This window comes from Camellia sinensis, chromosome 6 (genome assembly GCF_055761805.1).
Source record: "Camellia sinensis isolate YWXY chromosome 6, ASM5576180v1, whole genome shotgun sequence".
NCBI classification, from domain to species: Eukaryota; Viridiplantae; Streptophyta; class Magnoliopsida; order Ericales; family Theaceae; genus Camellia; species Camellia sinensis.
Genome location: NC_138966.1, coordinates 32,505,869 through 32,577,957, shown reverse-complemented (window position 1 = coordinate 32,577,957; position 72,089 = coordinate 32,505,869). Strand labels below are relative to the sequence as shown.

The window sequence follows — 72,089 nt, the reverse complement described above, 5'->3', positions numbered from 1 at the left end:
ATACACGTGTATGGATGATATTTGAAGCTTCCAAGAGAAGCTTTAGAGCCTCTCCTCTATAAAAGAGAGGCTTGTCTTTATTTGCAAGGGTTCAACAATTTTGAAGGCTTATACACCTCTCTTTCCCTATATCTCTACACTTGAGCTCCAAAAACCCTTTGTTCTTGCACTATTTACACTACACCTCCTAGCCTATCACCTCCACCATCCATTCAACCATCTTGGAGCTAATTTGCAGAGGTTAAAGAACTCCCATCTTGGTCCAGAAGTTGCTGGAAATCTGCTATTCAAGGGTGAGTCTCTATTTCCCCTTTTCTTGCATTATTTTGTTCCATTGATTAGCCTTATTTGTAAGCATTTCTGGACTTTGTCATAAACTGAAAAGTGTCTTATTTTGAGCTCTTCTTGAATTTTTATTAAGGACACTTTTCTGTTTGAGGCCATCTACCTCCTTGTATGCTCTATCCCTCTTTTTAGGGCTTATTTTGCATGATATCCTAACCCTATTTGCAAGCATTTTTGGATTTCTACATAAACTAGAAAAAGTCTTGTTTTGATCTTCTAAACATGTTTGTTTAAGGACTCTTTTTTGTTTGGGGTCATCTTCCCCATTCCATGCTTCATTTCCTCATGTTTTGAGCCTTGCATTTGAGCATTTGCATTGGCCTTGGTTTGGCCTTTTAACCACTGAAATCCAGTGGTTTTCAGTGGCTTAGATGTATTTTTGAGCTTCAAAATTAGAGAGGGGTGACCCTCTCCCCCCTTGTTCTCTTTACTAGCATTATTGGCCTTCCAAAGGGGCTCCATCTTGCATGCCTTGAAGTCACATTCCAGGCCCTATTTTGTGAGTTTTAAGGTCTTCCTTGACTCTGCGGAGCCTCTTTGGCCATATTTTATGTCTATGATGCATGTGTAGAACAATCCCACTCAAGGCCTTTCAAAGGGTCTTTCATTTGCATGCTTCCTAGGTTGATTTCAGGGTCTTTTTGGTGAGTTTTAGGGCTGTCATAACCTATTTCCAGAGGTGGTTTTTCCATCATTGTTGTCTATCATGTATGTGTAGAACAACCCCTTGCATGGCTTTCCAAAGGGGCTCATCATTTTTGCATGCATTGACTGGGTTTCAGTGGTTATTTGCGCATATTTTGACATGGCATACATCTTTTTTTGGCTGGTTTGGTGAGCCTTCATATGCTCCATATAGTTGTAGTGTAACTTATGGTTCACTAGCTTTCTTTGCATGCTTTGTTGACCCTTGATTTTAACACTTTTTGGCCATGTCTTAAACTGATAATGTGCTTATTTTGGACTTCACTAGCTCTGTTTTTAGGTCTTGTGGTTGAACGATGTTAGTTTTGCATGCTTGTAGTTCAAGGTCCATGCTTAGCCTTGAGTTTTGAGATCCATTCCATGCATATACTGAGGTGTGTTCATGTTTTGAGCCTATTATTCATCACATTTCAGAGCTTGTTTGAATGCCATGTTGCCATGTTTTCATCTCTTTAAATGCGTTTGAGAGTCGGGCTTGTATGCCCCATTTACCGACCATCGAATGAGCTCCATTTCGTTGCATTCCGAGCCATCATTTGAGGCCAATTTCCCACTGTTTCAGACCTTCCTAGGGTCTGTTTGGGGTTGGTTTTGCCTTTGGTGCATTGCTTTGGGTACCTCTAGTGTAACGCACTTCACTAGTTTCGGTACCCGGGCCCCTTAGCTTGCATTGTGTGCCATATTTGCATGTTTCGGGACCATATTTTATGCCATTTCAGAGCTGTATCATGTGTCATTTTATGCCATGTTTCATTCTTTACCATGCTTAGTTAGAGTTTCATGTTGTGCCTTAGGATCAGTCCTTGCATTCGTGCATGTTTGCATATATTTTGGTTGTCTCATCTCCATCATATGGCCACTAATGTGAGTGTGGCTGAGGTCCATTCATGTTGGTGTAAGTCTATCGTGCATTGTGTATGCCATTTCAGTCTATAGCATTGCGTATGTTAGGTTGCATGTTAGAGCATTGTGTATGCCATGTTACATCACGTGCATCGTGTATGCCATTTTTAGTCTATAACATTGCGTATGCTAGGTTACATGTTAGTCGCATTGTGTATGCCGTCTCATTTGCATTGTGTTTGGGATAGGAGTTAGCCCAAGCACGAAAAATGAGGGACGTTTTGTACTCAAAGTGACGAAACGTGTCTCAATTCCCGATCGTCGACACTCTTGACTGTCCATGATAGAGTTGTTGGCTTACTTGCTTATATGTGCATTCATTTCATATTGAGTCGTGCAATTCGACTTCTCGGCCATCATGCATCGAGATGCGTGATTAGGTGGCACGAGGATCGAGGTCTACACTCCCTTGAGCTTGTGCAAGGACGGGGAGAGTGGTCTTGCATACATATGTTAAAAATACCTTATTTTCTCTCCCTCTTACCTTTGTTGCAGAAAAACCAGAATCCAGGGGCAGAAAGTGGTCGGCCGGCCAGGTTTTCTGGCAGGCTGACCACCTTTTTTGGTTTCCACCACAAAGGGTGGTCGGCAGGTGTTTCCCAAGCCAATATCTGGTTGGCAGCGTTCCCAAGGTGGAGTTTCATCCTTCTGGAGCTTTGTGCAAGTTTCTGAGGTCAATTACAAACAAAGGCGAGGCGAGGCGAGGCATCGCGATGGAATTTACCGACAAGGTGACTCGAGCATGCATGCATCCATCGTCACCCAAAACAGAGCTGAGGCAGTCACATTCATGTAGTTTACATGCTTACTTAGCTAGTTTTTTAATTAGTTAATGTTGTATAATAATTAGCTGTAGCTGTTATTTATTCGGACTGTATTATTTATTCGGACCCTCCCAGCAAGGGCACAATTGTAATAAGTGTGCGTGTGTGTGATGCATGTCTTCCAACCCCATGTCTTTCTCCCTTTTATTTACCAGCTTATGATGGTTAGATTAGGGCATGTTTCAATTAGCATACTTATGATAGCATGTTTGCATTCATTCATCTGTATTGCACGCACCGGGCTCGGCGCATCATACTAACTGCATTGTCCTTCAATTCAAAGTTGAATGCATGTTACCTATCGCATTTCATATGCCATCTTAGACTAGCCGAGCCTACTGAAGTTGCATTCCTGTATGTGTTACATTAGGCATTTCAGCATAGTTAGGGTTCATCCATGTTCACTAACTAGTTTCTGTTTTGGCTTGGAGTACTTGGTAAGTGTTTATGCTTTAGCATCCTTGCATGTGTGTAAGTGACTGCCATGATAGCATGTTTACCATGAGGCTAACTGCTTATGTGATATAACTACCTGAATGCCTGTGGGTGAAGGTTAGGTTGCTTACGTTGGAATAATTCGTCGAAACCCGTGTTTTAGCCTACTTGCGAGTAGCAAACTTCAATCCATTTTCAAAACAAACGGATATGCGATGCTTTGTTCCAACTTAGGCAATCTAGTCTATACTTGTATGCTGTGCGCGTCACGCAGTAAATCTAGGCTAATAACCGAAATAAGAACACATAATGTTTTCAAAACTAGATATCATGGTTAGTAGAGGCCGATCTTTGATCGGGTGAGCGGGGGTGCTCACGAAGTGACCTTCCCCAATCGTACCTAAGTTCCCGAGCCGAGGCAACTTTGGTGATGACGAACATGTAGGCAAACGAGTCAGGGTTTCCTCAATTTCCCAAAATAAAATATTTAGGTGGCGATTCTGTATCTGGAAAAGCAGTCTATGTTTGGCACTTCTTTCAAAAAAATCTGTTTTCAAAAATGATTTGTCAGATTTGGACTCTTTGATGATTCATCAGTCTTGCATTACACTCTGTGAGATTAGATACAGGACCGTGACACAAATTGAGTCCGAACTGTAGTGAGGCCCAAGGGCGCGTCTACAACCCTTCTATGGTTTTTAACTTATTGGTTGATTGTGTAAGAAATGTTGGGATTTGGAGGATTTTAGATAAATCTAGGGTTTTGGTTTAAAATTAAAAGAGGGGTTTTCAAATAAAGGTACTGAAAATGGTTATGGGTGTAGATATGAGGATGTGTTGTGTTAAATTTGTTGATTTTGACACATGGGTTGGATTTGGAAGAAAATAGAGTTTTGCCCTAAAATGTTTGAAGTGATCATTTTGTTTAAATAATGAAATTGGTGTTGGGAATGTGAAATACGTGTTATCTCTCACCTATGTAAATTTGAATAATTTATCTATCTTTGAGATTATATATCTGTTTAGAAATATCTGTTTTGGGCTATCAATGGAGGATAGCTATGATTGTTGTAGAAATTGCATGAGGATTAGATGGATTAAAACTAATCTCCTATTGGTTGTCATTGAATATGACTGTGTTTTAATATATTGTATATGTATGATTTTTACGAGGAGAAAGAGGATACACTCCATGTTTGGAAGAAGAAAGGGGATAAACTCCATTGAATTAAGTTGGCCTGTGTGTCTAGGGTGAAAGTTTTGAAAACCGCGCGTATACATGGGTGCCAATTCCCCGTGGACGAAATTTTCGTAAAAGGGAAAATTAAAGTGTTTGGGTAACAGTTGTGTTAGTTAGAGAATCACTGAGTTGTAGCCTCAGTTTAAAGTTTGGATAACAATGGTCATGACTCATAAATTGAGATAAAAATGGATTGAGATATAAAACTTGGCACATTATGAACTTGTAAAATATAAATGATTTTACCATAAGCATTGTATATGTACATCATATTTATATCTTTGTTAAGATTCATATATTGTGTTAGATTGTTTCTACTGGGCTTTGGCTCACCTTACTTGGGAAAAATCATTTTCAGGTGCTAGTGATATGCTTCTGCCAAGGACTTAGCTTGGGAGGATTGTGGAGCTAAAGGCTTAATTTTGGTTTATTTTGTATTTACTTTTGAGCCTAGGGCTTTATGTGTATTGAGCTTAAGACTCATTTTTTTGTAACCGAGCACGGTCTTGGAAAGATGTAAGCCTTTAGGGCATATGAATATCTATGTAGCTTTCATACTTTAATTACGTCTTGTAACACATGTTGTAGATTCAAGATGAATGATTTATGAATATATATCGCATGTGTCACCTTTTGTATATTAACTCTGATTAATGAAAGCTTTTTATTGTATCTATATCATTTTGTATTGGTGTTGGGAGTTGGATTATTGTAATTATTTTGGGGGCGTTACTCTCCTTGTTGTCTTGTTATAGAGTGGGATTGGTTGTTTGGAGTTGTCAGTTGTGTTTTGAACAAGTTGGGAGTTAGTTTTTCAAAAAAGTTTATGCTTGTTTCTCTTTAGGTTCGCTCAAGCGGTCTTTCCTTCACTCGAGCAGTCTTTAGTTCCTTTTAATATCTGTGTTTATGGTTTGTACTTCTAGGAGGGAGGTGTTCTTTCCTCGAGCCATGGATTGTTTGCTTGAGCAATATTCTGTGTCTCACGCTCGAGCGGTCTCTTTGCAGGTCTAAACTACTGGGAGGGGGTCATTGTTGGCTCGAGCCTTGAGTTGGTCACTCGAGCTATTCCTTATGTCTGACACTCGAGCGGTATTTTGATCGTTTGAGCGGTCTGTGCATATATTAGTATGGGAAAAAGATATTTTCTTTCAATTTTTGATCTCCTCCTCTCTCTCTCTCTCTCTCTCTCTCTCTAAAAGGTAACTTTTTCAAATTTATTCACCCTCTTTCTTTAGTTCGTGTCTAAACACCTCTATACACTTAAATCTGTTGGTGTCGTCGCAGTAGTGCTTTGGAGAAAAGTGTACAGGTCATAAATGTGAACATTTTAATCAGAAAGGCTTTCATTTTTGGCTCTGTCAAGAGTTAGGTCTTGTTTTTCTATCCTTCTACTCTTGAGGTAGGATTTCTTCAACCTCTTTGTATGATTCTTAGCCTCGTTATGTGTTCCTTAAAAGTATAGTGATTTGGGAGTTGTTGGCTTGGTTTTAGGAATGTAAAAGAGGGATTTTCAAATGGGCTTATGAAAAATGTTGTGGAAATGAGTATATTATTAAGTTGTGTTGAAATATTGAAATTTTTTCCTTTAAATGTATTTTTGAAAAGAATAAATGTTTTGTTGCAAATCATTGGTTTTGACAAGATAAAATGAATGTATCTGTTGATAATGAGAGTGGAAGTGGATATATATTATCACTCCTATATTGAAATTATGAAATTATAATTGTTGTTTGAGATTTATCTTTTGTATAGAGATGTCTATTTTAGACTATCGGTAGATGATAGTTTTGATTATTGTAGAAATTGCATGAGGATTAGGTTAATTGGAACTAAATACTCATATATCATGCATTGAACATTGTTCATATTTATACATTGAAAATGCATTGTTTTGAGAAAAAGAGGTGAATACGTTGGTGAATCTAGTTAGGGGGTGTGGCTGTGGTATTATTTATGTTGGCAGTGTGTTCTTGGTGAAAGTTAAGAAACCCGTGTGATTAGGTGCCGATCCTTCCCATTAGTACCAGTAAAATGGCTTTGGTAGTGCTTATTTAGCCTACTGGAAGACACGTACCTAGAGATTCTCAGTGTCGTACCCTGTTTTCTGATTGAAAAAATATTATTTTATGAATTGATTTATAATCATGGCATTGCGTTGTTTTGAAAGAGAAGGTGTAATGTTTTGGTAAATAACATGCATATGCATTCATAATATCACTTTGTTAAGCATTATACAGTGTGTTCAAGTATTCTCTACTGGGCTTTGGCTCACCCTATTTGGAAACCAACTTTTTTGTGTTGATGGTATGCATCTGCTAAGGACTAAGCTTGGGAGGATTGTAGAGCTGAAGGCTCATTTTGTTTTTCTTTTGTTGTAAATATGTTTTGTACAAGCCTTAGGCTTTTTGCTTGTTTTGGGCTTGACCCACTTTTATTGTAACCAAGCATCATCTTGGAAATTGTAGCCACTAAGGCATGAACTTTTCTGAATTTCCTTTCATGTTCTGTATATTGCCTTGTGCCACATGCTATAGATTCGAATATATGATGCATGTGGTAGCTTTTGTAATGATTGTCAAACGAATTAATGAAAAATGGAATCTTATTAGTTTTCGCATAATTAGCGTACTTTATGGAATTATCTGTCGTTGTTATTTGGAGGTGTTACAGGGATGGGATTTGCTATGGTAAGGTGCATAGTAAGTATATAATGAGTGATTTCGATTTGTTAGAAGAGTGGAGTTGTGAATTTTCCTTTTTAACCTATAGGTGATCATTTCCCATTTGAAAATCTAACCTTCATTAATAATTGTCTTCATTTGACATAAAAAACTAAATTAAAGAACAAATGTGTTAAAATTGTTATAGGGAATGACATGTAGAGAAAAGAGAATATGATTGGTGGTAGAAGAAGGGAATGGATTTGCTATGGTGAGTGCATAGGAAGTATATAACGAGTGATTTTGATTTGTTGAAAGAGTGGAGTTGTGGATTTTCCTATTTAGCTTGTAGGTGATCATTCTCCCTTTAAAAATCTATCCTCAATTAACAATTGTCTTTATTTGACATAAAGATTCTAAATTGAAGGACAAACACATTACAATTAAAATAATAGAGATCAAATTACAAGATCTATCTGTGAAATTTGCCTCTAAAAAAAGATAAATCACATTTTTAGTCCCCGAAGGTTTGGGATTCCAAGAGCCATTGTGGCAGACAATGGCACCCAGTCTGATAGTAGGTTGATCAAAAGCTTCTCTGCAAAGTATAAGATAAAAAACTATTACTCTACTCCCAACTTCCCTCAAAGTAATGGTCAAGCAGAAGCGTCCAACAAGACCATCCTGGATGAGATCAAGAAGAGGCTAGAAGCAATCAAGGGAAAGTGGGTAGAAGAATTGCCCAATGTGCTGTGGGCATATCAAACTACGCCAAGAAGATCATCTGGGGAGTCTCTTTTTGCCATGGCATATGGAACTGAAGCAGTCATTCCACTGGAGGTTGGCATCCCTGGAATCAGAACCCAGGGAGTGGAGAATGGAACCAATGAGGCAATCCTTGCCTAAGATCTGGATCTGTTGGAAGAAAGAAGGGAAAATGTAGCAATTCGGCTGCGGGCATACTACCAGCAGCTTGCTAGGGCTTATAACAAGAAGGGCAACCCAAGGGAGTTCTAGGTTGGGGACCTCGTCCTGAGGAAAGTTGTCGGCAACAAGTAGGATCCCAGGGAGGGCAAACTTGGCCCAAACTGGAAGGGGCCTTATTGTATCATCTTGGTTGCCAGCAATGGGCATATCGACTTAAGGACACTGATGGCAAAGAGTTGCCAAGACCATGGAACACAAGCAATTTAAAGTTTTCTTACAATTAGTTTTTGTTTTTTGAGATTTATGTAATGATTTTATTACCAGAAGTTTTAATAAAATACTAGCTTGATTTTGTTTTTATGTATTATTGTTGAAACTTGTGCGATGGGACTGAACAGTCTTATGACGACGTTCCCATGGTGAACATGATGAATAACTTAGACTTGTCATATGGTAGAGTTGAACTAAGCTTGCCATAAGATAGAGTTGAACTAAGTTTGCGATGTTTTGACATAAAACATACCGAATAAGTTAGACTTATCGTATGGTAGAGTTGAACTAAACTTGCCATATGATAGTTGAACTAAGTTTGCGATGTTTTGACATAAAACATGACGAATAACTTAGACTTATCATATGGTAAAGTTGAACTAAACTTGCTAGATGATAGAGTTGAACTAAGTTTGTGATGTTTTGGCATAAAACATGACGAATAACTTAGGCTTGCCATATGGTAGAGTTGAACTAAGTTGGCGCTGTTTCAGAATGAAACATGATGAGTAACTTAGACTTGCCAGGATGACTTAGTTGAACTAAGTTTAAACTGGTCAAATCAACAGAGACACAAAGGTAGAGAACCTCGGCTAAAAATTGTTTGAATCTGACTTCGGCAAAAGATAGAGATACATGCTTAATGTGAACGTAAGTGGTACTTAGTTTCACATTAGGGGGCAGGAAGCAGGAATGATGAATAGGCTTGACAATTGTTAAAATTTTTGAAAAATTTACAAGTTGGAGTTAGCTGAGGTATCCAGATAAGGGGATACCCGAGGTATTTGTCACCTGAGATAAACAACCAGGTTGTCAAGCTTGGAAGGGTTGAAAGGGAGAAGTCTTGATTAAAGACAACAAACACAAGCAAAGAAATAACACTTGTTGAAAGATATGAAATGCCAATTGGCCGAGATAGTAGCAATAGATGCACCCGAGGTAATATGGATCTAAGGCGATACTTGTCCGAAGTGATTATACAAGTAAGTTATACTTAAGAGAAATGAAAAATTATTCTAAGCGTGGAAGCATACAAGACAATAAAGACAGAGACAAGCATTCAACACTTAGACAAAAATATGACTTGCATTAAAAAAGAAAACTTGTTCCAATACAGAGTAGAGGGCACATCGGCCAAAATGAAATTGAAAAATTCTTTAAACGACAAAAAGGTACAACTGATCCAAAAATGAAAGAAAAAAAGCACAAGTAAGGAAAAATTCTAAGTAGACTGTCCTACCTCGGCGGTTGAAAATGTTTCAGCCTTGGCAGAGAGCTAGAAAGGCTTCTCAGCAGTTTTCTCAGCCTTAATCTCGGTGTCAATCTCGAGAAGGGCCTGGTCCAGACGTTCTCGACAGAAGTAACCTTGGCCTCAGAAGCTGTCTTTTTGGTTGAAGCACTCTTGGACACCTCATCCTCATCTTTTTCGGTCAAGTCTAGGACTTGATCATTAAGGGTTGGGGACTTGGCTCCAACAACACCCTCAGCCTCTTCATCGGCTTCCTCCTCACGGCCTCTTCCTACTCATCAGATTGGTTGGGTGAGGGAGGGAATGGCCCATTGAGACGACTGGTATCTTAGAGAGGGGAGTCGTCGGGTACTGATATCTCCTTGAGTGACGCCATCTAGCCAAGATAATAGCCCTTGTTGCAGGCCAGGCGCACTTGTATTTTATAGTCATCACGAACGGAGGCGGCTCCCTCGGTGTAGGCCTTCTCATCAACTGCCTTAATATTGGCTTCTTTGGATTCAAAGGCTTTCTTAAGGTCGGCCTTGTCTTAGGCCACCTTAGCTTCAGCTTCCTTGGCCTCAGCTTTGGCGACCTTGGCGACGGCTTCATCAGCCTCGGCCTTCTCTTCAGCTATATTTTGAGCAGACTGGGCAGCTTTCACCATGTCCTTAAATTAGCGGACAAGCACCTTGGCCTGATTCAGTAAAGAAAGTAGTTTGGTGGCCACCTTGGTCTTGCGTGCTAACGCTTTATTCACATCTTCGGCTTTGATTGCAAAGGAGTGGGCATGCTGAATGGCCTGCATGGAAAGAAGCAAGTTATGAAAAATTTCCTGGCTGAAATGCAGAACCAAAGATAACAAAAATCAAATTAAAAACGCCTAAGTTAAAGACTTACCAAAACAGAATGTTGCATCATAAGTGCGAAGTTCTCATACTCCGTGACCTCGGCCATTCGAAAGAACGTCTGTGGGGAGTGCAGCGCTAACCTGGATGCTATCTATAACGCTGTCATCAGCCGACATAGGACGGTTCCCATCCTTGAGCACAGGGGACCAGGGCTCCTTGGAGTGAGAAGCACTTGGGCCCTCTGTGCCCTTGGACCTCGGCTTCTTGAGAGGTAAAGGATTAGATGCTTCAAACTTGGCCTGCCTCTTCTCGCCTTCGTCAAGCTTCGATATGGGGACTGAATCGTTTGGGTCTTTCTCAGAGTCTGAAGGGAGTTGGGTGATGGTGGCCTTGGCCTTCACATTTTTAACATTTTTGGGTTTTTACCTTGGTTGCGATTGGGAAGAGGACTGGATGGTGATCATGCTTGGGATATCGGCAAGAAGGACTTCGGCTACCACCTTTTGTTAGCCCATATCCTTGGCTGTTACGGCAGCAGTTACACCAGTGCCAAAATAAATCGCTAGCAAGGCAATGAGAGGGTTGGATGGGTCTGTGGCCGAGAAAACTGGACTTCGGCGTTTGCGGCTGCGAGTTCTGCCGGCAAGGGCTTTAGGAGGTGCTTAACGTCGGCGCTGGCGTTAGGCTGGAGGAATCAGTTCGGGGGCAGAAGTGGATAGTTGCTCCACTAGGTCTGAAGTGGAGGCTTGGTTTGGCCTTAGTGATGATGCAACTAGTGAAGTTGTGGCAGAAAGAGGCGTTTGACTTCTTTTGGGAACATCGGGGAGAGGGCAGCAGTATATCGGTATGTAATTGAGAAGGATGGAGGCCTTGCGTACTTCAATTGGCAAGCAAAGAAGGCGTTCCAAGTCTTTGCTCGGCACGTAATACTGGCGAAAGTTCTTTTTACCTGAGGAAGGGCTACAAAGACAAAAAGAGAACATTATAATAGATTAACAGGAAGATTGCTGAAAATAGAGAAGGGACTTTGGGGGGAGGGGGGACTAAGTTCTTACCCTTTTCATCCCTAAAAACTTCACGGCGCAATGGGAAAAGGTGAAGCTCATCATCTGGCACGAACTCCCGATTGCCCGAGACAATTAGGTAGTCGTCTCCCGTGCCCTTATTTGAGTCTGGAATGTCGGCTATCAACTTGTACTGTGTGGATCTCAGCTTGAGGTAGTACGTGTAGCCATTTTTTTTCTTAAGGCTACACATAGTGTAACAGTACTGGATATCAGATAGGGTAATTCTACCATTCTGCAGACGTGCCAACTCGGCAATACCATTAATGATCCTAAAGGAGTTAACGGCCAGCTGGATTGGATTGAGTTTGTAGTAATGGAGGACTTCCCTAAAGAGAATGTCGAGTGGAAATCTGATTCCACCCTCAATAATAGAGACTACATGAAAGGGCATGTAATCCTCCCTAGGCATGATAGAGTCATCCTCTCCAGCCAACCGAAGTTGAACGTCGACTAGAATGGAAAACTCTTGCCTAAAATATTCTAGCTTGGTAGGGGTGTCCACTTTCCACCTGAACATGCCCATTATCTCGGCTAGACAGGGTGTGATAAAATATTTTTGGTGAGGAATTTGGTAAAAATTTAAGGACCTTGGCTAGGACCTAAATGGTACTAGGGTGAGGCTTTTGCTACCTAGGGGAGATTGAGTTTCAATTTTCCTATGTATGTGATTTCTAGCAAATCCCAAACCTAAGTCTACAAAAATGAACAAGAATCAGAGACAAAGATCTAGAAACAAGTAAGAAAAACAAAAGAGGATCGTGATTCAAAAACAAGAAAGAGTTAGAAAACAAGAAAACATATGTGCATACACAGAACAACAAAATTCACGAGCATTAAGTTAGTGTATACAAGGCAATGTGCAAGAATCACAAGCAACACTCTAGAACTCAAGAACGAATTATGGAACATATTCAAGAACAAGAAATTAGGTCGTATTATCTGGCACAGGAATATTGAAAGAAAAACGGAGTACAATTATGAAAACAGATTCAATGGCAACAGATACAATATAGGCATATGGCAAAGAAGAAACATATTCAGAATAGTGGAAGACTGAAATTAAAGAGAAAGAAATTAAGAACTTACTGAATGGGGCCAAGAATGCGGATGCTAAAATGAGGCTCACCGAAGTTGGATGATGTTGATGACTGAGACCAAACAATGAAAAGCTTGCCGAAGGAAACGAATGAGACAGTTGTAGAGAGCTCAGGAACGCAGCAATGGAGGATTTGGGAGTTTTAAAGAGAGAAAATTTGAGCAAAAAGGGAACAAGAGAATGAAAAGTGAAAAGACGGAGAGAGAAAGGAAGGAAGGAGTTTTGTCAAAAAAATGAAAAAGCAGCAAACCGTAATGAATTAGCCTTGGACGACATGCTTGTCAGGCGGCATGGACAGAAGTAACTCGACCTGATAGTACATGTCAGGTACAAACCAATGAGGAAGGGACACGTGGAAGAAACGGTTAAAAAGACTGTGTGTGACAACTCATGCATAGAACTCTTGAAATTCTTGAAGTAATAAGGCAATAACCTCAGCTAGAGGTGTGATCTCAGTTGAGACGCTTAAAGAACTTGATTCTTGGTTCTTGGTCTTTGATAGAAGGGGCAGCAAAGTCTTGGATACTTGAAACTGACGAGTAATAACCTCGATTGTGAAGAAGAAATGAAATCTTAGCCGACACGTTGTATGGACAAACGATGTAGGTTTCATCACCTCAAGTTGCCGAGGTAATAAAACCTAGGGGGCAGTTGTGGGGAAGTTTTTTGTGAATGACAGTACGTGGCTGATGTGACCCTGAAGTGTCAGCTAAGCTGCCATGTGGCCTGGTCATGCTGTCGAGATGATCTTGGCTAGGCCGAGGTTATCTGCGGAGATGCCGGAATCTGAGATAAACGGATAAGGGACAGGAGTCTTAGAACGAGGGAGGATCTCAGTCTGGATAAAGATAAGGATCAAGGAGAGTTTATCCCTATCTAGCTGAGGGTCTAGATGAGCATTGAGCCTAAGTCCATTGAAGTGAAGCTTCTAAAGAGATCAGGTCACTGTTGGTTATAAAAGCATAGCGCCCTTGTGGGTCGAAAGTAAGTTCTTTCTTGTGAGTTTAAGCACTGTTTGTTATCTGTGAGAGATATTGTTTACTGACTTGATCGTCGGAGTGCCCTCATGTGAACGAACCACTACGAAATTCTCATCTTCGTGTGCAGGTTGTTGGGCTTAATCTATTCTGTCGGTGCTCTCTAGCTGAGTTCCCCTTTTGGTTATATGGTCGGAAATCAGCACCCACGCTAATGATTTAAATAAGAAGAAGAAAAGCAAAGGACATAGAGCAATTGTCAATAGACATTAATGTCAATCACTTCTTTCTCTCTTATATTACTTCATTGAGTTTATTTTCTTTCTTGGAGGCATAATATGGTTTGCTCCAATCTAAATAGAGTTTGGTGGTCAAGATCAACTACCCAACTAGGACCAATAATGTTTTGGCTCCACATGTGCATTCACTCAACCACCGATACTCTCATGTCCCGTCACTATTATTACTACTATTATCATCACTACCACCACTATCATATCATCACCACCACTAGTAGTGGCCCACTGCTATTACTATCACAATATAAAAATTAAAATATATAATTTAAAGATAATAATTTTTAAATTTGATCTTATAAATATCAAATAGCTTATTTTTAGTTCAACACTTAATTTTTTATCAAACAACTTTTCAACTTAAACAATTCAGTTTGCAGTTTTCAATATTTGATTCTCAGTCTTCAGTTTCAATTTTATCAAACACCACCTTATTTGGCATAATTTAGGGATGGGGTATACTCCCATTAAGTCTCATGTTCAATACTCACTAGTTGCAATAAGTTTTTGAGGACCAGTTCATACAGGGTGTTTGCTCTAGTTTTAAGTGGGACCCCCGCAAGTGGGAAGCGGGATTAATCTTCGGAATTAGTCAATGTAAGCGTAAACTGGTTCGAACGCCAGGTTATAAAAAAAAATTAATTACATTTTCACCCCTGTAATTTGCCCCAAATTTTACTTTAGTCTCTATAGTTTCAATTTAAGTCTAAATTTGGTCATTCCATTTAAATTAGAGGTTAAAATTAATAATTTTGGTACACATGTTAATTTTATAAGGTTTCAATTTGATTCTTCCATCTATATTGGAAATTAAAATTAACATTTTTGGGACAATTGTCAATTTTTTAAGGTGTACATGTAGACAAACTTAAGAAAAATTTGGACAGACACTACAACAAAATTGAAATTTTACAGTTTGCAATACATACCATAAAAACTCTTTCCCTGCATGCACACAAATGTCGTTATATGGCATGTTGTGAAAAGTTGATCGTCATTTACGGCATGCAGGTAAAGTTGAAAAAACCAACAAATTAAAACATTCAAGGCATACTTTGTATGCTGTATATAATCTTTTATGACGTTTTTTTGCATGCCATAAATCATTATACTTTTCACGGCATAATTTTGCATGCTGTAAAATGCGTCAACGGCTTGGGAAAAAAATATTGTAGAATGTACTAACTACAACATGCATTGAATGCATGTTGTAAACACAAAGGTGTAAATAGTTAGTTTTGTTGTACCGGGAATGACCAAATTAAAATTATACTTAAAGTTTAGGGATCAAATTGTTTAAATTGAAACTATAGAGACTATATTAAAATTTCAGTCAAACTACAAAAATGAAAAATGTAATTAACCTCCCCCCCCCCAAAAAAAAAAAAGTGCATTTACTCACTTCTAGCGTGTAAAAATTATAAATCAACAGCTTAAAATTATTGAAAACGAGTAGGGTTGGGGTTTTTTTTAAATTTTTTTTATCAACAAAAAGCTTTATTGATATAATTCAACAGTACAAGATATACAAAGAATGACATCAAAAAAGTAATCGAGGGGCGTACAAATAGCATCAAAGTAAATAATACTAATCCCAATTAAGTTGGCACAAAGAAACTTACCCAATCATTTGTAAGCACACCCCAAAATAGACAGAGAGGTTCCAACTGTGAAGAACAAAAACAAATAGTGAAACTCAAACAGCCCCCTACCCCCATCCTATCAACAACACCAGTGGTGGAGCCATAGCAGGCCTAGGGGGGTCATGTGCGCCCCCTCAGTTTTGAATGGAACATAATGTCACACATAATATGTAGTTTATTTGGTATTCTTGGAGCACCATGTGTTGTTATTTATGTGGTGGTCAAAATCAATAATATAGTGTCAAATTTTATGAATGGAATATAGTAACTCATTATTGTTAGATAATTGGAAGATAATAAGTAAATCACTTAGTGTGAGTTGCGATTTCTTATATCCAAAGCACCACGTCATCAACACCACATAATATTATGGGATTACCTAATAATTTCTATTCAAAATACATTTTTATAATCAATACTATCTCTCTAACATTTTTCTATCAAATAAAAATTATAGAAATTTTATAATGATTTGTGCTATAAATGATTTGCTTCTATTTTCTAAAATTAAGAATTTTAATTTGTAGTTTTTTGTACTAAAATTGCATACTTACATTACTATTGTGTCCGAGTTATTCCACATTATTATAGAATTTTGATTAGTTGCTATTAATAATAAATAATTATATTTTTATGCTTAAATTTAACTCATAAAATTATTATTATTTTATTGTTGATCACCCAAAAAAATTAAAATTATAGAGTACCTCCTATCTTAATTTCTTGGCTCCGCCACTGAACAATACCCTTTGGTGTACCAATCTAAGCATCATCTCAACACAATCATCAAAGCCAATGCACCACCCAATCTCAAATAAAAGCTCTAATGTTATAAAAATTGAAAATAAAATCATTTACTGAGAACTTCTTGAATAGCTGTTTGGAATTCACCCAAGAAGCAACGTATAAAATTATTCTTTTTGTACCTGATGTATTATTAAAAGCTGATTTAATATAGAAAAATTATCTTATTAACAACTATAGGAGGCTAGTTTTAATTTGAAAATGCTACTAATAATAAGTCTATGTAAGGGTAAATTACACTTTGTACTAAATCTCACTTTAACCGCTACACATAAAATCATGACAGTTAATCTCCTACACTTCTAGTCAAATCCTACTTTGGTCCCTACATATGAAATTATGACAGTCAACCCTCTGCACTTTTGGTAAAATCTCACTTTGGTCTCTATATAAGTGCCAATGTCTCATTTTTGTTACTTAATTATTTAATTTTTAATAGAATCTAATTATGTGATAAGAATGTCATTAAGACATGAGGGTAAAAAAAGAAAATCATCTACATTTTTCACCAATATCCACTTTATCCAAAAATTTACATCAAAATATGACTGTGTCAGGGTAAAACAAAATGCAGATTGTGAGTAATTAAGAAGATGAACTAGGGTTTTTTATAAATTGGAATTATGAAATTCTATTTTTCATGGTAACACAGTCTTCTGTCTATTTATCTTTCTTTCTCTTTGATTTTTTTGTCGTATTTTTTTTTTATATTTCAAAAACTCTATTTTCTTGTCTTTTTGTCTCAATTTTTACCATACGAACATATATATTGTATTATATAACTCTCATGTGCTTATCACGTAAGACAAAGTGTATTAAAAAATATAGATGATTTTCCTCTTTTACTCTCATTTTGTAGTCACATCTTTTGTCACATGACTAAATTTGTTAAAGATTTAAAAATGAAGTAATAGAAGAGGGATATTGACACTTGTGTCGAAACCAAAGTGGGATTTGAGTAAAAGCGTAGGGGTTGATTGTCATAATTTCATGTGCAGGGACCAATGTGAGAGTTGACCAGAAGTGTAGAGGGTTGACTGTCATGATTTTATGTATAGGGGCCAAAGTGAGATTTGGTACAAAGTGTAAGAGTGCAAAGTGTAATTTACCCTCTATGTAATTATTTGAATACTATTCAATGTTCTTAACTTCATAAGCTTTTGTTTGTACCTCAAAAGAGAGCGAACATATAGGTGGTGATGTGTGATGATTGCAGACGTGTCAAGACTTGTTAACCTAGATTAAGGTGTGGGTTTCTTACTTCTAAGTTAGGATGTGTGTGGTCAATAGGATGAGCCACGAGTTTGGTTCTCACCTCAATGAAGAGGACTTTATTAATTTTGTTATATGTGAAAAATAAACAAAACTCAAATATTCACCCAAAAAACAATGACTCAATGGATGAGTGCTAAAATGATAAATTGAACTTGCATTGACTGAGAATGAAGTACAATTGAAGCAAAATGAAAAAATATGGGTAAATTATACCATTGGTTCATATAGTTTAAGTAAAGTGTTATTGAAGTCCCTGTAGTTTGAATTTAAATAATTGGGTCACTAACTTTCAATTTTGCTGGAATGTGGTCTCTTCATCACTTACCGTTAGAATTTGGAACGAAAAAAGGCCATGTGCAAAATAAGAAGAACCAAAGTGAAATTCAAAACAAATTATAGGGATCACCGATTGTTTTGATTCTACTTTGGTCTCTCTGATTTTGCATGTGATTTTTTTTCCGTTCAAAATCCTAGCAACATAGACGTAGAAACTACATTACAACAAAATTGAAAGTATGTGAACTAAATTATTCTAATTGAAACTATGTAGAACCAAAATAAAATTTTACTCAAACTAAAGGAATTAGTGGTGCAATTTACCTAAAAAAAAAAAAAAACCACTTAAAAAAAATTGCTAATCGCTAAAATTAAATAGTCAAACTAGAACGGTATGCTAGAAATTGTTAGAAATATATTGAAAGTAGGGTGTGCAAGAACTAACAAGTTGTTTTCGTACTGGACCTTTCAAATGCTGGCCTTGAAATCTTTTATAGTGAAAACTATTGGAAATGGTTGGAAAAATTCTGGGTAAAACCGAATTTTTTCCTAACTTTGGTCAATTATTTAGGTGGGACCTGTACGCCAAAGTTGGTGGGTCTAAGTGGTAACACGTTCTACGCCGCGTTGTGAATCACGTGGTATATTTGGTTGCTCAAAACCATTATCGGGTGAATGAGAAATTGAAACCAAAGTGTGCTCCATGAAAATGGAGTTTTTGGTGGAAATTTCTTAAGGTTTGAATATTGGCTTATCCCACATTGGTTTGGTAGGAAGTTTTGAATGGGTTTATGGCTTGGAATTATAACTTGGGGAGGGCCCCAAGGGGTACCCTAAGTTTGTAGAAGGGAGAGGTTATGAACAAAATGGGCTAGACTCATTGGACCCAAAAATCACCACGCGCGCCACCGCCGTCCGTCCGTCCGGTCGGGCAGGCTGGTCTGGGCCTGGGCGCGGGTGCGTGGTGTGAGGTTGGGTTGGGCTTTTCTGGGCCAAAAACATTTGAATTTATTTTTCTAAAATTAAATTCTAATTTTTCCAATTTGATTTTCGGAATTTAAATTCAAAATTGGGTCCGGATTTCTCCTACTCGAACAAAATTGACTCTATTTAAATTTCAAATACCCGGTCAGATTCAAATCTGTGCAAATTCAGTTTTATCTGTTTGAATTTGAACTCAAACAGTACCAATTCAAACCAACAGGTTCAGTACCTGTTCAAACAGGTATGCTACTTGTTTAATTCAAAACCAATAGCCACCACTACATCTATAAATAGGCAACCCTCATTTGATGTTTTCATTCAGAAAATTCGTACTTCTCCTCTGCAAATTTATTCTCTTCATATTGCTGCATTAGTTTTCTGTGAGAAAGAGTATATACACTAACTATGTTTGTTAAACAAACAAATTGTAGTGCTGTATTTATTTGTTGTTGATCATTTCATCTTGGGAGATAGACGTCCATATTCTGAAAGCACCGTGGAGAGGACGAATCTGTCTTAAGGACACAGTGTCGAATACTAGACTTGATCAGAATAATATTCAATATATTAATCAAGTAAGTTATTTATTTATTTTTTGTTTTATTATTTATTTAAATCAGATTGTAATTTTTTTTTTGTAACAAAATAAAATCTATTTTTATTTATTTAATTCTATTTCTAGTTTGATTTTTGTAATCAAGCATTCTCACTCCTTTCCCATTTTTCTTTTATATTCTGTTTGTCGTTTAGTACCCAAACAGATTACAGTGAAGATTGTCTAACAATCTTAAGTCAGATTCATTTGGTGTCTTCATTGTATTTAATTTTCTGTGTTTTCAAAGAAATATTTTGGTTGAAAAATATAAACAGTATTTATAAACTATTTGACAGATAGTAGTAATATACTGTCTATTTTCTTTGACAACTAGTAGTAATATACTAGTGTCATTAATAATTACAGAATATTATTTGTTGTTACAGAAAATTATTGTGGTATTTTATTTTTCTAGTTTTAGTAATAATGAAAATAAAATAATTTGGTGTTCTAATTTATTTTTTGGTTTTAGTAACTAGAAAATTAATTTGTGGTTTGTTTTTCTGATTTTTGTAATCAGATATTATGGCTACTACAACTAAATATGCAACTGGAAGTGGTACTCCAATTGTTACACCAACTCCGGTCCCTATCCAGAACCATGTTCAAGTACCAATAAATCAAGGAGAAAAACGGAAAAAATTTAACGGTACTGAGTTTAAGAGATGGTAGCAGAAGATGCTGTTCTATCTTACAACTCTTAATTTAGCCCGATTTCTCCATGAAGAGGCTCCAGCACTTAAAGAGGGTGGAAGTGATCGGCAAGTTGTTGCCGCTGTAGATGCTTGGAAACATTCAGATTTCCTGTGCAGAAACTACATCCTCAATGGCCTTGACAACATGCTGTATAATGTTTATAGTCCTTTGAAGTCAGCAAAAGAATTGTGGGATTCTTTGGAGAAGAAGTACAAGACAGAGGATGCCGGCACGAAGAAATTTGTTGATGGTAAATTTCTGAATTTTGTTATGGTAGACTCCTAAACGGTAATATCTCAAGTTCAAAATTTTCAAATAATTTTACATGATATTCATTCAGAAGGTATGTCTCTTAGCGAGTCTTTTTAAGTTGCTGCTTTAGTGGAAAAGTTACCACCGGCTTGGAAAGATTTCAAAAATTATTTAAAACATAAACGCAAGGAGATGACCATGGATGAGTTGATTGTAAGATTGAGAATTGAGGAAGATAACCGAAAGGCTGAAAAGACGAATGAGAAAAATCTCATTGAGTCCAAGGGTAATATCGTTGAACAAGTTCACAAACCACATAACAAAAAGAGGAAGTTTATTGGAGATGATCCTAAACAAGGCCACAATAATGGCAACAAGAAATTCAAAGGAAAATGCTATAACTGTGGCAAGACTGGACATCGAGCTTCTGACTGTTGCCGCCTTAAGAAGGATCGTGGAAGTACAAGCAAGAAGACTATCAATCAGGCCAATGTAACTGAACTAGATTACATCTCTGACGGAGTGAATGACATCAACCTCTCTGCTGTGGTGTCAGAGGCTAATTTGGTTGGAAATCCCAAGGAATGGTGGGTTGACACTGGGGCAACTCGTCATATTTGTGCGGACAAGAATATGTTCACTACCTATAATGAGGCTGCAAATGGTGAACAACTTTTCATGAAAAATTCTTCTACTTCTACTGTGACTGGACAAGGAAATGTGATCTTGAAGATGACATCAAGGAAAGAATTGACCCTCAACAACGTACTGTATGTACTTGACATTCGGAAGAATTTGGTTTCTAGCTCTTTGTTAAGTAAAAATGGTTTTAGGCTTGTATTTGAGTCTGATAAATTTGTATTATCAAAGAGTGATATGTATGTTGGTAAGGGATACATGAGTGATGGTCTCTTCAAATTAAATGTAATGACAGTTGTACCGAAAGTTGCTATGAATAAGAATAACACATCTTTTGCTTATATTCTTGAGTCGAATTTATGGCATGGTAGATTAGGACATGTGAATTTTGATGCTTTGCGTAGATTGATTGGTTTAGATTGTATACCAAAGTTTGAAATTAATCCTAATCATAAATGTGAAATTTGTGTAGAAGCAAAACTAACTAAGGCTCCATTTAAATCGGTTGAAAGGAAAACCGAACATCTAGAATTAATTCATACAGATGTATGTGATCTTAAATTTGTTCAAACTAGAGGAGGCAAAAAGTATTTCATAACATTTATCGATGATTGCATAAGATATCGTTATGTTTATTTACTTATAAATAAAGATGAAGCCTTAGAAATGTTTAAACTCTACAAAAAGAAGTTGAAAATCAACTTGGTAAAACCATTAAAATGGTTAGAAGTGATATGGGTGGCGAATATGATGCACCATTAAATGAATTTTGTGCACAACATGGTATTATTCACCAACCTACAGCACCCTATTCTCCTCAGCAAAATGGAATTGCTGAAAGGAAGAATAGAACCTTTAAAGAAATGATGAATGCCATGTTACTAAGTTCAGGCTTACCACAGAACTTGTGGGGGGAAGCAATAGTGTCTGCTAATTATGTTCTTAACAGAATACCCCACAAGAAAACTAAGAGCACTCCTTATGAATTGTGGAAAGGTCGACCGCCTTCCTACAAATACTTAAAAGTGTGGGTGTGTTTGGAAAAAGTTGAAGTTCCTGTTCCTAAAAAGACTAAGATTAGACTAAAAACAGTAGATTGTGTGTTTATTGGTTATGCTCAGAATAGTAGTGCATATCGATTTCTGAGTTATAAATTAGAAATGCCTGATATAAATGTGAACACTATTATAGAGTTAAGGAATGTTGTGTTTTTTGAACATGTTTTTCCTTACATAAAAGGACATGAATTAAGTTCACAGAAAAGAACTTATGATTGTTCACGAAGTCAAGAGACTAATGACAATCAAACACAAGAGACTGGTAATGGTTTCGACCAACATGATTTAACTGATGATGAACCAAGACGAAGTAAGAGAGCGAGAACATCAAAATCCTTTGGTCCAGATTTTCTGACATACTTGTTAGAAAATGAACCTCAAAGCTTTAAGAAAGCAATAACAGGTCATGAAGCACCTTTGTGGAAAGAGGCTGTTAATAATGAAATTGAATCCATTATGCAAAATCATACTTGAGAATTGGTGGATCTTCCATCTGGTTCTAAACCTCTTAGATATAAGTGGATATTTAAGAGAAAAATGAAAACAGATGGTTCAATAGACAAGTATAAAGCAAGACTTGTAGTAAAAGGTTACAGACAAAAGGAAGGTCTGGATTATTTTGACACATATTTCCCTGTGACAAGAATAACATCCATTCGTATGCTTATTGCTATAGCAGCGTTGTTTAATTTAGAAATACATTAAATGGATGTTAAGACAACTTTCTTTAATGGTGATCTAAATGAAGAAATCTATATGGAGTAACCCGAAGGGTTTGTAGTGCCGGGGCAAGAAAAGAAAGTTTGTTGGCTTGTAAAATCCCTTTATGGATTAAAACAAGCACCGAAGCAATGGCATGAAAAATTTGATCATGCAATGCTTACTAATGGGTTTAAGATAAACGAATGTGACAAATGCGTCTATGTTATAGTTTGTCTTTATGTAGATGACATGCTTATCATTGGAAGCAGTCAAAATATGATCAAATCAACTAAGCAAATGCTTAACAAAAGATTTGATATGAAAAATATGGGGTTTGCATATGTTATTTTAGGAATAAAAATTACTAAAACATCTGACGGATATGCATTATCTCAATCACATTATATTAAGAAAATTCTTGATAAATTTATCAAGGATGATATGAATGTAGCTAGAATACTTGTAGACATCAGTCTTTATTTATCGAAAAATAAAGGTGATGTAGTGTCTCAGTTAAAATACTTCCAAATCATTGGAAGCCTAATATACCTAATGAATTGTACTCGTCTTGACATAGCTTATGCAGTCAATAAATTGAGTAGGTACACCAGTAACCCCGGGAAAGACCATTGGAAGGCGATTATTCGGGTTCTTAGATATCTAAGATTTACTCATGATCATGGTTTGAACTTTACTCGATATCCAGCAGTACTTGAAGGTTATTGTGATGCCAATTGGATATCGGATACTAAAGATTCAAAATCCACTAGTGGATATGTCTTTACTCTAGGAGGCGCTGCTGTTTCTTGGAAGTCTACGAAACAAACATGCATCGCACGATCCACAATGGAATCCGAGTTCATTGCTTTAGACAAAGCAGGAGAAGAAGCAGAATGACTTCGTCACTTCTTAGAAGACATTCCAATGTGGCCAAAACCTGTGCTAGCTATTTGCATTCATTGTGATAGTCAATCTGCAATAGGTAAGGCACAGAATCATATGTATAACGATAAGTCACGACATATTCGTCGTCGACATAATACCGTTAGGAAATTGTTGTCAAATGGAATGATCTCAATAGATTATATAAAAGCTAAAGAGAATATTGCGGATCTGTTAACAAAATGTTTGACGCAAGAGCTAGTGTATAGTTCATCGAAGGGGATGAGATTAAAGCCTATTACATAAGATTCATCATAATGGTAATCCTACTTATATGACTGAAGATTCCAAGAACTAAGTTCAAAAGGACAACTAAGTTATGTGTGGCTCGCCAGAAATCACCAAGGGATTAAAAACTCCCTACCCATTCCTATGGTGAGAGTGATATCTGCAACATATGTTGTATGCAGGGGCATAAGAATAAGCTTTGCTTTTAATGATTACTTATATCTTGATTAAGGCATAAAATCAAGACGAGTATAAGGAGATACACACAATAAGAATCACCTATATGAGTGTCGAACTGGGGCCGGTTCTATGAGAATGAAAGAGGCTAAATTCTCTAGAAACACTCATGAAAACCAGGTGCGTTCAAGGCCAAAATGAACACAACAGTGAGAACCACGACGTGTTAGAAGATATTTTGTGTGAAATCTATTGTCTTGGCTTACACAAACGGCTGAACAATTCAAGGCATTGCGTCCATTGGTTAGCTAGTAAGTCCGATAGGTTATCACTAGGGAAGGTTCAAGGCCGAAAGCTACCTATCCTGATGCAAGATATTTTTGACTTATACTCTTTCGATAAAGTTTGCTTATTGTTACATTTCCGTTGTCATCAAATTCCATTCATGTGGGGGATTGTTGGAAATGGTTGGAAAAATTCTAGGTAAAACAGAATTTTTTCCTAACTTTGGTCAATTATTTAGGTGGGACCCGTACGCCAAAATTGGCGGGTATAAGTGGTAACGCGTTCTATGCCGCGTTGTGAATCACGTGGTATGTTTGGTTGCTCAAAACCATTATCGGGTGAATGGAAAATTGAAGCCAAAGTGTGCTCCATGAAAATGGAGTTTTTGGTGAAAATTTCTTAAGGTTTGGAAATTGGCTTTTCCCACATTGGTTTGGTGGAAAGTCTTGAATGGGTTTATATAGCTTGGAATTATAACTTGGGGAGGGCCCCAAGGGGCACCCTAAGTTTTAGAAGGGAGAGGTTATGGATAAAATGAGCTAGACTTATTGGACCCAAAAATCACTGCACGCGCGCCGCCACCACTGCCGCCGTCCGTCCGGTCAGGCGGGCTGGTCTGGGCCTGGGCGTGAGTGTATGGTGTGAGGTTGGGTTGGGCTTCTCCAGCCCAATACCTACCTTTTTGGGCCAAAAACATTTGAATTTATTTTTCTAAAATTAAATTCTAATTTTTCCAATTTGATTTTCGGAATTTAAATTCAAAATTGGGTCCGGATTTTTCCCACTCGAACAAAATTGACTTTGTTTAAATTTCAAATACTCGGTTAGATACAAATCTGTGCAAATTCGGTTTTATCTATTTGAATTTGAACTCAAATAGTACCAATTCAAACCAACAGGTTCAGTACCTGTTCAAACAGGTATGCTACCTGTTTAATTCAAAACCAATAGCCACCACTACATTTATAAATAGGCAACCCTCATTTGATGTTTTCATTCAAAAAATTCGTACTTCCCCTCTGCAAATTTATTCTCTTTATATTGTTGCATTAGTTTTCTGTGAGAAAGAGTATATACACTAAGTGTGTTCGTTGAACAAATAAATTATAGTGCTGCATTTATTTGTTGTTGATCATTTCATCTTGGGAGATAGACGTCTATGTTCTGAAAACACCGTGGAGAGGACGAATCTGTCTTAAGGACACAGTGTTGAACACTGGACTTGATCAGAATCATATTCAAGATATTAATCAAGTAAGTTATTTATTTATTTTCTGTTGTATTATTTATTTAAATCAGATTTTAATTTTGTTTTTGTAACAAAATAAAATTTGTTTTTATTTATTTAATTCTATTTCTAGTTTGATTTTTGTAATCAAACATTCTCTCTCCTTTCCCATTTTTCTTTTATATTCTGTTTGTCGTTTAGTACCCAAACAGATTACAGTGAAGATTGTCCAACAAAAATTTGCTAGAAGCTGCCTCTTACTTCTCCGCCAACTATCAGGATGTGGCTGCTTCGGATTGTAACAAGTGTGCCATAATTCCTCTTTTTTTTTTTTTTTTTTTTTTAAGAACTTGTGCCATGATTCCTCATTTGGAATCCAAGTTTTGCAACTATTTCCCCATTAACGGCTAGATATGGAGATTTGCTTATCAAATGCTTGTCATGTGGTCCAAGCAATCCTTTTTATCTTGGGGAATTTATCGATAGGTTCATACACAAAATTTAAAATCTATCTAATTTCAAAACAAAACACTTATACTAACTAGTCTTACATATTTTTAATTGTTATGAATTTTTTTTTTTTTTTTTTTACTCTGCTACATTACCATCAGACTTCCCTAAGATGATCATTGGAGACTCGCAGGAATATTCAATATTATCGGGAAGTCATCGGAGTATCGACATAAGTTCTCCAGAGTATCGACGAAGTGTTTTGAACGTTACTGGAAGTCGCTGGAATAGCCAGAGTGTTCGCTGGACGTCAAGAATATTATCGAAGACTCAATAGAATGTACAGAATATTGCCCAAAGAAAAAGAATAAATGAAAAAGTATAGAAAAATATGGTAAAATGTTGATAAACTGAAAGAAAAAAAGAACATAACAATAACAAACAACAATAATGGAAAAAAATATATGTTATTTTTCAATTTTTGTAGGATTTAAGCAAATAATCTCTAATATTGATCAAACTGAAAAGTAAGGTTTGAAACTGTAAAATTGTTTTAGTGTTAAAGTATGATTCTATTAAACATTTGTCCTTATTAATCAAATTGAAAAACATGTTATGAAAGACTGCAAAATTTTACAGTTCGAAATCAGGTTATGAAACTGTAAAATTTTATAATTTTAAAACATGATTCATTTCAACACCAAAAAAATTGAAACTGTAAAATTTTATAGTCTTCACTGCCTGTAACTAAAACTCGAAAAAAACATGTTTTGAACTCGTAAACAACATTTTCAAAACTTGAAAATTTTCTCCATTAAGACAAGAAAAGAGAAGTGTGTGTTGGAAAAAATGATTTTTGGGGACTTTAATTTAATATTAAAGTGTGGTGACTTTAATTAAAGATTAAAGTGGGTCCCAATCATCTATTGTGTTGGGTCCAAGTGGGTCTAGATACTTTGCATTGAGATCTTTACACCACAGATAGAATGGCCAAAAACCATTGAGATTTGAATGAGAAATTACCTCATGAAGTTAGCTTCATGGAAAAAAGGTAATGAAGTTTGTAACTCCTGCATTAATGGGGTTTGTAACTCCTACATTAATGGGGTTTGTAACTCCTGCCTTTATTGCAGAGGTTAATGGTGCATTATGAATAGCCATAAAGGCTGGAGGCTCTTCCTCTCTTCCCTATACATGTATAAATTGAGACCCTCCTGTCAAGTCTCAAACACAGAAATTTTTACATCCATTTCACAAGTCAGTTTGCCTGAAAGTTCCTATAATGAGAGAGTGCTGCCACTGTTTTGTTCGCTAAGCTAGACAGAGAGTGCTTCTGCCGTAGCTGGTTTTGACCGTCGTATCCTGGGAGACAGACGCCAGGATTCCTCAAGCACTCGACCAGTGAGGCGGCGAAATCTGTTTTAAGGAAACTGCTTCCGTGCAGGCTTCGGTTTCGTCTCTTTACCCTTTTATTGTTTTGTGTATTTCTGTTGAAATTTAGTTATAATTATTAGTATGTGTTCTTAGTATATATATAATTTGATTTCTTCATAAATCTATTTATTTAATTTCAAAATTTGAACAACAGTGTGCAACAGAGAACATGTAGAAAAATTGAGAGATTGAATGAGAGAGATAGATATAGAGAGGATTGTACTCCGATAACTATTTTTGATTTAGATCTAGCCGAATCTGATGTAGATTTAATTATCTTCTTCGCTAGAAACTCATCTCCTTTGCCATGGGTGAGGGTGAAGTAAGGAGTTAGTGGTTGCTAGTGAACCTAAATTGATGGTGGTCACCGATATCCAGTGACTATATATCAGAAAGAGAAAGAGAAGGAGAAAAAGAAAAAGGTATGCATGGTCGATAGTCACCAGAAATCCGAAAGAGAGAGAAACAAAGAAGAACGAAGGCACAGAGAAAAAGAAGAAGAAAAATGCGCACAAGACTTTTGAATATAAATAAAAGATTTTGAGATGAAATAGAGTACAAAACTTTCAAATAGGGCTCGTGTGTGATTTTTCCTTCTATTTTTTTCACATGTATTTTGACTTGGCAAATAATTGTGATCATGATATAATGAGATTTTATGTGATGTGGGGCTCAATCACTCCTTATTTTCTAGGAAGGGTTGAGGCAACTTAAAATATCTTTAAATTAAATAAATAGACTTAGTTTTTGCCATTCCAGCCCTTTCACTTGTCCATGTGAAGTAGTCCAATTAAAAAATAATTCTTTTTTTAAAGTTGATTCAGACTAATGAAGTAGACTACATACTATTACGGATAACTTTGTTTAAAATGATTTCAATCATTTTCTTAATAGTCTGAGCCTTCACCCATCAACCCCATAGCAGCTTCCCCCATGCACCTCCGAAAGTCTCTTCTATCATGCAACCTCATTCACATTGGTTTAATATATATTTTATTCATATTTTATTTAATTATTTTTATTCTTATTTTAAATATCTACTTAAAGGCATAATTCAAATATGGCCTTAGAATTTTCTTGTCAAGACACATACAAACATAATTAATTAGTTAAGTTGTGATATTACTACTATCACAAATCTAACAGGTCAATGAAGGTAACATTTCTCTCACTGTAACTCAATCCTTCTTATTTAGAACAATTAAGTGATATAAGTGATTCGACAATAATTAGTTTAGAGTAAATTATATTTTACACCCTTATATTTAATATCAAATCATACTTTGTTCTTTATATATGAAATCGTGATAATCAATTCTTACATTTTTAGTAAATATCAATATCCCTTTCTATTATTCTATTGTTTAAATTTTTAACAGAATCACTCATGCAGCAAGTATTTATATATGAAAGGAAGGTAAGAAAATAAAGCCATCTCTATTTTCTATGACTTTGTCTGGCTGAAAGGCTAACGAAATTATTCCCTCATGTGAATGTTGACCATGAAAAGTGAGTCCCATCCATATATCAGTCATGCTGTAGCGCTCTAATTAGAGTTGTTACAGTGCAGCTCTAATAAGTTGTCCATCCATTAAAAAAAAATAATGAAGTAAAAGACAAAAAATGAAAAAGAAAAAGATAAATTAGTGCTCCATTAAAGATCTATTTTTAAAGATCTAAATCATTTTTGTACATATATACCCATACTAGTCACAGAAAAGTTTTTCGGTTTTTTTTTTTTTTAGAACCCAAAAGGTTTGCTATCTTTTACACTCGCATGCTCACTATTATCTTCTTTTCCAATCATCTCCGACTTGACTGTCAGAGGGCCTTAAGAAGATCTTATCGATAATTTTTCAAGGATTTGTTTTTTAGATAGATTGTGTAATTGGTCTCAGTAATTTATATAATATGTCAATTTGATCAATGTTATTTTAATTTATTTGATTTTGTCCCTTAATTTAACAAATTATGTCATATTGGTCAAATAAATAACGGTTGTTGGTTTGGTGGACGTAAACTCAAATAATTTATCAATTTAGTCTCTTTAGTTTATATGATGTGTTAATTTGAACCTTGTTAAAATCGAGCAAATTAAAATAATAAGAACTAAATTGACACATTGTGTAAACTATAATGACCAAATTGATATATCATTTAAGCACATGACAACTTTTCATCCAATAAACCTCACAGTTATTATTTATGGGACTAATATAACACAATTAATTAAATTAAAAAATAAAATCAAGCAACTTAAAATAATAAAAACTAAATTGACACATATAAACTAGAATGACCATTTACATTATTTAGGGTGTGTTTGGTAACGTTTACGTTTTCAGTTTATATTTACAAAAATTTTATAAACTGATTTTTGTTTATTTTTTGTTTATTTTTAGGAAAACATAAACTACAAACGCGTTTGGTAATTGACAAAATGTTTAAAAAATTTTAAAAATATAAAAAAGAGTGAGAAATGACAAGTGGCGGCAAGTGACGGCGGAAGACGGTGGTGGTTGGTGGGTGGGTGGCGGTGGCGGGTGGTGGGTGGTAGTGAGTGGGAGGTGGTGGTGGCGGGTGGTGGGTGGCGGATGGCGGATGGCGGGTGGTGGGTGGTAAGTGGCCAATGGTGGGTGGCGGGTGGTGGTGGTGGGTGGATGGGTGACGGTGGCGGGTGGTGGGTGGTAGCGAGTGGGTGGTGGTGGTGGTGGTGGGACGGGTGGGTGGCGGATGGCGGGTGGTAGTGGGTGGTGGCGGGTGGGTGGTGATGGTGGGTGGGTGGGTGGGTGGGTAGGTGGTGGTGGTGCTGGTGGCGGCAGCGAGTAGTGGGTGGCGGATGGCGGATGGCGGGTGGTGGGGGGTGGCGGTTAGGTGGTGGGTGGTGAGTGGCCGATGGCATGTGGTAGTGGATAGCGGGTAGGTGGCAGGTGGTGGTGGTGGTGGGTGGGTGGGTGACGGTGGCGAGTGGTGGGTGGTAGCGAGTGGATGGCGGTGGTAGGTGGGTGGCGGATGGCGGGTGGTAGTGGGTGATGGTGGGTGAGTAGGTGGGTGGGCGACGGTGGCGAGTGATGGGTGGTAGCGAGTGGGTGGTGGTGGCGGCGGATGGTGGTAGCAAGTGGGTGGCGGATGGCGGGTAGGTGACTGGTGGTGGTGGTGGTGGGTGGGTGGGTGACGGTGGCGGGTGGTAGGTGGTAGCGAGTGGGTGGTGGTGGTGGGTGGTAGGTGGTGGTGGCAGGTGGGTGGTAGGTGGTGGTCGCAAGTGGGTAGCGGGTGGTAAGTGGTAGCAAGTGGGTGGTGGTGGTAGTGGGTGGTTGGTGGTGGTGGCAGGTGGGTGGCGGGTGGGTAGTGGGTGGGTAGTGGGTGATGGTGGTGGTGGTGGTGGTGGTGGTGGTGGTGACCATTTTAATATCTTATATTTATTTATTGGTTTATCTTTTTCATAAATGGGGTTTTATTACTTTGGTAACCTCTTGGTCATAAATGGAGGTTAAATAGAATTTATGAACTTGGTTAATGGTCATTATTTTGATGTAACCATTTTCTTGTTTAATGGTCATTATTTTTGGTGTAACTGTAAGGTCCTTATAGCCTATATATATAGTCTACTTTTTTCTATCTATAGAGATAAGCTATTTTCTATACAAGAGAGATTACTAGCAAAGAAGGGTGTTTTATTGGTGGAGCTTTGGGTTCACCATCTTGTGCAGAGTTGGCCTGAACCATAGGTGGTGGGTGGTGACGGGTGGATGACAGGTGGGTGGTGGTGGTGGTGGTAACGAGGCGTGGCTGGTGGTGGCGAGCGGGTGGCAGGTGGGTGGCGGTGGCGGGTGGTGGCTGGTGGTAGCAGGTGGGTGGTGAGTGGTGGTGGCAGGTGGTGGTGGAGGGTGGGTGGTGGGTAGTGGTGGCGGAAGACGGTGGTGGAAAATGGTGGCGGGTGGGGGCTAATGTTGGGTGATAAAAAAAAAAAAAAACTGAAAACTCAAAATGGAAACACATTTTTTGTGTTTTCATTTTTTGGCCTAATTTATAAACTGAGAATACTGATTTATAAATCAAAAATTTTACAAAACAGATTTTTATTTGAATTTTTAAAATTTTTGTAAATATAAATAAAAAACTAAAAATGTAAGTGTTACCAAACGGCACCTTACCCTTTGTTTTTAAACCTTACCAGCATTGATCCAGTCTAGTCTATAAGTCGCGTGATGTCATCTTAAGTCTTTAGCGGCATGATGCTAAGTGCTAGTAAGGTCTTCAAATATTTGGAAGTGCTTGGCATTTTTGTGTGTTAGTATAACGTTAAAAACTTCAATTAATATATTGAATTGTGTAGGCAAGTTTTGACATTTATAGTATTGATTACTATAAATGTCATAATTAAATTATGAGATATTTACACACAATTTTAATTTTGTGAATTTATACTAAATTAACTTTTAGATAAGATTCTTTACTTCTTCAGGTCTCATTAATTTTTAATATACGAAATTACCCTTCAAACAATTGTTATTCATCATTTATAATTACTTTAAAATTGGAAAAAATTGAGAAATTTCTTAAAAACTAAGAATATTCTCAGTTAATACTGAAAAAAAAAACTAAAAAATTTCTCAAATTTACTAGATAGTTTCGCAAATTGAGAAATTATTAGTTTTATATAACTAAAAAAATAATATTTTTTTTTTATAAAATTTCATATTCAATATTGGTCTTGTTTGGTAGATCTCATTGTGTAGACTCCAAAAATATAAATTTTATTAAAAATAAATTTGTATAGTAAAATTTATGAAATTTTTAAGTTTTAAAATAACAAAAGAAAAGTAAAATGTCACATCAACAATACCATTTCAATAAGAGAAAATATCTAGGTGTTTTTGAGGCATTTTTAGGTGACTACCAAAAGATTGTGATTGGTGTAGAGGTTAGGGTCCATAATTTTGTATTGGAACATGAAGCATAATTCTTGGTTATTGGCGGATAACATTGTCATGTATAGTGCAACTTGGGCGGGCTCAAACTGAACCCAGTTCAAATTTTTTAAGGGCTTGAGCAAGTTGTTATTGAATTCGGTATGGGCTTGGACAAAATTTCAAAAGCTCGAATAAAATTTGGACGGGTTTGGGCAAATATATCAAACAACCTGAAATCTGAATTATATATGTAGATATATAAAAATATTAAATATACATAAAAATTATTAGTCATTACATGGTATTAAAGTAATTTAAATCATTGAATCATATTGAATATAATATATACACAACTAATTCTCACTCATAAATTGTAAAGACTACCATAGCGACATTTTTCTTACATTATATAAATTATTTATTTTGATGTTATTAATGATCTTCTTAAAAAAAAGGGCAAATTACATACCTCCCTCGAGGTTTAGCTAAATTACAGATACTCTCCTGAGGTTTCGGAAATTACATCCCGCCCCCTGAGGTTTGTATTTTCATAACAATTTGCCCCCTGAGGTTTATATTTCATAACAAATTACCCCCTAATTTCTTAAATATAACATTCAGGGGGAATTTGTAATTTCTCAAACCTCAGGGGTATTTGTAATTTAGCCAAACCTCGAGGGGTATATGTAATTTGCCCTAAAAAAATGTAAATAGAGTCTAATTTTAATAAATTAATAATTTAGCTGCAAAAAAAAAAAAATTACTAAAATTTTTGTGCAATCTTGGCAACTCGGACAATTCGGGTTTGAACAAATAACCTCAGGTTATAATTCGGTCTTGGGCAAGTCTCAGCACAACTTGAGTTAAGCTTGAACAACCTTCCAATTTGACCAAACTAGGCCGAGTTGCACCCCTATTGTGATATGGTGCACTTGTAACGCCTAATAATTTTTTATTAACGCTTCTCAATTCCTTCCACTTTTAATGAGGGTAAAGCGGTCATATATACATAAATATTTTGAAAATATGACTTCATGGTTTAGAAAACAAGAAGAATGACTTACTGGAATACCAACCTTCCCTGTAAGACTTTAAGTAATTAACCCTTAAATTATTTCCAGTCATAACTAAATAATGCATGAAGTATAACAAACGATTTAGGTCATAACTAACATCTCAATGTGTCATAACTAACATCATAATGAATTATAATCAAGTCATAACCAAATCATAATTAACACCACAATAAGTCATAACAAAAAAATTGCAAATATCATAATTGGTACATATGATACACACCCCAAAATAGAGTGTGTTATAGAATTTCCTATTAAATTATATAAAAAGATTAAATTATTTTCTGAATGCATATATTATTTATATTGACAAAAGTAACATTTACAGAAAAAATCTTAATATATAAAAATGCATAAACAAATCTCATTAAAATTTTCAATGTAGGCCCAAAACCTTCAATGTTATAGATGGCCTCTAATTTACTAATGAAAATTGTTTCAAATCATATTATTGGGTCACTTTCCAAAGTAGAACCAAGGAAGATTGTAAAAACATCCAAAAACTAAAGAAAAATGATTTGGACCTCTAAAAAAACACCTCTAATGCACCTCTAATTTGTCTTTTTCTTCTCCTGTTTTTGTCTTTTACTTCACTGTTTTTTTTTTTTTTTTAATTCCCGGACAGCTCATTAGAGCTGTACGGAATGACCTCTAATTAGAGGTCTGTATCAAGATTGAAAACTAAAACTTAACTTTTGAAAATTACTTACCCAAAAAAAACTTTTGAAAATCCCCAAACAGATCATTGGCTAAAACCTGATAAGACTGTAATCTAATAGTTTAAATAACAAGGAAAAAAGACAAACATATCACTTCTTGCCCTCTTATATTATTTTATTTCATTGAGTTTATTTTCTTCTAGGGGAGGTATTATATGCTTTGTTCCAATCCTAGTGGAGTTTGAGAGTCAAGATCAACTACCCCACTGGGACCAATATTGTTTTGAATGGCTACACCATTTTCAACGGTTCACACCATTGAAGTAGACTATATTTTTAATTGCCAAAAACGTTGTTTATTATGATTCCATTCATTTGTTGATTGTGTGAGCCAATCTTCACTATATTTGGAAAAACAGCATTCTCTTAATGCACTAAACACCGAATTTGATTTAATACGCAATAAAATTAAAATGAAGATTCTAATTTATTGCCTAAACAAATCACAAAGGGAAGAATAAATGTAGATTCAATAAAACCAGAAAACAGGAAAAATTTAGAATATTTTTTCTTTAGTCCAGTGTTTAACACTGTTTTTTCAAGATAGATTCGTCCTTCCCATGGTGCTATCGGAAGCACTATCTCCAGGATAAAATGATCCGCGACAACAAATAGGAGCATTACAAACTGTTTGTCCAGCGAACATATGTTTATACTCTCTTTGAATGGAAAATAAATGCAGATATATGTAAGGAGGAAGAAGGAAAGAAGGCAATAAAATTCAATGCCCCATCTATAATACAATTATTTTTTTTACTGTCCCACTAATTTATAATTTTCCCAATTACAAATATATGAAATATAAAATCTCCAATATTTTCTGTATAACCGTAGTGGTTGAAATTTACTTTACTAATCACTCCAAGTGAATATTTCTGTATTGAGAAGACTGCTTGGCTGTGAAATTTTTAGATTAAAATGGACAGGCATTTGGTTAAACAAGGCAAAAGTCGGATATGGCATGGTTGTTGCGCATAATTGTTGCATGGATAATTGGGTCTATTTTGGGGCCTATTTTAATAATTTAAATCGTTCTCTTTGTAGAATATATCAAGTAAAATATATTTACTAAAAATCAAGTTGATTAGATATCAGTAGTTTCTTCATCAAATAACATTTACATTTATTTGTACTTTTTAGTGATTGTTTTCCATGTTAACATTAATTGCGTTTGATTAATTCAATTATTTTTTAATTGGAAAAAAAAATTTCATTGCAAAACCGATAAAAGATCAGATCAATTTAGTATAACGGTATCACAAGATCTCAAAAAGAGGTAAAAATCTCCATAGAAGGATCCCAGCCTCCAATAGAAGAGAAAAGACCCTCACCAAGGGAAAAAAAACCTTTACACATGAGCGATTATTATATCAACAAACTAAAAATTGAAAAAAAAAAAATCAAACAAGAAAAAATTCATATCCAAGTTGTTACCAAAACTCATCTGAAAATGCATTGCTCCGCAACATTCAACTTGGAATATGAAAACTCATCATCTATTGATCAAGATAGAATATTAAAGTTAAGGTGGTTGCCTAATGTGAATCAAATGCGTTATCCAACGTCAGTTTTCAGACTATGAGAAGATTTGAAGTAAGATTGTAAAGTTTTGAACCTGAGAATAGAAAAGGTAAGTCGGTAATGACTAGATTGGTGAGACAAATGTCAAATCTAGAGAAAGATTGGAAAAAGAAAGAAAAGAGGGAGATCGAAAAAGTGGGAGAATCACCATACCACTCTCTCTCTTCCCTTGAAGGAAAATTTAAAGAGGATTAATTCAATTGGTAGATAGATGAAATTTACTTTTGTAAATATTAGATTGCACTTGTCCTTGTTCTATTGAGAATAAGTAAAGTATTATTTATTAATAATTAAGGAAGTTTTAATTTAAAAAATAATAATGATAGTTAGTTGTCTTGACTTGACCGACATTTTTTTTGGGGGGGGGGGGGGGGGGTGTTGGTGTTGTGTGACTAAACCCAATTTTTGTGTGCATTCCCACTTTCTCAGCATCTTCATGTATGCCCACCTCTTCACCTTCCACTTCCAGTTCTTTTATTTTATCAATAATACTATAAATTTTGATTTAATTATTCAAAAATTATTTAAAATTAAGGTAAATTACACTTTACACCCCTACACTATGCACCGAATTTCACTTTGACCCCTATATATTAAATCATGACAGTCAACCCCTATACTTATGGCCAAATCTTACTTTAGTCCCTAAACATGATATTATAACAGTCAACCCTTTGTACTTTTGGTTAAATCTCACTTTGATCTTTACACAAGTATCAATGTCTCCCTTTTGTTACTCCATTGTTTAAATCTTGAACATAATCCTATTATGTGACAAGAATGCGACTACGAAATAAAAGTACGAGAAGAAAATTATCCTTATTTCCCACTAACACATACGTGAGAGTTATATAATATAATATATATGTTCATATATTGAAAATTTGGACGAAAATGCAAGAAAATAAGGCTTTTGAAATCAAAAAAGGTGGCAGAGAAATCAAAAAGTTACCCTTACACTTTTCTGTCTGTAAGGGAGAGGAATAGACAGAAAAGTGTATTACTTTGGAAAACAAAATTATGTGATTTCAATTGATGCAAAACCCTGGCTCATCTTCTTAATCATTTTCAATAGGCGTTTTATTTTATCTTAATGCATTCATAATTTGGTATAAATTTTGAGATAAAGTGTATATTAGTGAAAAATGAGGATGAATTTTCTCTTTTATCGTCCTTTCGTAGTCATATTCTAGTCATATGACTGCATTCAATTAAAGATTTAAATAATGGAGTAACAGAAGGGGTGCATTGACACTTGTATAGGGATCAAAATGAGATTTTACCAAAAGTGCAGGGGGTTGACTGTCACAATTTCATGTGTAGAACCAAAGTGAAATTTGACCAGAAGTGCATGGGGTTGACAGTCATGATTTCATGTATAAGGGTCAAACTAGGATTTGGTGCAAAGTGCAAGGGTGCAATGTGTAATTTACCCCTTAGCATGTTGTAATTCAAATTTATTTTATACATAGATCACATACTATACAAATTTAATCTCCACCATACAACTATCCACTCAAAAAATTTTGGGTGGATACATCTGGGACTCTAGCCTTTTCCTTATTTTTATATTTAGGATTAATTACAAATTCGCATTATGTAATTTATTTAAAATATATATTATCTCCAGTAATTTTAAAAATTACATTTTATCTCTTCAAATTTCTAATAACATAACAAATGTCTAATTTTATTAATAAATCATTAAACCAATTAATAAGTTTTAATGATATCATAAACATATTTTAGTTACCAATTCTGACATTTACTCCTTACAATGTCCTTTTCACTAGCTTTGAAGCTTCCATGATAAATCATAAATCAACAAGTAAATTATGGTAGCATTTCCACACCTTATTTTATTTTATTTTTTACTCAGTCCTTCCTCTTGGATATATGGTTACATATAGTCACATCTCCTATAAAATATATATGATGCCTTGATAGATAGAACTCATTCCATCTCATAGCTCTTCTCTCCTTAATTCTTTGTGAAGCTTTAATCCAATGGAGATTGTTAGAGCCCAGGATGCCTCCTCTTCAGATTCTCCATGTAGGTATCATGTGTTCTTGAGTTTCAGAGGTGAAGACACCCGCATGACATTCACTGACCACCTCTACACAGCTTTAAAGCATAGAGGATTTCACACCTTTAGAGATGATGATGAGATTGAAAGAGGAGAAAATATTAAGTTTGAACTGCATAAAGCAATTCAAGAGTCGAGGATTTCAATAGTTGTCTTCTCAAAAAACTATGCTTCTTCAAGCTGGTGTCTTGATGAACTTGTAATGATCCTCAAACGTAGGACTACTGGGCATGTAGTGCTACCTGTCTTCTATCACGTGGATCCATCCCATATGAGGAACCAAATGGAATGTTTCGAAGAAGCATTCACAAGGCATGAAGAGAGATTCCATACAGAAGGAGCTGAAAAAAAAGATGAATGGAAGGGCAAAATACAAGAATGGAGAGCAGCACTCAGAGAAGCAGCAGATTTAGCAGGGATGAATTTACAAAATCAAGTTAATGGGTAATTTCCTTCCATGTCCTCTTTTAGCTAAGCATTATTTGCACCACCCTTTTTGGGATTTCATAATTAGAAGTATTTCATACGAGGGTCTTTAGATTAAGAATTATTTAATCAAAATTTGGGATGAATTTTTTTTTTCTTTAAATACAAGAGTTTGACATCTTTTAATTTTTAGAAGTTAACCTTTAAATACATGAGTTAAATTGTCCTCGAGGGAATATCCCAACATACTACAAGTCGATTTCTTTTCAAATCGGTATGGACGTTCTTCATAATACTCTAAAAAAACTTGAATTTATTAACTACGATTTTTTTAGTATGCTTCTCCCTTTTAATCTATTTGAAAAGATGATATGGAGTCATTCATTTGCAACCATAAAAATTTGGGTCAATTACACCACGAAAGACCCCCTCAACTAATAGTGTATATCACTTTACCTCATCTATGAATCTGTACCTATTGACCCTCTTTTAAGTATAAAAATCATACAAATTTACTAATTCCAGAGGTGGTCTTGAGGGGTGAAAATGATATGCCTTTATAGTTGAAAGGGTCAAAAAAAGTATGGATTCATAGTTGTGAAGCGAAATACTAATAGTTGAGGGGTTTTGGTTTAATTAACCCTAAAAATTTCATTGAAAAAAAATTAGACTATTCTTCAAAAAATTTAATAGCTTATCTTACTATATAAATAACAAATTAAAAAAAATTGCAAAACACAGAAAACAATTTATATTAAAAAAAAGAATATTGATGCACAACCATGATTGTGAAAACCCTCTTCTTTTCATCTAGGACTCGTCCAATTGTTTCACCAAAGAGAATAACAGTTGTTTGCTCATTATTGCATGAGAATTTATAATTAAGTTCTAGTCATGGTATTCTTATCGTGCTTTATTTTTAATCTTCATCTTATCTTTAGATTCGAGTCAAAATTTATCCACAAAATTGTAGAAGTGGTTGCAGACAAACTAAGATGCACAATCTTGGGCAACTCCCCCTACTTGATTGGAATGCATTATCGAGCCAAAAATATTGGGCTTTGGTTACAAGATGAGTGTAGTGATGTTGGTATAGTTGCAATTTGTGGGATAGGTGGAATAGGGAAGACAACCATTGCCAAATTTCTATATAATTCGAACTTCTCATGATTCCAAGGTAGTAGTTTTCTTGCCAATGTAAGAGAAACTCTAAAACAACCAAATGGTTTACTTCAATTACAAACACAACTTCTTTCAGACATTTGTATTGTGTTGATGAAGGAATTGTTAAAATTAAAGATGCATTATGTTGCAAAAGAGTTCTTGTAATTGTTGATGATGTGGATACAATGGACCAATTAGATGCAGTACTGGGAATGCGAGATTGGTTTTCTCAAGGTAGTAAAATCATCATAACCACTAGACGTGAGCGGTTGCTAAGGGCTCATGAAGTTTACCAAGTTCACAAGGTTGAAAATTTGGATTGCAATGAATCCTTGGAGCTCTTTAGTTGGCATGCCTTTGGGAAAGACTGTCCCATTGATGGTTTCATAGAGGACTCGAAAAGGGTGGTACAATACTGTGGAGGGCTTCCAATAGCTATTAAAATTTTGGGTTCTTCTCTATTTGGGAAAAGCTTAAATGTTTGGAAAAGTCAACTAGAAAAATTGAAAGCAATCCCCGATAATGAAGTTGTTGAAAAGCTCAAAATAAGCTATGACTCTTTACAAGATGACCATGACAAAAATTTATTCCTCCATGTTGCTTGTTTTTTTGTTGGGATGGATGAAGATTGGGCAGTTACCATTCTAGATGGATGTGATTTTTTCACAACAGTTGGGATTCAAAATCTCATTGATAGATGTCTGTTAACGATTGATGAAAGCAAAAAGTTGGTGATGCATCAATTGATTCAAGAAATGGGAAAAGAAATTGTTCGCCGAGAATCACCCAAGGAGCCAGGAGAACGTAGTAGACTCTGGAATCATAAGGACTCCTTCAATGTCTTGAGAGAAAATACTGTAAGAATTAATCCTACTCCTCATTTATATTTGTATGTATTTGTGTAGTTATTTACTATAAAAAAAAATGATCTGAACTTAGAAACTTCATACAAGAAAAGAAAAAAATCATTCATAAATTATATTGGTGGTGTTTTTATTAGAAATAAAAGTTACATCATTCTGTATGACAATTTTGTACCCAAAAAAAAAAAATTTGTGTGTATAGCATTACTCTTCTTGATCAATGTCATCTCCCTCTCATTCTTTGTCAGGGGACAGGAAAAATTGAAGGTCTCATAGTTGATATGAATTTTTTGGAGGATAAATATGGCAGGACAACAGTCTTTGGTGTCAATAGAAAACGTAATTTTGAAGAATTCCTCAGCACATCTTCGTTGTCAAATGTAGGAAATTCGTTTAAAAGACATTGTTTTGGCATCTTTTCCCGGCAAACAGTAGGCACTGCTCTACAAAATTCAGTTAAGATAGCTTTGGAAGTTGATGCATTTGCAAGGATGCATAAGCTAAAACTTTTGCAGCTCAACTATTTACAAGTCAATGGAAGCTTGGAAAATTTTCCTAAAGGATTACGATGGTTGTGTTGGCATGGATGCTCTTTCAACTCTATATCAGATGATTTTCCTTTGGATAACCTGGTTGTTCTTGACATGCAGTATAGCAACTTGCAAAAAGTTTGGAAAGGAACCAAGGTATGTTACTCATTTGTTTGTTTTCATTTCAATTTTGTTCAAGAATTAAAAGAAGCAATAATAACCAACATTTTTTTTTTTACAGTTTCTCGAGTCACTAAAAATCCTTGATCTTAGTCATTCCCATCGCCTTTCCGAAACTCCTAATTTCTTGGAAGCACCCAATCTTGAGCGACTAATACTTGAAAATTGTGCACGGCTGGTAGATATTCATGAATCTATTGGACACCTTCGGAGACTTGTTTTATTAAATTTAAAAGATTGCAAAAATCTGAGGAAGCTTCCAAAAAGCATTGTTATGCTAAAATTTTTGGAAACACTTGACATCTCAGGTTGCTCAAATATCAATGAATTGCCAACAGAGATAGGGAGTATGAATTCTTTAACAAGGTTGAATGCAAATGGAATTGCCATAATTCAATTACTCTCTACCACTAAGGAGGTCAAACCATGGTATTCATTCATATGGCCTTCTCTATCGAAACCAGGAAAAAGTGTAGAAATTTCATGTGCTCTTTTACCACGATTTTTGGTACACTTAAGTCTTGTGGATTGCAATTTATCAGAGGATGCTTTTCCAAAGGATCTTAGCAACCTTTCCTCATTGCAAATATTAAATCTGAGCAATAATCCAATTCGTAGCCTCCCGAATTGCATCAGTGGTCATATTGGACTTCAAATCCTTGAATTAGGTAACTGTAAAAGGCTTCAATCTCTTATAGTGGAGCAGAATGTGAAAGTATTGATGTTCTCTGGCTGTACATTGTTGGAGAAAGTAACATTTCGATCAGTTCCATCAACCATAGAATTAAATAACGTTCATGATGAATATATAATGTGGAATAAATTGGTAGAATTGTACAGCTCAAAATGTTTACAGGGTTCAAATCCATTTAACCTGGAACGTAATAACATTAGGAAGAATCAATTCGTTGTGAACAAGAGTTGGAGACCATATCTATGCGGTGGTGGTAATTGTTACAATATCGTTGAGGTTGCAGGCGAATTGAAGTTAGAACCCATAGGGAATATTGACATGAAGATACTAAATTTTTTGGGCATCTCCAGCTTTGGATCCAACGGAAGCTCAACTGTTACGCTTTCAGGCTTCTTCTCAACTTGGAAGCTTCCTATACAGGTCTCTCTCTCTCTCTCTCTCTCTCTCTAAATAAAAATAAAAATAATAAAAAATTGTAATGGTTAAATTATGGTTTCTTTGGTACAGGGATGTCATGAACAACATATATTTTACACTTATCTTCCGGGAAGCAAGATTCCAGCTTGGTTTAGTCTTAAAAATACAGGATCATCAATATCTGTTACCGTGCCATCGAATTTCAGAATTCAAGCCTTGAGTGTGTGTTCTATGTATGCACTTCTTTGCAATAATCCAATACGTAGTAGATTTAATTTTAGCGCACATACTATTATCAGTAATATGACCAAGAGTTTGATATGGAGTCATTCTCCGAAAGTCTTTGCCATTCCAGAAGCTGATGAGGATATGATGTGGTTAAGTTACTGGAAGTTTGAAAATCAGTTGGGAGGTGGGGATGAACTGAATATTTCAGTGGTTGGAGATCAATCTTTTCAAGTGAAGGAGGTCGGAGTCCATCTTGTGTACAAGGAGCAAGAAGAGAAGAGTAGCCAATCAACTAGTGAAGAAGCATCCCAATTACAATTCTCTCTCTATGGAAATGTCGTTCCTGGAAATGCATCTGCCGTGCATCCAGCAAGCAAAAAAGTCTACCAACTTGGCTTGGATGATCTGAATTGTTCGATTTGTAATAATCTATAACCTCAACCTTTGTGCACGACCTCGGCAATTGGTTTCTTTGGGACTAGCGAGAGATTCAGTTGGCAATAATTCTTATTCTCTCTTTATAATTATGTTATGTTGTGTGACGTTAATTTGTTATGTGCTGGAGATTCTTGAGGATGCTAAGGTTTTTGAAGCATGGCAGAGGATGTATTTTGCTTTAATTGGTTCGGACATGGATGTGCTCTCTAGGGAATCAATCCATTCACTCGAGAAGACAGTTTGCTAATGACTCGCTTTTCATCTTGGTTTTGCTCTTATTCTGGTTGGATTTTATTTCTTAGTGTCTTGACAGTAGACTTTGTTGTTGATTAGTTTAGTTTGAGAGAGTGCTATGTAATTTATTTTAATGCAGGTGCGTACGCTTTGTATGTCTCTTCTTTCCAATATGTTCATCTTTTTTCTCTGTTTGTGGTTAAGGTGTTTGCTCACAATTGGTTTAGGTTGTGTAACAACTTAATTGAGATGAGCCTTTTTTCATAAAACTTTCTAAGTAGTTGGGGTTTGATAAAATTGAAAGTTAAAATTTTTAAGTTGAGCAATTGTTTGATAAAAATTTAATTGATAAATTCAAATAGTTTGTTGAATATGAAAAAAATAAAAAATATTATATTTGAATTTTATTTTCCAATTTTATATTGTGGTGGGAATGGGAGTGACCATGCCGATAGTGGTGGAGGTGGAGGGATAGTGTTGTGGTGATGGTGGGATGGTAGTGGTGATAGTAAATTCAATCGGCATTAAATAAATATTATATTACTTCAATTTTTATAAAAAAAATTTACACTATAAAAGTCACTTAAATTTTTATATCGTATATAAATTATGGTTATCAAACCATCTTGATTAATTTCACTTAATACATTTCATTTTAATTTTAAATATTAAATTAGATATCAAACATTTTTTATTAACTCATTGGAATCCTCTATGTTGACCCCTTATTTAGTAAACTTTTGAGAAGAAAAAATATATATATATATATATATGTGTGTGTGTGTGTGTGTGTCAATTTCTGACCACATTGCTAAACAGGTACTCAGCTGAAGAACACTGACAGAATAGATTAAGCCTGAACGACCTGTCAACAAAAAGAAGAGATTCCGGTGGTGGTTCGTCCACTCGGGGACACTTCGACGATCAAGTCAGTTATCTCTCAAAGATAGCCAAAGTGCTCACTATTCAGAATATAAAAAGGGTACCTTAGACCCACGAGGGTACCTCTATTTTATAGCCAACACTAACCTAATCCCAATAAAAGCCTAGCTCCAATGGATTCTGGATTACAGTTAATCTTGGACTCCCAGTAGGTTCGGGATAAACTCTTTAACAGTCTTATCCTTACCCAAACTGAAGTTCTCTCCCAATCTAGGACTCTTGTCCCTTATCCGTTTACCTCGGATTCCGGTATTCTCGCAGATAACCTCGGTCTAGCCGAGATTATTTTGGCATCATGACCATGACACGTGGCACCTTGACTGGCACTCTGGTGACACCTCGACCACGTATCGTCATTCAAAAATTATGTCCCCACAATATATATATATATATATATATGTGTGTGTGTGTGTGCGCGCGCGCGCGCATGTATAAATCAAAATGCTGATAACCTTGCTGGGATTCACCCTTTTTTTTTTTAAAAATGATGACAGAAGGTCAGTTATTCTCAATATTAGACATGTAACATGTTTATCTTTGAAGAACCTTTAAAATACACATTCTCTTTTAAGGTGTATGTTATATGTACTCCACCTACAAATTATTAGATTACAAAAGCTTAATATTGAGCCTTCTATTTTTTAATGCAAAAAAAAAAAAAAAAAATGGCAACCGACTCTGAACCCCTCCTATTGTCCTTTCCACTCTCTCGCCACATGATTCCAAACTCTCATGGACACTTGTCTCCATAGTTGTAAATCGTTGTATCAGGTAACGTAACGGCATCGATCGTGGAGTATCGGTATCGGTATCGGTAATATCGACCGATACGTATTGGGAATTGGGTGTCACTGCCATGAAATTTTAAAAATCATTCACAATCCCTCTAAAACTCAATTTTATGCATTTTTTTTGGGGGGGGGGGACTCTTTTAGACTTAATTTGTCACATTTTAATCAAAATTTTGATATGTATGAACACTTTTGACTCATTTTCAAATAAATAGAAAAAAAAACCCTAAACATTTACATTGAAACAAGACCAAAAAAAAAAAGTGATGAAATACGAAATAGAAAACAGAGCATAGCAAAACCCACAACTCATCAAAAACAGAGCACAACAACACAACACAAATTACAACTTGCAACTCAAGGACAAACCTTCTTTGAAGAAGCTTGAAGGTCGAAGTGAACTCCATAGCCTAAAGAAGCTTAGATCTACGGGACCAAGCCACAAAGAAGTTTGATTTTTTTTTTTTTTTTGAACAGAATAAAGAAGTTTGATTGTGAACTACAAATCTATAAACAAAAGCAAATTTATGGTCCGTGAAAGTGTGAAATTGCTTGAAGAAGACAAAGCACTTGAAGTGAAAGGTTTGAGTGATGTATGTGATGGGTTATTCTTTTCTTTTCTGTAATTACTTTTGCTCTTGCAGGTTCTCTGCGTTGATTCATCCGTACCGACGACTATGAAACTGTATCGAACTGTATCGCCCTATGTATCGGATTCAAGCTGCTACATACCGAGACTCGATGCTACGACTGTAAATTTCATTCTCACCGCTATACTTGTCCATATCTGAATTGGTGCTCTGATTTTCCGACATTTAGATCTATGCTTGTCTCTCTCACAGCTCGCTAACTATATCTCGCTCCCTTTCTCCCTTTCGGTGTTTTTGCCTTTTCCTACCTAGAAGACTATCCAATGTGAGCCACAGTTCATCTTCCTCCATGTCATTATGAAAATTCATTGAAGATCGTACTATGTGTAACGCCCTCAAAATACTAGCATTAAACCCACCAACATTGACATGCATTGATATAAAAGATAACATCATTCTGTTCATTAGAGTAAATCATTACAAGAATATTACATGCTAGTAACCAAAGCAAATGCCCTACGGGCTTACAGTTTTTCTAAGTTAACACTTGGTTACAAAAAAAGAGAGTACTAACTCAAATACACATTAAGCCCTTGGCTTGATTTTACAGGTAATACAACAAAGGATAACACAACAACAAAAGTCTGTCTGCCTCTAGCCTCCCAAGCTATGTCCTTGGAGGTGGCATGCTACTTGTACTTGAAAATGATGTCCCATATAGGGTGAGCCACAGCCCAGTAGAAATACACCAAACCAACTATAAACAATGACTAAAAGATTAGCAGTTGCTAGATGGTCAACTCATATACATCCACTTATATCACATTACTGTTCCATGATAATCATGTCCATATTACAAATTCACTTTCCATTTCTTATTCAACTTTGAGTCTGAAAACGAGGTTCAATACCCTGGCCAAAACATTTGATGAAATTATAGTTCATCACTAAAACATTTTCGAAATTTATGGTGGATACACATTGTGATGCTGTATCAAAGTCAAACAAAAACATTCCCATATTTCTCAAATGATATACATTTTAGTACTATATCAAATCAAAACAAACACTTTCATAAGTCTCGAATAATACACATTGCAGTGCTGTATTAAATGAAAAAAAAATAAAAAAATAAACACTTCTAATTCGCAGCCTGATACACATTGTAGTGTTGTATCACTGTCACAAGAAAACATTTCTAATTCGCAGCCTGATACACATTGTAGTGCTGTATCACTGTCACAAGATTCGGTTTAGAGGTTCAACCCCGTTCTTCCAATAAACCGTGGAGTACAGCCCCGTTCTCTTCCCATACAATACAATGTATATAAACAATTATCATATACAAATTCAACCTATCAATACAAAATTTTGATGTATTAAACCAATTGCCATGTTCATTAGCATACTTAATAGATTAGCTTTAGTTTGCCTAATCATCATACATTGCCTACAACAATCAGGACTATCCTCCACCGATAGTCCAATACAGTTATTTCTAAACAGGAAATAAATGCACCAATTTGATATATTATCAACAGTTTAATTAAGTGAGCGACAAGTGAGTCCAACTACACCCTTTAACCCTATATCTTTCTAATTTGAATATTTCCTATTCAATTTTTCAATTCCCTAAATTACTTATACAAATTAATTTATCAATGTAATTAGGGCTTTACTCATAATCTACATAACAATACTAAGATTCCATTTTCTTCAATAGTTCAACATTAGCCTCATTTCCCTATATTAAACATGCATATAGGTTCACATATGACAAGCCCCCATCTTTTGTAAAATTACAAAAAGGACCCAAACTTTCTCAAAAATACCCAACAACCCCTAACCTATCAAAATGCTAAAATTCATAGACAAAGCTCATAAGGAGGAGTAGGATATCCCTACCTCGAAGTTAGAGCTCCAACGGAGGAGGACACCAAACTTAAAGTGCTCCAAACTCCAAACTTTTCGGATCAAAACGTAACTCTCGACGATCAACACACTTTTTGTAAAGGCCAAAGGGTAGGAGAACACTCCAACTAGATCAATCTTAAGAGAGAATGGAGAAAGTAGTGAGAGAAGCTCTCAAAAATGACTTTTCGGAAAAGTAAGAGAGAGAGTGGAAGTTGAAAAGTGATTCAAGAATGCCCAGCTGCCAACTGATATACGCATGATCCGCTCGAGTGGAGAATAGAACGCTCAAGCGTCAAGCACAAAAACTGGATCCGCTCGAGCGCAAGAATGCCCACTCGAGCTCCAAGAAACAGAAATAAAACACATCCGCTCGAGCGCGAATCACCAGTCCGCTCGAGCGTAGATTCTCCTTTCCCAGTTCTCTACAGACAATGAGCTACCCGCTCGAGCGCCAACCGCTCGAGCGTAAAAAAAAAACAGCTCGAGCGTGAAAAACATACCTGCAGAAGTTGTTATCCCAGATAGGCAACCCAAGAGGGGGGGTGAATTGGGTTATTAAAAATTTCACAATATTAAAAATAGCACAATATTCAGAATTTTAATAAATAAAAAAAACAGAATAATAATTATCAATATAAAAGTAGAAGAGATAGAGAGAGAAAATCAAACACTGCGATTTATAGTGGTTCGGCACGCCAGGCCTACGTCCACTCCCCAAGGAACCTCCTTGAGAATTTCTTTACTATCAATTGAATAAATACACCACCAAGCTTGTGGATTTGGCACAGGACTTACTCTTATCTATTGAGCCTCACTCAACAATAAATGTCTTACCCTTACAAAATCTCTCTAAAAAATAAGGAATAAGAATAAGTGGTAATTGAACCCACTTTTACAATAATTCTCTCACAAAGAGTAGATATGAAAGTGTAAGAACAAAAGCTAGACTTAGATCTGAAAGTGAAAGAGCAGAATACTCAGAATTTTGGAGCTCACAGAAATATTTTCTCTTCAAGTTCTTGATTTTTCTCCACATCCAACACTTCTATTTATACACAAAAATATACCCGTTGGACGCTCCTTGCTGACGTCATGGCTTACATAAGCACGCTCCTGACGTCATGGCTTACATAAGCACGCTCCTAATGTCATGACTTACATAAGCACACTCTTGATGTCATCGCTTACATAAGCACACTTCTTGATTTTGAATAGTCAGCAAAAGATAAAAAATAAGACTAATTTTTTCTTTTTGTTATTTCAAACATGGAGCCACCATTTTTGTAGACAATTTAATACAAAGTTCACAACTTTCAAATAAACAAATAATTTTCTCCATCTAGTTTATAATATATATATATATATATATTTATATACACACATATATATATATAACTCCATCTTTTTCTTCTTGTTTGATTATAATATGATATAATCAATTTAGTGTAAAAAGTTTAATAGCGCACGTGATGTATTCTATTTATATTATATGCAATGTATATATAATGTTATATATGTTCTGATCAAATATTTGCATACACAGAAAAATCTCTTTAAATAATATTTATGATGGATCTGAAAATATATGCCCTCTTTAAAATATTGTATATGTTGTAGAGATTTTAAACTAAATATATTCTACCACTCCATATTAATTTTATCAAAAGAAGACAACTCATTAATATCATATTTGTCAAGATAATACAACCAATCAATCATTTTAATCAATTTTAATTTTGTCAAAAAGTGAATAGTGATCAACCTAAATTTTCAAAAAGTGAATAGTAAAGTTTTCAAAAATATTTTTATTTTAATTTTTAACAAATATATATATTTTTAAAAAGATAATATTTTGTGTCAAATAATATGTATATTAAAAAAATTCAAATTGTTACAAATAATATTTTAGACATCATCAAAATTAAATAATATGATTAACAATCTCCCCCTTTTTGATGATGGCAATATTTGTATGGATTTGACACAAAATAAAATTGACAAAATATTTGATAACCCTGCAACATATAATTTTCAAAATCACATATAATTTTCAAAATCATATTTTTTCTCCCCCTTTGACATCATCAAAATAAAGATGAAGATAAGAAACAAGCACATTTGATAAAATAATGGGCCGTCTGTCTTGTCGGAATCATTATGGGGATTTTGGAGCATCTCGAGCGCAGGAAATATTGACAAACAAAATATTTGAGCAGATATAGCAGATATGCATCGAGTAATGGATCAATGGAGTGTATAAAAAGTGACACAGATCAGAGGCAAAGATACGAAATCATCAAGTGTTTGAGAGAAAAATTTGTTTTAGCTTCTTTTGTAATCATGTCATTCCTTACCTTGTCTATCAATGAGTCGGACCTGCATGAGGTGCCTGTAATGCAGGCAAATGAGAGAGTACCAGTGACGCAGGCACATGCTATGCCTGTAAATGAGGGTTCTAGTGGTATTGGCAATCGAAATGATTTTGATGCTATTAATAACACTATGACTCTTAGTACACAGGCCATAACTGCAGTTTCCAATATGGCGCGACAATTACAAGCAAGAGTACAAGAAAATCAGCAATGGAGAGATGAGGTGTGCTTGTTAAAACAACAAGTAGTGAATATGTGTAAGGAGAAGAAAGAGCTAAAAAGGAAAAATGCACAGTTGGAGAATGTAGTGCATTATTATGCAACGGTGATAATGCCAAGACTCACAGAAATTGAAAATAGAGAGAGACATGTAAAAGAGGCTCATGAAAAGTTGTTGAGAGAAGTGAAAAAGAAAAAATCTGTGAAGCCTTCTGAAAATTTACATGTAATCGAGTAATATTTTCTTTTTCTGAAATAAAATTTCGAGCATTTCTTCCTTATTTATTTATTTATTTTTATTATTAATTTTTTTTTAATTCTGTCTTTGCACAAAAAAAAAAAAAAAAAAAAATTTGTTTGGTGGTGCAGATAAGGAGTATGGGAGATAAGGAGTAAAAAAATATATATATGTATATATACTCCCCCTAAAATTATGCACAGAATATACACACGCCCCCTTTTTTATATATATATATATATATATTTTTTTTTTTTATAATGATTGTTAATCTCAAAATATATGAGTCTCCCCCTGAATTAATGAACTAAAAATTACATAAATTTGAAGAAACAAATTACCAATCTATAATACCAAGGGCCATTAAGATCTGACCATAAACAATTACACCAAGTGCACTAGCATAAAAGGAGAAAATAAAAATAAAAATAATTTCTTTAGACAAGGTAGAAGCAACCATTATTAAATCCAAGAGAATTTGGAACACATATAACAAGTAAAAAAATATAACACAGTGCAACAAGAATTTTAACATGTTGATCGGTGATGACCTTGATGATCGGAAGAAATAGAGAAGATTGGGTAGATCGGTGGCGAATTTGTGTAGATCGGCAATGGATCTTGATGGATCAGTCACGGATCTTGATGGATCGGTGATGGAACTTGATGAATCGGTGAAGATGGTGATGCAAATTTCGGGTGGAGGAGTGATGGTGTTTGGAAGATTGGTGAGGGATTTGGGTGGATGGTGATAGTGATGAAAGTGATGAATGATTTTGTGGATGATGGATGGTGGAGTTGGTTATAGGCTATGGTGAGGGTGGAGATGGAGTCGGTTGAGGGTATGAGGAAGAAGGGGAGAACGAGACAGCAAGAGAAAGAGAAAAAGAGAGAGTAAGGGAGAGAGTGGGTGAGAGATAGAGACGGAACGGGAGAGAGAGAGAGAAAAATTATATATATAAATATATGTATATTATTATTATTGTTATTATTTTTATAATAATAATAATTATTACAATATTTATTTTATTTAATTATTTTAAAAAAAATCATTTTTTAATATAAACATTATATTGGAGTATTCATCATACCAAGTTCTGTTCTAATATAACAAAATTGTTCTTCATTTAGAGGCTTAGTAAATATGTCAGCTAATTGACAATTTGTAGGCACAAATTCGAGTTCAATGTCACCTTTGAGTACACGATCTCTCAGAAAATGATGCCTTATTTCAATGTGTTTAGTGCGTTAGTGCTGAATAGGATTTTTTGAAAGGTTAATGGCACTTGTATTGTCACATTTTATAGGAATATGATCATAGTGAAGTCCAAAATCTTGAAGTTGTTGTTTCATCCAAAGCAATTGTGCACAACACCCAGCGGCGGCAATGTATTCTGCTTCAGCAGTTGACAGAGCCACTGAGTTTTGTTTTTTGCAAAACCAAGAGGTGAGTGAGTGTCCAAGAAAATGACAAGTGCCACTAGTGCTTTTTCGGTCAAGTCTACATCCCGCAAAGTCGGCATCTGAGTAATCAAAAAGTTCAAAGGCGGTTCCCTTAGGATACCATAATCCCAAATTTTGAGTGCCGACAAGATATCTGAAAATGCGTTTGACTGCGGTGATGTGTGACTCTTTCGGTGCGGATTGAAAACGTGCACACATACAAACACTAAACATTATGTCGGGCCTACTTGCAGTAAGATAAAGTAAAGAACCAATCATACCTCGATATTTCTTTTCATCTACGGGTTTACCTTGCTCATCTTTGTCGATTTTTATCGATGTGCTCATTGGAGTTGCTGCAGGCTTTGATGATTCCATTTCAAACCTTTTGAGTAGATCTTTGATATATTTCGTTTGATTTAAATGGATTCCATCATTAGTTTGTTTAATTTGTAGACCAAGGAAGTAATTTAATTCCCCCATCATACTCATTTCAAACTCACCCTGCATGTCTTTAGCAAACTCTTTGCACAAATTTTCATTAGTAGCACCAAAAATGATATCATCAACATAAATTTGAACGATTAGCATATCTTCCTTTTTGATTTTTATAAAAAGTGTTGTATCAATTTTTCCTCTACAAAAACCTTTGTCAAGTAGAAAATTACTCAATCTTTCATACCATGCTCTAGGAGCTTGTTTCAAGCCATATAAGGCTTTTGAAAGTTTGAAAACATGATCCAGGTATTTATGATTTTCAAAACCGGGAGGTTGTTCAACATAGACTTCCTCCGAAATGTACCCATTTAAAAAAGCACTTTTAACATCTATTTGATATAATTTAAAATCTTTAAAACACGCAAAAGCAAGTAACATTCTAATAGCTTCAAGTCTAGCAACTGGTGCAAACCTTTTATCAAAATCAATTCCCTCTTCTTGATTATAGCCTTGAGCTACTAATCTAGCTTTATTTCTAGTAACAACTCCAGATTCGTCCATTTTATTTCGAAAAACCCATTTTGTACCAATAACGGGATGATCCTTAGGTCGAGGGGTCAAAAACCAAACTTCATTTATTTCAAATTGATTTAATTCTTCTTGCATTGTTAAAATCCAGTTTTCATCATTTTCAGCTTCTAAAAATGATTTTGGTTCAATTTGTGAAACAAATGCTAAGTTACCACAAATATTTCTAACAGAGGAACGAGTTTTTATACCTTCCGCCGCATCACCTATGATGAGGTCTTTAGGGTGGCCATGAGCATACTTCCATTCTTTTGGTAGATTTGAGTCATCTTCTGGAAGAGTATATATTTCTTGAAGTTTCTCCATTGTCATTTCTTCGTCATGTTCGCGTAATGGATTTTCTTCATTTTCCTTTTTATAAATGCTCTCCATGCTTGGTTGATTTTCTACAATATCATTACTTAAAAGATTCTTGGAAATAATGTCGTTAGATTCATCAAAAACAATATGCACAGATTCTTCAACAAGTAGAGTTCTTTTATTGAATACTCTATAAGCTTTACTAGACATAGAATAACCAAGAAATATAGCTTCATCCGATTTAGCATCAAATTTTCCTAAATTATCTTTATTGTTATTTAATACAAAGCATTTACAACCAAAAGCACGCAAGTGACTAATATTAGGTCTTCTACCTTTCCAAAGTTCGTAAGGAGTTTTCTTAAGAATAGGTCTAATCATGGCACGATTTATAACATAGCATGTAGTGTTTACAGCTTCCGCCCAAAAATATTTAGACAAATTATTTTCACAAAGCATAGTACGAGCCATTTCTTCAAGAGTTCTATTTTTTCTTTCAACCACACCGTTTTGTTGAGGAGTCCTAGGGGCTGAGAAATTATGATCTATTCCTAAGTCATCACAAAACTTAATAAAATCATCATTTTCAAATTCTCTACCATGGTCACTTCTAATACTACAAATATTAAGATTTTTCTCATTTTGAATTCTTTTACAAAGTTTTGAGAAATTATAAAAAGCTTCATTTTTGTGTGCTAAAAATAATACCCATGTATATCTAGTGTAATCATCAACACAAACAAGGGCATAAGATTTTCCTCCTAAACTTAATGTTCTAGATGGTTCGAATAGATCAATATGCAAGAGTTGAAGCGGTCTAGTAGTTGAAACGATATTTTTGGATTTAAAAGAAATTCTAGTTTATTTTCCAAATTGACATGCATCACAAAGTTTATCTTTTTCAAAAACAATTTTTGGTAAACCTATGACTAACTCATTTTTTGAAAGCTTGGAAATTAAGTCAAAATGAGCATGTCCTAATCTTCTATGCCAAAGCCAACCATTATCATTTATAGCAGATAAACATTTAATGTTAAAATGAGAAGATAAATCATGTAAATCAAACACATATACATTCTCATGTCTATAACCTACAAATAAAGTTTTGTTTTCTAAGGTATTTTCAATAGTGCAATGAGTTTTCTCAAAAATAACTCTATAACCTTTATCACATAATTGACTAATACTAAGCAAGTTATGTTTTAAACCTTCAACAAATAAAACATTTTCAATAATAGGAGAGGGATTTTTACCAATACTTCCTACACCAATGATTTTACCCTTGCTATTGTTGCCAAAAGTCACATATCCGCCATCCTTTGGTTGGAGTGTGGCGAATATAGCTTTATTTCCAGTCATGTGCCTCGAACATGCACTGTCGAGATACCATCTATCGTTACTGGATTTTGTCTTGAAACATACCTACAAAAATTTGATTTCTCTATTGGTACCCATTTTTTCTTGGGTCCATAAAAGTTAGAATATGACACCCTTGAGATATCCTTAGGAACCCACATCTTTTTTATTTTAGCAAAAGGATTTCTTTTAATAGGACATGAAGGTGAAATATGACCTTTTGTTCCACAAAAATGATATGTGAGATGAGAGTGATTAGAAGATGCATATACAAAACCATTTTTGGCAGTTTTTACTTTTGAAAAAGGTTTATATCCAATTCCGGCTCTACCAAAAGTACGGTTTTTATTTTTAAGAATTTTATCTAAAGTCTCTCTACCTTGAGTGAACTTTGAAAGAGTAGTTTTCAAGTCTTCAATATTTTCTTTCAAAATAATTTGCTCATTTTTTAAAGACTCGTTTTCTTTTTGCAATACAACTAAATGTTTTTTCAGAAATTGAAGACTCTTTTTGAGTTAAAATCTCATTTTCCTTTTTCATTTTCATGGCTTCATTTTCTAAAACATTTATCTTGGAAGTCAATGATTCATTTTCTTTTGATAAACTTGAAATTACTTTCTTTTGACAATTATTTTTCAAACTAAGTTTCTTAAATTCAGCATGTAATTCATCAAAAGCTAATTGTAATTCATCAAATGTAAAGGATTCGTCATTTACCTCATTTTCATTTCCAAGTGCCATTAAACATAGGTTAGGAACCTCGTTTTTGCAAAGTTCGGTTTCTGTGTCGCTTTCATCACTATCTTCTCCCCATGCTGCAATCATAGCTTTCTTTTTGTCCTTCTTGAATTTTTTCTTAAGTTCTGGACATTCTGATTTGTAGTGTCCAGGTTTGTTGCATTCATAGCAGGTTACTTCAGATTTTTTGTGATTTTCTCCTCTTTGAAAATCCCTGTTGTTGAAGTCTTTTCTGAAAAAATTTCGTACACCTTGTTTCTTTCTCACAAACCTTTGGAACTTTCTAGTGATGAATGCCATTTCCTCATCCTCATCTGAATCATCTTCCTTATCCTCTTGATGTTTCGAGGTGGATTTGAAGACTATTCCTTTCTTCTTGTTGTTGTCCTCCTCTTCCTTTCCTTCTTGCATTCTGAGCTCATGAGTTAAGAGAGATCCCATTAACTCATCTAGACTTAGCTTTGATAAATCCTTGGCTTCGATAATGGCAATGACTTTTGTCTCCCAACTTTTTGGCAATGACCTAAGCACTTTTCTTACAATTTCAGCATTAGTATATATTTTGCCAAGAGAAGTTAAACCATTAATAATATCAGTAAAACGAGTAAACATTTGAGGAATAGTTTCATCAGGTTTCATTTTAAAAAGTTCATAATTATGGACTAGCAAACTGACTCTAGATTCTTTAACTTGTTCGGTTCCCTCATGAGTCACTATAAGCTTGTCCCAAATTTCTTTAGCGGTTTTACTTGTGGAAATTCTATTGAACTCGTTGGCATCTAAGGCGCAGTACAACATGTTTGTAGCTTTGACATTAATTTGGGTCATTCTAGTATCTGATTCATCCCACTCATCTTCAGGTTTTGGTACCCTAAGTCCATCTATAATTTTGGTAGCAATTTTTGGACCATTACAAATAATTTTCCAACATTCATAATCATTAGATTGAATATGTATGGTCATCCTAGTTTTCCAATAGCTAAAATTTGTGCCGCTAAATAGAGGTGGCCTATTAGATGCTTGTCCCTCGGGTAAGGAATAACTAGGGGTTGCCATGATCTACTCTAAGACGGTTAAGTCACAAAAACTAGAGTCTAGGCACTGATACTAATTGTTATCCCAGATAGGCAACCCAAGAGGGGGGTGAATTGGGTTATTAAAAATTTCACAATATTAAAAATAACACAATATTCAGAATTTTAATAAATAAAAAAAAAACAGAATAATAATTATCAATATAAAGTAGAAGAGATAGAGAGAGAAAATCAAACACTGCGATTTATAGTGGTTCGGCACGCCAGGCCTACGTCCACTCCCCAAGGAACCTCTTTGAGAATTTCTTTACTATCAATTGAATAAATACACCACCAAGCTTGTGGATTTGGCACAGGACTTACTCTTATCTATTGAGCCCCACTCAACAATAAATGTCTTACCCTTACAAAATCTCTCTCAAAAATAAGGAATAAGAATAAGTGGTAATTGAACCCACTTTTACAATAATTCTCTCACAAAGAGTAGATATGAAAGTGTAAGAACAAAAGCTAGACTTAGATCTGAAAGTGAAAGAGCAGAATACTCAGAATTTTGGAGCTCATAGAAATATTTTCTCTTCAAGTTCTTGATTTTTCTCCACATCCAACACTTCTATTTATACACAAAAATATACCCGTTGGACGCTCCTTGCTGACGTCATGGCTTACATAAGCACGCTCCTGATGTCATGGCTTACATAAGCACACTCTTGATGTCATCGCTTACATAAGCACACTCCTTGATTTTGAATAGTCAACAAAAGATAAAAAATAAGACTAATTTTTTCTTTTTGTTATTTCAAACATGGAGCCACCATTTTTGTAGACAATTTAATACAAAGTTCACAACTTTCAAACAAACAAATAATTTTCTCCATCTAGTTTATAATATATATATATATATATATATATATTTATATACACACATATATATATAACTCCATCTTTTTCTTCTTGTTTGATTATAATATGATATAATCAATTTAGTGTAAAAAGTTTAATAGCACACGTGATGTATTCTATTTATATTATATGCAATATATATATAATGTTATATATGTTCTGATCAAATATTTGCATACACAGAAAAATCTTTTTAAATAATATTTATGATGGATCTGAAAATATATGCCCTCTTTAAAATATTGTATATGTTGTAGAGATTTTAAACTAAATATATTCTACCACTCCATATTAATTTTATCAAAAGAAGATAACTCATTAATATCATATTTGTCAAGATAATACAACCAATCAATCATTTTAATCAATTTTAATTTTGTCAAAAAATGAATAGTGATCAGCCTAAATTTTCAAAAAGTGAATAATAAAGTTTTCAAAAATATTTTTATTTTAATTTTTAACAAATATATATATTTTTAAAAAGATAATATTTTGTGTCAAATAATATGTATATTAAAAAAATCCAAATTGTTAAAAATAATATTTTAGACATCATCAAAATTAAATAATATGATTAACAAAAGTTTTGCAAAGGCACGAAATACGGGGAGTGTGTAAACCCCGCTCGAGCGTAATAATACCCACTCGAGCGTACCACTAAAGAAACGAACTCCGCTCGAGCGCATAATCATACGATCGAGCGTAACACTAAAAACCTGGGCAACAACACTAGAGACCAAAACTCATCCTACCAGTTCGAAACACGTCCAATACATCCTAAAACTCAAACATAGAGAATTAAAGGATGTCAACAAGGTATATAACTACCTACTCCACGGAACCTAAGTCCGGAACACTGTACATAAAGGGGACAAACCCGGGATCGCTATACTATGAGTTCTATTTGGTCAACTCTTCGGAAATCTAAGGATTAATTGGGATATAAAAATACATATATGATCTATTAGGTTACGAGTGTATAAAATAAGAGTTTCCACTAAATTTTCTTTAACTACATGAATAAATAAAGTTGACTTATTTAGCTAATCGAAACGGTATCTTACCTGAACAAGGATCAATTTTACCATTTGTATTATACACAGCACTTAGAATAAAAAAATGCTAGCCATTTGTCTACATCATGTTGAAAAAACTGATCTTCAAAATCAGTCAGTCATGGCTTAACTATTAGGCAAGTAAATTCATTAGTTAAGGTGTGCATTGACAGAGACCTCACATTTTATGAACTCATAAAAGTAAATGTTATGAACTCATAAAAGTAAATGTCTTTATTTTCAAATAAATTTTGGGATTTTTTAAAAATTTTAATTGCCTTTTATTTTCAATCATAATTAAATTATATGGTGTAAAAAAATATATCTAAATTTGAAAACAAAAAATAACAAAAATTATATGTCCTTTACTTTCCTTACACCATTTAATTTTTTAAAGGCATTTACCTTTATGATAAAAAAATGATAATTTTTTTTAAAATAAATTTTTATATGTCCTTTATTTAAAAATAAAAAATAAAAACAGACTCCATTATGAAAAGTATTACTACAACATATAAGACTTTTGAACACCAATTATCTTGGTCCCTAAAATTATTATTTTGGTCTTTAAATGATTTTTGTGACAAAATTAAATTCGTCATTAAAAAGTCACTAAAAATGTGTCTAGAAAAGTCTTTAGCGACAAATTTTTAAAAATGTCACTGAAAATGACAATTAGTGACCAATTTCATTTTGTCACAAAATGTTTGATTTTACAAGACTAAACATTTGGTCGCTCATACTTCATTATAAAAAGTCCCAATTTGATTGTGAAAAACAAAATAATGACATTTTTAACAACAATGATATTTGGTCGCTAAAAGACAAATAACTTTTTCTACAACACATTTTCGTCGCTAAAAATCAAAGTTGGGATAGCTAAAAATACACAAAAATTAAATGTCATCTAATCATAAAATAAAATAATTAAAAAAAAAAAAATTGACATCCACACATCAAAGACACTCTATTACCAAATCATAATGAGTACATAGCTTTGAGTATATTCAAAGTTTCCAAACTCAAACTTTCAAAATGCTTTTAAAAAAGTTTCCAAATTCAAAGTTTCCAAAAATTGACATATCAAGTAATTCTCACTTAACCGATAATCGTTGCTATCATGAGCAAGCAGAGCAATGTCACAGCGAAGCTTCTTATACTTTTCATCAAGGGACTCCTCGTTGTCAGCATCACAAACAACAAAGCTCCCTAAGGTAGAAAGGGACACAATTATTTAAAACCAAAATTTCCCCTTTTTGCCCAATCTGCTCCTGCCTGGCATTCCTTCATCTTCATTGACACTAGAGAAGAAAAATGTGATAAACATTAGAGAGTTACCTAGTCATGAAGAGCTCTATTGCATAATACTCATCACAATTTGTCAATTGCTTAGTAAAATCTCAATATTATCATACATCTATTCTAGCTACAATGATTTCAAGGCTTCATCTCAATACTCATTCATATAGGTGACTAAAAGTAAAAATGGTACATAATCTGATCAAGGAGAACTAATGAGACACCAATCACATCCTACCAGTGTATGTGTATGATCATTGTTTCAAACTTACACATGTTAAAGGATTTAGACAGATCATTGACATCAACAGCCACCTTCTATGCTAGATCACACAGCTGGACAAAGAGAATGCATTCCATTTTGCCAATCAATCAAAACAACTGTTAGGTATACGTTTGTGGAAGGATCAAAAGCACAGAACAATAATTAATTGTAAGGATCTGGATCAACAAGCTAGGTCAGGATTACAATGTTAAAATATCAAACTAAAATGAAAAGGAAGACCAATTTGTGTGTGCACGCATTGTAGCAGGGAGGGGGGAAACAATTAAGACACTCTTAGAAGTTCGCAAACTAAACCAAACCATAAAATGAATCATGTTTTTAAAATTATGAATCAATGTTTTTATATGACCCTATCACCTGTATTGTTCACAAAGTTACATAACAAAATAATAGCCATATCCATGGTCAGTTTTAACTATATTCAGTACCAACTAACAGAACATTTACCACAGGACACTCGGAAGAAAGCTTGACCACATAATTCTGACAAAAACAGAGGAAACAGAGCTCTTGAAACTTATAAATGCTTTAAATGCAGGCTTATGAGAAGTCATTTCATATATACAACATCCTGATAATACAAGCATAAGATACGTAAGTGTACATTCAGCTAGATAAACTACAAAATATGCTAAGTTGCAACTTGCATTCATGATTGCACGTGCTTATCACTTATACATGTATTCATGATATTTGTGTTTCTAAATGATTCCTAATTCATTAAATAGGACTCAGCTAGTTGTGGTTGTTATAGCTAATATATTGCCATTCATAGTAATCCAAAAATAATAAGCAGATTTCTTTTACTTGGATTGGGAATTCAATTTTAAGAATCAGATTGCCAAAATTGCTGGAAAAAGAATGGAACAAATAAATAAAAATAAAACAAAAGTTAGTTTTAATAGAAAAGCAGAGCATCCATGGCACATATATGTATAGAAGGGAACCACACAATAATTTTCCTGAATTCGCAACCTCTAAACAATATAATGGTAAAAAATTAAAATGGACTGTCAAGTCCAAGGAATACATACCATATCGTTTAAGAAAATCACCACCCTGTAGCATAAATAATAAGAATTAGTGAACTGGTAATTACAAAGTAAACCTTTACTACAAAACTGGGTTGGGTACTGCAAAGTTTAGTAAATTTCTTAGGATAGTAAGTACAACCTTAAAACTACATCACAAGAAAAGCAGTCGTGACCATCAGCCCTGTATCCTACAGCATAAACAAGGATAGCTGACTAAAAGACAATTTTTAGGCCACATCTACGTCATTCTTAACCAGAAAAACTATGCATGTAGGCAATCAATCACATTCTATCCATTGAAGCACTCTCAAGCATAAGAAGCAAAGGACATACCTGAGCCATTGATCCTTTAATAATGGAATAGAAAAAGGATCCTTTGTAGTGGAGGGGTCTTCCAGTCTTGGGACTAATTCCCTTCTCCCCTGTAAAATATGATATCTTTAAGTATCAGACACATAAAATAATCCACTATCAACGACAAACTGGATTAGCATGCACAAAAGAAGTTACAAGTCAGACTTTATTTAAAAAAATATTGAAATGCAACAAATCAAGTAAAACATGAAGCCATGAAAGAAATATGACTCATTAGAAAGGGAGAAGCTTGTATTGGAAATTTTAACTTATGATACCAACAGAAGACTTACCTGTATAGAGTGCACAAAAATTTTCCGCAGTCTTAGGAGCAACATCAGAGAAAAGCTGTATCACCAAAGATCACCAATGAACTAACTGCAACCATTCAATTTTTGGGAATAAATATGACATCGAAAACAAAATATCGAAGGCTTTAGAAGAAACAACAAGAGTTTCAACTTAATTGCATATGTAGAAAATATTTGACTTGATACTATAGTAGGTTAGTTCAAAATATAGAAATACCTCAAAAACCATCTTTTCAGCAGTATCGCCATCAATAGACACATCCAGAAAAACTAGGGGCAACTTCTTGCTCATTTTTTATGTATTAAAGGATCGCAATATCACCACTATCATCACAATGATCTGATAGCAAAGATATGTATTACCAAGAACACCATTAATTCATATATCATATTAGCAATTGAAAACAGAAGAAAAAAGAAAAAGAAAAAGAAATAAGAATGAAAGAGAACTTATGGTAAAAAAATATGCAACAAACCAATCTGCTAATAGATTATTTCAAGACGGGAGAAAAAAAAAAAAAAAATCACTTTACAGGAAATTCAAATGTCATTACACAGACAGTTCAAAATAACTAAGCACCCATCCCATGCCAAGCATTACATATGTAACTATAGTGTATATTTAAATATATATTAAATGTTCGGAGAATTGGGGATGCCTTGGCCACCTCCAGTGCCATGGTAGTTCCATCCCTGGGTACAGTTAGCCCACAATGCGGAAAGGAGGCTCCAAGAAGTAGCAAGTTTTGTTGGACGTACTCTCTGATTTTTAATATAATGCAGTTTCTTAGTTCAAAATATGTAAGTTTGAAAATTGAATGACACAGGGAACATATCAAGAGTCATTTTTGTATTTTTATAAGTAAATTATCATAAGTTTAGATTTATCTCTAAAAGATTATTTTTAGGGACCAAATCTAACTAGTCCCTAAATAGTAGTCCGTAAAAGACTAATTTCTTGTAGTAGGCAATTTACTGTCATTAGTTGAGTAGCAGGCAATTTACTGTCATTAAGATCTCAAGAGTTTGACAGCAATACTACATACATATGGCCCAGTGAGAGACGATTCATTCATCATTCTTATTCTTAGTGAGAGAAAACAGAGAAGAAAAAAAATCAATTATGGAAAAGAAAATGATGGTGTAACACCTGAAAACTCACTGAAATTTGGGGGAAACGATAGCTAATTTTACTTATGCTCTTATATTTTATTAATTAGGTAGTTTAACATGGAATGGGGAAACTTCTGGTCATCTCATCTGCCAAGAACATCTTACGATACTGATTTAGATGCCGATAGCCCGAACCCAAATGATCAAGCAAGGTTCAATCACTGTTAAATTGGTCCCCTTTCCTCCGCTTTGCTCCAATAATCTTGTGAATAACACAACCATGATGATCTTGCTGCGGGGTTTTGAGAAAATGATATCAGGTATGTATCCAGGTGACATCGTAAGAAGAGTGCTTCTCAGGATGTCACAGGAGTCTGATATTTGGACCTGTAGCTTCTAAACTATCAGTGCCTTCTATTTTAAGGTATGTTACCATTTCCCTTTTAAATCTCTCTCATTCTTTCTCAGGCATGCAAAATATCAAATCCTTCCAAAATTTCTGTAATTCAATGTACTCTGCTACTTCAATTTTTTATTTTTTTATTTTTTTGTGTTCTCATCTACTTTCCTCTGTAGCTGTTTTAAAGGCATATGACATGCAATCTCGTACTCACCTGTAAAAGACACCCTCACACAATTCCATAATTGATTTTTCTTTTTTTTTACTTTTCCATAATTGGCTTCTAAATCAATGAAAATCAATTATGTAATAATCAGAAATTGAAAATCAAAAATAGAGAATGATAGTGTAACACCTGAAAACTCACTGAAACAACAAATTAACAGCATACGAAATACAGTATTGAACAAACTGTGCGAGAAAACAATTCTTCATCTCCAACACGCATTAGATTAGATATACATATATACACACACACAAGTTCAATCTATGTAAAGAATTCTTCAATTCCAACACGCATTAAGATATATATATATATACACACACAAAAAACGTTCAATCTATGAAATAATAAGAAATTGAAAGTTCGAATTAGAGCTCTACAGGTCGATTACGATAAGAAATTGAAAGTTTGAATTGGAGCTCTTACAGGTCGATTACGGAGAGAGACAGAGAGAGAGACGCACCAAAATTTGAAGAAGATTGAGCTCCCAATCTGCTTTGGAGCTCCCGACTTTAGGGCTGAAGAGAGAATGAGCAAGTTAGGGCTGAAGTGAGTCCCGATTTTTTAATTGTTAAAATGATGCTCAAAATGTTTTTAATTAATAATGACGAAAATATCTGTTCCTAAAGATGTAATAATATATTGGTTAAAAAAAAAAAAGATGTAATAATATATTAGCAATCAAATTTATTAGCTTAAAAAAATTATGTAAATATTAAGTGAGAATATTAATAGTTATTTTTATTATTTTATAGGTAAATTATCATATATTAAGTTTGTCTTTAAAAGGATATTTTTTACGGTCAAATTTAATTAGTCTCTAAATATTAATTTTTAAAAGACAAAATTTTTTTTATAGTGTATATCATGTTAAAATAGAAGGAATGAAGAAAAAGACAGTTTAGTCTCTATCAAAATATATTTATATCTTTCTTTTTTTTTTCTACGTATTTAATGCATTCTGCACAAGTATGTTAGGACACCTATTAACAAAACTCATATATAAAAGTTAGAAGTTGATGAGATGATGATCTAGTTGTGGCCCATGAGCAGAAGCCCATTGGCATTTGAGCCCAAGCTTGGAGGAGGTTAGTTTGCCCGGAAGGACCCTAGTCAAGCTTGGGGTCAGGCTTGTCCTTACCAAGGTCTAGTTCCAAGTTTTGTGCTTGCTTGAATAGGAGGTCCACCTAGTTGAGAAGCGCACTCGTCTAACTAGAAGAGCCACTTGATCGGGATGCTAACCACAATGACCCGATTAGGCCCTTTACATATTAAGGCTGAGATGTGTTACATAAAGGTCGATAATAGGTATTATTTAATGTTTTTCTTCATTTAACTTGGCATACTTCACAAGTATTTAATTTGAATCAAGTTGGCATGCATAAGTGTAAAACTAGTTAAAAAGTGGCTAAAATGGAACTGCAACGAAGCGAGCATTCCTGTACGTGTAGAGGGTCTTCCCACACATGTGGCACCTCTCCCGCACATGCGACCAGTATTTCTCGCACATGTGGGTCCACCTCGATTTCTATGCATGGGTTTTTGAACCTATTTTGACTGTCTGCAAGGTATAAAAAGAAGAATAGAAAGCTGGAAAAGGGTTATGATATTTTCTAAAGAACAAGAGAGGCTAGGGTTTTGAAAGAGAAAAGCTTGGAGCTTTAAGGTTGTCTTTCATGGTAGCTTCACCCTCTACCTCTTCTCACTCCTCCATAACTGGGTAGTCTTCAATTTTCTAGGGTTTTGATGAAATTACAGCTATGTAAATATGTTTTCTTAGCTTTGATTGTGTAACGGTTTGAACAAATGTATAGATGTTTTAGAAGATTTTAATAACATTTCTTTTCACCTCCTTGAGTATTTTACTTTCTATGATTGTTAAATGCTTTCCATATAATCGTTTTTTTCGTGTTTGAGTTCAAAATATGAGACAAGTCATGCTACGAGAGACGAGTCATGTTGCTACTTTAGTTTAGAGCGAATAACTTGTACTACTTGAGATGATTCGTCCCTATACGTTGAATGTAACAATCCTCTTGACCAATGTTTCAAACTTGTGGTTGCGAATCATTGGAGGATTATAATTAATGGCCGATATTAAACCTTATTTATGTGACTAGTGGTGGATCCTTTACCCTAAGATTCCCAAAAATCAATTTCACTAACCCTAATTTTCATTGTTAATTTAATTTCTCTTTTTCATTTTAATTATAGTTTTAATATAATTCTCATCAATCTTTTTATCAAAATTAATTTAGTAATCTTGCAAGTTAAATTAGTTTAGTTTTACGTTAGTCTCTGTGGATTGATATCTAAACTTGCCATTATTTTGAGGAATTAGGTATAATTCAATGTTTATTTTTGGTGTGTTAAACGATGCATCAAATTTTGGCGCTGTTGTCGGGGACTTCTGAAAAAATTAATTAATTGAAAGTTAAATTCTTATTTTAATTTTTAGTTTAGGATTTTACTCTTGTGTGTTGCAAATTGTGCAAAATTTGTTGTGAGTGGAGTTAACACTATAGTGCGAAGCGGAGCACAACCAAGCTTCAAATAAAAAATAAAAGAAAAACCGTAGAACTAAAGTGCTAAAAGCAAAACACGCGAGCAAATCACCAAAGTGTTAAAAGCGGGAACACAAGTAGAGGTTGGGGACAACGGTCTACATGTTGAGCATTCGCGAGGCAAACAAAGCGTTTTTGTTAATCCCTATAAATATTTCTTTTCCTTTGACATTTTGTTTCATTAGATACACAAGAGTCGAAACTTAGTGTGTATGAGTAGTGTATGCACGGGTGACGTTCCTGCCACCTTGAACTTTCGAATTTGGACCTTGAACTAGAAAGGACTCTTAGGAACCTTAGAGCCTCTTTCCGTGTTCTTATGATTGAATATCCATATCTAGAGCCAATAGAAATGGCTGAACCTAATTTTATTCCTAATGAGCCCAATTGGACCATTATTTCACACCCACTGCATACACTTCACCATCATGCATTCAATTACTGTGCACCACTGCTGCCCACTATGAGATTAATTCAAGCACTATTCTAATGCTTCCATCGTTCCACAGACTTGCTTTTGATGACCCTTACAAATATTTACATGAAATTCTAGAAATTTGCTCTATAGTGAAAATCCAGAATTTCACTGATGAGGCCCTTAGGCTGAGACTATTCCCTTTTTCACTCAAGGAAAAGGCCAAACATTGGTTGAACTCATTGGCTACTAATTCTATCACAACATGGGACCAATTACAGCAAAAGTTTTTGGAGAAGTACTTTTCCATTGGTAAGACCAACCAATTGAGGTGAGCCATCACAAATTTCACTCAAAATGATGGCGAGCAATTTCATGAGATTTCGGAGAGACTTCGAGACCTTCTCCAACATTTTCCTCACCACCAAGTGCCCGATTGGAAACTTGTTTAGACATTCTATTGAATTAAATAAGCCTTACTACCAAATGGTTGATTCATCCTGTGGTGAGACATTTGTAGCAAAAAGCGATGCTAAGGCATGGTAACTTTTTGAAAACCTAGATGATATCTCTCTTCACCATGCCTTCATAGCTTGGTAACCTGCTACTAGAGCCTCGAAAAGATGCGGCGTTTATAAGGTTAGGCGCAATGTTGAGTTAGCCCAACAAATCGAAGCTTTGTCCCGTAAAATGGACCAACTTTTAGCTTTAGGGTATGCCTCTACACAACAAGTACAACCTCAATTCAATGAGGATTGTGCTGTTTGTGTGAGCTCTACTCATGACTTGAGTGAGTGCCCTTTTGGCACCACAATTTCCAGAGTTAGTCCAAAAGCATGTAAATGCGGTTTAAGGATTCTCTAGACCAAGTAACGATCCATACTCTAGCACATATAACCCCGGATGGAGAAACCACTTGAATCATTCATGGAGATCCTTATCACAAGGCACTTTTTACCCTTCTCAACCACCAAGGCAGAATTTTAATAATTTTGCAAATCAATTTTCCTATTGCCTGCACAACCTTACCGACAACCACCACCCCCACCTGCACCTCAAGGAAATTCAACCTTCGAGGCTCAGGTTTTGGAAGTTCTCTCAAACCTCTAGGGGCTAACACTAGTAGTTCATTCCCACACTCACTCCATTGCCAAGCTTGAGGCAATGGCTAATAATATGAATAAGAGAGAGAAGGGAAAATTACTGAGTGAGATTGTGGCCAACCCTAAGGGTCAATATAGGATAGATGGGTCTTGTTGGATTGGTAAAAAACATGAATAGGTGTAGGCAATAATTATTTTGTGAAGTGAAAGGAAGTTAAGACCTCTACTAGTTATATTTGATGCATCTAAGGCTAAGAAGGGTGACCATGGTGGTTAACCTGATGAGAACAAGGGTAAAAGAGTAACACCAAAAGGGGATGACTTGTCCCCTAGTATTTCAAGTGTGCCTAAGGCACCATGTGTGCCCAAGGCACCCTTTTCCCAATGCTTTAATACATCGTTCCTTTTTGATAAGAGGGCAGCATCCATGGAGGCGATGATAGTGGTTTTTAAACAAGTTAAAATCAACATCCCCCTATTGGAAGCTATTAAACAAGTACTCTCCTATGCTAAATTTTTGAAGGACCTACGTACACAAAAGTGTAAATCTAGGACACACTAGTTCCAAAAGGTCGTACTCATGAAGTAAGTAAGCTCCATTCTTCTGAGTAACACACCTCCAATGCTTAAAGACCTAGGTGCCCTAACCATTACATGCATCATAGGGGATCGTTTTATTGAGAGGGCCTTGCTAGATTTGGGGGCGAGTGTCAATTTACTATCGTATTCTGTGTATAAGAAATTTGGGCTTGGCAAGTTAAAGCCCACAATTGTCACACTACAATTAGCTGAACGGTCCCTCAAAGTGCCTTGTGGCGTGATTGAGGATGTTCTTGTGAAGGTTGATAGGTTTTATTTTCCTGTTGACTTCTTGGTTTTAGATATGGAACCAATAGCTAGCACTATGAGGCAAATCCCAATGATCTTAGGTCGCCCGTTCTTTGCAATTGCTAATACATGTATAAATTGTCGTATTGGGGTCATGGATGTTTCATTTGGGAATATGAAAGTGAAACTCAATATGTTTTAGGAATCCCAACAACCCCCTAAGGGGGAAGAGTGCTTGTTTGTTGATGTGATAGGTGAAATAGTGGAGGAGGCTTTGCCCTCCATTCTCATAGATGACCTCTAAAGGCCTGTCTATTTCATCTTGGGATAGAAAATTTTGATATTAAGGGGTCCATAGAAGAGGTCAATGCTTTGCTTGATGGTCATTCGACTCTAGATTTTCCACCTTGGAGGGCCCCATTCAAACCATTGCCTCCATTGTCTAGTGAGCCCACCTTACCATTACTTGAGGCACCGCCCAAGCTTGAGTTGAAGTCATTGCTGGCTACTCTCAAGTATGCATTTTTGGGTCCTAAAGAGACACTCCTAATTATCATAGTGCCTAACTTGAATGTATATCAGGAGAGTCAACTTTTAAGTGTCTTTAAGAAGGAAAAGAGTGCTATTGGGTGGGGTAGTGGTTGATTTGAGGGGTATTGATCCCTCCGTTTGCATGCATCACATCCATCTTGAGGAGGATGCTAAACCTTCTCATGAAATGCAAAGAAGGTTGAACCCCAATATGAAAGAGGTGGTTAAAAAAGAGGTTATGAAGTAGCTAGATGCGGGTATTTCCCATATAGGTGGTACCTAAAAAGTCGGGTCGTATTGTTGTTGAAAATAAGAGAGGAGAGATTGTCCCCACATGAACCACCATCGGGTGACGAGTGTGCATTGATTACTGGAAGCTCAACTCCATGACAAGGAAGGATCACTTTTCCTTTCCATTTATTGATCAAATCCTAGAGAGGTTAGTGGATCAGAGCTATTTCTATTTTCTTGATGGCTATTCAGGTTACAGTCAAGTTCCTATGTACCCTGCTAACTAGGAAAAGACTTTATTCACTTATCCCTTTGGCACTTTTGCCTATAGAAGGATGCCATTTGGGCTATGTAATGCACCGAGGACCTTCAAAGGTGCATGATGGCCATATTTTTTGACATGGTGGAAAAGTTTTTAGAAGTCTTCAAGGATGACTTATCTGTTTTTGGCCCATCTTTTGAGGTTTGTCTTTAGATTTTAGCCACAATGTTAACACGATGCACGGAAACAAACTTAGTTTTGAGTTGAAATAATAGTCATTTCATGGTTCGAGAGGTTATCGTGTTGGGTCACACCATGTGCCCATGAGGTATAGAGGTTGACAAGGCTAAAGTAGACTTGATTTCTGGTTAGCCCTCACCTATATCGGTATGCCACATGCATTCATTTCTAGGGCACACGGGATTCTACTTCCAGTTTATTAAAGACTTTAGAAAGCTTTCATGGCCCTTGTGCAACTTGCTTGGCAAGGATGTCCCATTTGTCTTTGATGAGCCGTGTGTGGCGGCGTTTGAGATTTTAAGCGCTACCCTTTGTACAATCCCAATTTTACAATCACTGGATTTGGCCCATCCATTTGAGATTATGTGTTATGCTTCCGACTATGCAGTTGGAGCAGTTTAGGGCCATTGTGTGGACAAAATGCCACACACGATTTACTACGGATGTCAGACTCTTTCCGATGGTTAGTTAAATTACACCACCATTGAGAAAGAGTTACTAGCAATGGTTTTTGCACTGGACAAGTTCTAGTCATATCTTCTTGGTTCTAAGGTCATTTTCTTCACCGATCATGTCGTCTTTTGACATTTGTCATCTAAAAAGAAGACCAAACTGAGACTTATTAAGTGGATACTCTTGCTACAAGAATTTGATTCAGAGATTCAGTACAAGAAAGGTTCCGAAAATGTTGTAGCTGACGACCTATCTCGGATTCTAGTTGATCAAACTACTGACCCGCTAGTCTTACAATACTCGTTTGCAGACGAGTAACGTGGTATCACAAATGAGACCTCCTTGGTTTGCACATATAGTCAACTACCTAACCGCTAACCAAATTCCATCATGTTGGTCCAAGCAAGACAAAAACTTATTATTTTCTAAGGTTAGGTTTTATTTTTGAGAGGATTCAAAGTTGTTTAAATATTGTCTAGATCAATATTTTAGTGCGCACAAAATGGCCGCTAAGGTTTTACAAAGCGGGTTTTATTGGCTCATAATTTTTAAAGATGCTTACTAATTTTGTAGAACTTGTTTGCGTTGTCAGCAAATGGGCTCTATGTCCCCTTGAGACATAATGCCAGTGTCCCCAATTCTAGTGGTAGAGATTTTTGATGTATGAGGCATTGCCTTCATGGGTCCTTTTTCGGTCGTCATTCAGCTTTGAGTACATTCTTTTTGGCGGTGGACTATGTCTTGAAATGATTTGAGGCTATAGCTACCCGAACAAACGACCACAAAGTGGTGGTCAAATTCTTGCACGAGAATATCTTTAGTCATTTTGGGTTTCCTAGGGCCATAATAAGTGATAAGGGTGCACACTTCCATAATTGGTTCTTTGAGTCAATAGTTAAGAAATGCTCAATCTCTCACAAAGTTGGCACTTCATACACCCTTAAACTAGTGGCCAGGTAGAGGTGTCAAATAGAGAAGTGAAGCACATTATTGAAAAGATACTGAGGCCGGATAGAAAGGATTGGTCAACACGATCAATGCCTTATGGGCCTACTGTATTGCTTACAAGACACCCATTGGGATGTCATCATATGGGGTGGTGGCAAAACTTACCAACTCATGGTAGAACTAGAGCATCGAGCACTTTGGGCTATAAAGAAGTTTAACTTCAATATGACTACAGCTGGAATTAGCTGGAAGTTACAACTCAATCAATTATGCGTATGAGAGCTCGAAAATCTTCAAGGCTCAGACTAAGGCATTCCATGACAAACACATAAGTCGCAAAGCCTTTGAGTCCAGCCAAAAAGTGTGGCTCTTTAATTTAAAGTTAAGGCTCTTTTCGAGTAAGCTTAGGTCAAGATGGGATGGGCCATTTGTGGTCATCAAGGCATTCCCTCATGGTGCCATTGCGGTGCAAGATCCACGTAATGGCCAATCCTTCAAGGTGAATGGCCAACATTTCAAACCCTGTGTGGAGGGGATTGAGAATGGGGAGATGATCAAGTCCATTGCTTTGATGGATTTGTTTTACTCCAATTGAGTCACAAACACAACTCCCTTTTTCTTTTTCTTTTCTTCTTTTTGTTTTGTTTTCTTGTGTTTGTTGTCTAGGAAACTTTAAATCCTTTAAAGGTGTAATTCTGTCGGTGTTAGCCGTGCCTGAACAACATCTAATGGTCTAGTATAGCCACCTGACTGTGTTTGTAATTAGTTCCAAGGAGACCATTTGAGACGATGGAAACTAGAGTTCGAATAACAAAGCCAAAAACACAAAGGTTTGAAATTTTCGAAACTAAAGTCTGGTTTAAATACTTAGGGGAGTGGAGATTACTTCAAATCCACCTTGGCTTGAAATCTGTATTGCAGCTCCATAGGTTGAGGTATCTTTTAGCACCCCAATTATAGCTACTAAATCAACCTAGTCTGTCACCCTATTGGAAATAGGGAAAGTTACAAACATGGTTAGGGAGAAAAGTAATATCCATGGTTTTCACGTGAAGATATACCTTATTTGAGCGTTTTGAGACTTTGAAATCATTTATTTGTTACTCAAATACTAAATAAAGGTAGAATTTGTGTAACACCCTGGGAAGCATCTCAAATCCTGTTTCTTTATTACACCCAACATAGATGCAAACAGGAGAAAAGAAATAATAATAGTGATGTAATTCAACAATACTTCTTCCCCATCGAACTATTCCCAAGATTTACAACACTATTTCCTTACATCCATCACTAAAACAAAATAGTTCAAAGGATAAGAAATAGTACAAAGAAGAGAATCAAAAGTTAACATTTCCTTAGGTATTGTCCCTTGTTACAAAAAATGAAAGTCTATGTATCCATACAAAATAGCCCTAGGCTTAAATATACATGACATCAAAATAAAGAGCATTCATGCTCCATCCACATTTCTTCTTTCCAAATTAATCATTTAGGTAGTGCTTCATCTTCATTTCCTGAAAAAATGGTTTGT

The 72,089-nt window shown here is 35.2% G+C and overlaps 2 protein-coding genes across 14 annotated transcripts; one reads left to right on the top strand and one right to left on the bottom strand.

Moving 5' to 3' along the window:
• Window positions 1-37,655: 37,655 nt before the first annotated feature.
• LOC114287641 (disease resistance protein RPV1) lies at window positions 37,656-43,201 on the top strand. Its single transcript, XM_082873624.1, is given in 6 exon segments — window positions 37,656-38,312; window positions 39,236-39,555; window positions 39,558-40,315; window positions 40,570-41,007; window positions 41,093-42,145; window positions 42,233-43,201. Coding segments are annotated over 6 exon segments (3,666 nt in total). The 5' UTR covers window positions 37,656-37,788; the 3' UTR covers window positions 42,806-43,201.
• Window positions 43,202-58,905: 15,704 nt separating this feature from the next.
• On the bottom strand, window positions 58,906-63,579 carry LOC114287642 (peptidyl-prolyl cis-trans isomerase CYP95). Of its 13 annotated transcripts, none has more exons than XM_082873618.1 (8): window positions 63,447-63,579; window positions 61,465-61,587; window positions 61,230-61,284; window positions 60,916-61,004; window positions 60,722-60,795; window positions 60,583-60,607; window positions 59,535-59,598; window positions 58,906-59,264 (listed from the first exon to the last, which is right to left on the bottom strand). In XM_082873618.1, exons 2-7 carry the CDS (start codon window positions 61,537-61,539, stop codon window positions 59,581-59,583), a joined length of 336 nt encoding a protein of 111 aa, XP_082729744.1. In that variant the 5' UTR covers window positions 61,540-61,587; window positions 63,447-63,579; the 3' UTR covers window positions 58,906-59,264; window positions 59,535-59,580. The 13 variants fall into 13 exon arrangements, 10 of the variants coding, with proteins under 10 accessions (XP_082729744.1, XP_082729749.1, XP_082729745.1 ...); XM_082873623.1 differs by having other exon boundaries at window positions 60,722-60,763; window positions 63,447-63,517; XR_014332145.1 differs by lacking the exon at window positions 60,722-60,795.
• Between the last annotated feature and the right edge of the window lie 8,510 nt (window positions 63,580-72,089).

Bases quoted from the DNA above. Each gene is read 5' to 3' on its own strand.
- LOC114287642 (XM_082873615.1), bottom strand. From the start codon at position 61,539: ATGAGCAAGAAGTTGCCCCTAGTTTTTCTGGATGTGTCTATTGATGGC. The intron at 61,005-61,229 runs GTAAGTCTTCTG...CATATTTTACAG, and splicing joins TTTTTGTGCACTCTATACAG to GGGAGAAGGGAATTAGTCCC. The intron at 60,608-60,915 runs GTATGTCCTTTG...TTTATGCTACAG, and splicing joins TTAAAGGATCAATGGCTCAG to GGTGGTGATTTTCTTAAACG.